Here is a 72,089-nt window from a genome sequence, read left to right as displayed (position 1 = left end):
CGAGAGTGGAGGGCCCTCCAGTCATGCAAAATGCAAAAGAAATATGACTTTATTACAGCTCCCTAATGGTGACATAACAATCTGTTCAGCCACTTCCCTCTAAATCTCCGAGCATTTGGGGAGAGTGCTTCAGTCTACTGCAGGATGGGGATGGGTCGGTAAATCTCTCAGTGTGAGTGATTTTAAACACAACTGAGTTTGAAATACGGCTTCGACCGGCTCGTTGTGACAGCTATCATTTATTTATTCTTTGCTTGTTCTTCATGTCGGAGCAGTAAACGTCCTGACAAACCTAAACAATCCACAACAGGAGGCGACTACGTTTAAAGCGACAGTTCGCCATATTGGGAAATGCGTCTGCATGACCTATTCATAATTTACCTTCAACTTCAAAATCAAAAACTGTGTAAAAGCGGGATAGTTTTATAATCTCCACCATCTTTTCCATTTGCACCTTTACAAATAACTGAAGTAAGCATCAGCTTCCTGAAAAACATTTCCGGAGCGAAGTGTTAAACATTCCTCAAATGGCTTCTCTCATAGATCTCCATGTTAAAATGTCCAAGTTCAGAGCTGAAGTAAACATGTTTACAGCCTGGTACAAAACCACTTCTGCGCTCTATTACTAATTTCTCTTTGATTTTTGTATTTGTGGCATTTGAGTCACAGGTTGTTAGTCTCCCTAGGCGACGCCCATCTGCCTCGGCTCCACCGATGCATCAGCTCTTTGACTGTTTTTGAATTTTTTATATTTTCGAAGATGGTCGGGTCCACCACACGGCACTTATAAGCTGCTCTTCAGGAAACGTAAGGGAGGGTTTGCTCTCCTTCATATGAAGCCAATAACGGCAAATGTCCTGGGTACACTGTCCCAACAAAAATACAGAAGCTGCCAACCAGTGGCCACACAACACATGACAAAATCCTTCAAATCCTACATTTAAAATATAAACCATCTTGTAGACCTGCAGTCACTGAAGGGTCCAAAGTTTGCAAATGAAACAAAATTGGCAAAGAATAAACTCTGTTTAACACATAATGGGTGAGCACAGAAATATTCCCTTGTTTCCAGTCCTTATGCTAAGCTAAGCTAAGCTAAGCTATTGGCCGAATGAACACACATTGTCTTGACGACGTTTTTTTTTTTTAAATTCTCCTAAAAGAAAAGTAAATCATTCCCAAAGTTTATGAACTGCTTCCTCCAGATATTAGTAGGAAAAGAGCCTCTTAAATTTATTTTTGGGAAACCGTATTATGATCAGATTCATTAATCGATACAATAATCAAATAAAAAATATTGAAATGATAATTATGATCTTTCAGTGACGAAATACGCCGTTCAATAGTCCATAAAACCCTATGTTATAATTTGTTTTTGTTTGTTTGTTAAAATTTTGTTTAATTTCATGTAGAAGATGTAAAAAAAAAATGTAAAAGGTGTTCCCGTTTTTCCATTTTCCCTCCGTTCAACCTGTCCAACCGAGGGTTTTCCTTCAGCTGCTGGTCATAACCCTTTCAGGGCAACGGTGAACCCACGATTTCATGCCCACGATACATTTTTAACCAGGAACATTTTGCAGCTCTCTATTTCTGGGTGTAAGCGATAAATAAAATAAATAACAAAGTTTCTGTTTTCTCTTTTGTACGGCCGTGGAATTAAAGTGGTGAATAATGCATGGCTGAAAGCATCCGTCTCTCTGAGCGGCATCGTCTCGTGGACACCAGGGGACTCAAAGCCAAGTAAGCCCAGATATTTATGAAGTGTTGTTTGATTTCAGAAACAAACACAGGCAGCCAGTTCACCTCGCACACTCACCTGTTCTTAAAAGCACTTTGGACTGCGGAAGGAAATCACCTTTTACCTCTCGTAGAGACTCACTGATGTTGACAATACAAAGAAAACTGTCAAAGCCTAAGTCAAAGTCTAAGTCTGAGGCTGCGGAAATACTGCTGAGAATAGTTGTTTCTGTGTGTGTGTATTAGGGCACCATATTGTAAAGTGTGCACACACATACAACTGATTTGATGAATCCCAGAACAGACAGAAGTGCTAATAAAAAGTATATTACTCCAGCTTTCACTACTGTTGATGCGTGGACCTGCCATCTTGGATTTTGAGGTTGGGTTTGGTTCAGACCTTCCAACCGTCCCAGTTGAAAAATCCAAGTTTCCTAGTAGGAACTCCAATATGAGTACTTCCCGGTTCACATTAACCCAGTGTGCTGATGGTTTGGTACATCTTGACATTATAGATAGGCCCCTTTCAAGCAAATATCTGGCACTTTTGTGTGAACCACCGGTTTACAAGGAGAAAGCTAGCAAGCTAGCAATATACTATGTTTCTATATAGTATTGCATATTTATTTTTGTGTCAGTGTGTATATTTTTGTACACAGGTGTGACTGCTGTTAGGGACCTGAAACACACCCAAACCTACCACTGGTTCTTTAGTCCGAACCCCTTTGGAGCAGCCGTACAAATGTACACTGATCAGCCACAACTTTATGATGACCTTCCTCATATTGTGTAGATCTCAGAAACAGTTGTGACTCATCAGAGAGTGGACGGGGGCCTTCTGAGGGTGTCCTGTGGTATTTGGCGACAGGATGTTGTTAGTGGGGGGCCTTCGGGTCCTGTGGGTTGAGGGGAGGGGCCTCAGTGGATCATCCCACAGATACTTGATCAGTTTGGGATCTAGTGAATTTGGAGGCCAGGTCAACACCTTGTGCTGTTTTTCATGTTTTTAGTTCCTAAACTAATTTTATGCGTGTGTCTGTGTCAGGCTGCATCCTGCTGGGGATGACTGCTGCCATCAAGGAGTGTCATTGCTCTGGGGTGGGGGCATCTGGTCTGGTCTAGATGGGTGGTACATGTCTAAGTAACATCCACATGAATGCCAGATCCAAACATCTCCGAGAAGACATTAAGTTAGCATAAGATGGTCGATGTTGTTCACTTCTCCTGTCAGTGGTTTTAATGTTGTAACAAGAATGATTTGAGAGCATTTCTCCACTTGGAAAACTGTACTGACATTTCAACCAGCTGTGTTGTCAAGATTTTGTAGAGACCGAATGTCTGGCAACGAAGATGGACAAGTGGAAGGATGATATATTTTATAGACTGTACGTGAAATGTTGTTTTTTCTTTTTTTGACAGCTGACAGCTGAACTGACGTAGATATTTGTTGACAGTCTGAAGTGGCTGTGAACTGTGCCTTCTGCAAGGCATCATTCATGTCGGCCGATGAGTAATGTCGACAGCCGTGTTAGCGGTGCTTTGGGTAGCAGATGACAGGCTGTATGAGAATCTTTAGAGCATCTGATCGTGATGTTGATGAGAGTTCAACCTCGGGCTGCTGTCAGCGTGGATCCACTTATCGGGCTGAAATGTACCGCAAACAAGCTTCTTCAAGCCACTTCTATCACTGTTTTGAGCCGATAAATTCACGATTATCTTTGGAAATAAGGGAGGGCATCACGATTTCTCAACATTTCTATATTTCAAATTCTCTGTATTGTGTAGTCCAGTGATATCCAGACAGCTAAACGCTCGTCATGCAGTCATTAACTTTACACTTTGCTGCACCATCTGTATCTGCGTATCACTGAGTCACTGGATTTGTTTCAGATGAGTGGCCCGGACAAAAATCTCTGGACTGTTACAAATCGTCTTTCACTTAGGACTCCATTGAGGGCCAAAGAGCTGGTGAACGGGTCAGAGCTCTGGCACTGAGGCAGTATCGCTGTTTAGCTCTGATGTTGCCAGAAACCCCGTCTTTGAGGGCAAGTGGAGCGAAACCCTTTATTACTAATCACACATTCAAAGAGACGCGGCCTATGAAAAACTCTGAATTATAAATTGCTTCTGGTTTTCAGCATCCGTGTTCTGCACTAAATCAAAACCTGCAAGTCTGAACATTACACCCAATTCTAAACCACTCATAACATGCTCTCACTCTAGGCACAACAACAACACACCTTAAATTAAGGCGTGAACTAAAAACAGAACTAACAACAGCCCTAACCCTAACCCTCTATTTGTGGAATCCAGTGGGTTTTAAAATTTAAAAATGTTGCAGCTTTACAGCTGTGACGCTCTTCATAAGAAATGTTTTCGTGCTGTTACTATAAAACATCATCACCAGTTAAAGTTTTCATGTTTTATCTTGGCTCACGTAGTTAGAAAGAACTCGTGTGCGCTGGCAGTGTAAGGGGAAATAATCACTCAAATGAGTAGTTTGTATGAACCACATTTTAACCCACTATAGCACCCCTACTGCTTCAGCTTCACATTAAATCAGCATCTATCTGGCAACACATGCGCTGACGTCTATTACAAATAGGGCTGCAAAATTCCGTGAATTTTCAAAGTTGGAACTTTCCATGCGAATTAACAGGAATTTGTGGGAATTAACAGAAATAAAGTGTGAATTGTCAAAGTTGAAGGTTAGGTATAGTTGGTAGAAACACATACTGGAGCATAATCTTGGCTAAAACACTCGTGTCTGATTTGAGTACAATTGAGTTTAATATGTTATTCCTCCTCCATGGCAGCAGGGACATATCACACTACTTCCTGCAGAGCTATTGAGGCCACGCCCCCTACATGCATTGTGCATTCCTCCATCACATGCACAATGATTTCTAGAAACTACTTAAACAACGTTTCTGAGCCAAAGGACTGCATACAGTCAAGTGGGTTTCAATAATGATATGAGGGAGATGATATTTGATCTATGGTGTTAAAGTTGAATCTATTGCTAGCTTACTGGTGAACCAGATATGCTAAATGTAAGCTAGCACCATTTCATTAAAGAGGTTAGCTTATCATGGTGCTAGCTACCGCAAAAGGTGATGCTGTTTCTTCTGCGAGATGGTTTTCTGTAACCACACAAGATTTCATACATCAGTTTTAAATGTTTTGACTTTTCTATATTAGTTCAGCTTACTATCTACATATTTGCTTATTTTTGTCACCTTATTTAACTGAAAAATGCCACGTGCACCATCCAGCGCGTGAAGGCATTTCACACCAGCTAAAGTTTATGGAAAGTCTTTGTTTATGTGCAAATATTGCACAAAGAAATGCATGAAGAATGCCACAAAAAATTCCCCCAGAGCTCAACAAATGCAGCAGACAAGAGTTCCATTCCCAGCAAACATGAATCTGTTGTATGGCAAAATAAAATGTTTATATTTATGTTGGTATATGACTCATATATGTTTCTTTAAATTATCTTGAATTTCCAGTTAATTTACATTAATGTCAATGAATTCCATTTGGCCTTAAATTCACACAGATTACCCTCACTAAAGTTTCCATGGAAAGTTTCCAGAAAATTACCAGAAATTTAGTGGAAATTTTCCACCCTTTTGCAAACCTAATTACGAAACTGTTACAGTGCATGGAATCATATCACTAACTTGTCAAACAAATGCTTCTACCAAACTAGAAACTCATGTTAGCACCTTTTGAGACTCAGTTTGAAATAATGCAGGGAGTCATGGAATCCAGAACGACAGTAAAGACCACACTGATCTGTTAGATGAGGAGCTGTAGGTGAAAAGCCTCTAGCTAAGGTAAACTGAGAGCTGAAAGGTAGGAGAGTAATGTAGATGTCGGTAAATATCTAAATAAATACTAACGAAACTCTCTGAATAATGAGATTGTTTAGTTTGTAGTATGTCATTGCTGTGGTTTCAGATTCTTCCATCATTAGCAAAAACATCAATCCAGGTTTAAATGGTAGAAATGTTGATGGGGATTAGCTTTGTCCTTTATTTTAATAAGGAATGTAAGACTTTAAAAATGTGTGTTTTGTGTGTTCGGAGGTGAGATTCTCATGTGTGATTGTCACACTTTTTTTTTTTTTTGGCTTATGTAAAACTAAAATTCAGATCCACCTCGCTGAACAGCTCTACGAATTTCTCAACATCACAGTTGGAGTTCCTCTACTGTCCGCGCATAAAAAGATGGTGTAACGAGAACAGTCTGCTGTTTGTTTCTTGAGTAAAAGGCTGTATTTGAGCTTTTGACTGGAGCCATTGTTTCTCAGCAGCTGTGAGTTAATGGGACTCTTGGTACTCTGAAGCTGCGTGTAATGGTTTAACTGTAGTGATGACACAGGCTGTTTAAGGGCCTCAGGTGCATCTACCTGGCAGCCCGCCACTCATGCTATTAGCCCACAATCCAGTGATCTCTGTTTGGGGAGTAGTTGTCCTTTTCACTGCATCAACCGCGGCTCGACTTGTGTTCCACTCAGCCGCTGATTGCTCAGTGATATGTGTGTTCACAGATGATAAATTCTCATGACTGGGCTGTTGCGCTTGTGATTTCAGGCTGTCACACTGGATGAGCTGAGCGATGCGCAGCTGCTCGGCCCCGCGGGGAGAGCCGAGGAGCTGGGAGCACATGCCGCCAATTCAGAAGGAGGCAAAGCGGTCGCGACGCAGATTATTACGTTATTTTCTGAGAGGGATGTGGGTCAGGTTATCGTCCTATTGCCTGGAGGAGTGCTTGCAAATCAACAGGAAATACACCAGCTGTCAGTTAACTGTCACTTTGACACCACCCTCTCATACTGAATCAACACTTTGTATACATGCACGGGCATTTCCCATTTTGATCAAATATCTGGCAATTAGGGCAGTGTCTGTGGTTCCCAACCTGACGACGGCTAAGAGGCTGTGAGATGATTGATGAGTCAGGAGAGAAAAGTAAACACGGGTGGTGATCGGGCAACCGGCCAGAAGAGAATTCACATATTCAACCACAGTGTTTGGCTATGTGTTCCTCTGAATATAGTCAATCAGTGTCGAGCCACGTTCCAGGAAGTGCTGCTGGTCTGCTATTTCAGAAAATTGCCCAGATCGCTAGGATTTTTTTGATGTTTTTTACTTGTAGATGCTGAATTTCAATCTAAATGACTCATGGGAGGGCTCATCTGTGTGTGTGTTTGGGTGTTTCCTGGGTATTTTTTTAAATTGCGTTATGGGAAATGAAGGATCTAGGGTTTTATGGGTTAGGGTTAGGGTCCATAGCAGGAAGTAATGCTGCATCTGGTCTGGGAAGTAAACGGTGCCACAAATCAGAAAGCTGATTTGTTCAACCATTACTAACAGCTGATAACAACGAAGTCACACACAGATACTTATAACAACATATCCAGTGAAGCTGGATGTCGTGTGTACAACTAATTAGCAAGAAGTGCTAGTAATTATTATGTTACTACACACTACAACTTCCATGTAATGGGAACTAATCCCGAGAGGGGGAGTTGAGTTTTACTGTGCTTAAAGAGAGACGACCAAAATGACTTCATGATATTTCTTGTATAACAATAATATAATAAGTGAATTGGTTGAATTGTAAATGTTTTATATTCATCGCACATCGTCGACAAAAGTTCCACTGCTCTTTGTTCTGGATTTGTTGCACCTGAAATGAATTGTACATGGTTATGACAAGTCATTTTTTTTATTCGTTATTTTCGCTAAGTAGCTGCCTTCACGCCCAGCAGTGCATCTAGTGGTTACTTGTGGTATTGCTAGCTGTTTTTGTGTTATAGTAGATATTTAGTAAACTAAATACCTTTAACTTGGAAAAGTTGTCAGGGTCAAGTGAAAACTATTTATTTTCAGGAAGTTCTCTTCATCTTGGGGTACAGTAACTCATTCATGTAACCGTCTTGTGCTTTAATTCTGACTGAAGTCCAAGTCTCAGGGCTACAGCTGTGACATGCTGAAACAATCAAGAGAAGGTCACCCTGAAAACATAACAATTAAAGCAGTCGTTGTTGTGCAAATCATGCTTATAATTATATATATATATATATATATATATGTATATATATATATATATATATATGTATATATATATATATATGTATATATATATATATATATATATATATATATATATATATATATATATATATGTATATATATATATATATATATATATATATATATATATATGTATATATATATATCACACTGTGTTTTTTTGGTGCAGGTTTTATTCAATACTGGTCGACAAACAAATACTATGATCTTAATTTCCTATTCCCCCATATATGCCAACTTTAGTAGGAAAAGGCATCATTAAGCCCCTAATAACCGCTTATTGATTAGACCAAGAATCCCTCAGGACTGCTAAGAAACTGATATGTCTACATTCACATAAAAGATGCACATGTACAAGCACCTATTTATTCCAGTGGAAGCATCCACAGACTCCGAGCCTCCCTCAGTCGTGTTAGTCACTGCAGCTTCTTCCCAATTCAGTCGATAGGCTTCCATTAAGATGGGGTAGGCTGTCAAAGCAACCTGTGACCTCCTCTCACCCCCCCTGGAGCCCACTGGCCTGTGATGTCCGTATCAATATGAATTTCATCCCTTTTGCAGCCATCAGCCGCAATTCCCAGTGTCCATTAGTCTCAAGTATCTGTTTCCTCCAACTTGTACTATTGATTTCGTCTTTTGCCCAGAGCATGTACACAGATCTTAAAGGCGGCTTCATGCGCGGGTGGATTCTGTCTCCGCCGCCCCTCCGCATTCTGCCTTTTAAATGATTTTTATAACCTCCCTCTCTGAATGACACTTTCCCTCTCGCGGTTTCCTCGCGGCGGAGATCTGATCCTGGATCGGGTATCAGGACGGGCTAGACCGGTGCCCTCGGAGGTCAGGGCTTTTCATCTCGGAGGCCGCGATGACATGACCTGTTGTTGTCACACACAGATGAATATCGCAGTAAACGCAGGAGCGCAATATGGCCCCGCATCTCTGGAGACGACGTTTCTCAAGTTCTCACCTACATCTGTTAGCGAGAAGTGTCGCGCCGGTCGGACATTAGTCGGATCAGACTGAGAGCTAATAAGACAAGACGAGATGAAAGTAGAGGTGATTACATTGATGATTATTGGAAAATGAACGCGTAAAAGCAGAGCCATAAGGAGGCTATTCAAGATGCATTAACAAACTAAAAGGACCAAAGCTTTTGTTCAAATAGCAGAAAATAGAAAAACACACATGTCAGTGGTGTACTGTAGGACTCACTGAGCTTTTGTGACTCGTTAAGCCTCATACTAATTCTGGATTAGATGTTGGTGCGTTCAGATAGAGTTGTTTTTACCATGTTCACGACAAGAGTCCATGAAATATTTCTTGACACCAGCAGCGAGGTATTTGATATCAAGAATGTTCTGTGCACAACTTCCCATATCACATCGTAAATGAATGCATTCAAGTACACTCTACGTAGAGTTTTTAAGTACTTTGTAGTTTTATACTTGTTTTTTCTCCTACGTTTTGGAGATAAGTAGTTATTTTATCCACTACATGGGTCTGAAGCTGTGTTTACATTTCAGGTTAAGATGTAGCATTATATATATAATGTATGTAATCTAGCATGTGATGAAGACTAAATAATTTTAAAAAAGTTCCTCCAAAGAGAGGCTTCCTTAATAAACTTCTCAAATATTTTCCATTTAAATACATATCTAATACTCAAAGAGGTGTAGAAAGTTTTAATGAAAAGTCAATAAAAGTCACTTCACAATGAAAAGATCAAGAACAGCTTCTGAACCGACTTGGTGATAGATTAACAAACTGATGCATGCGTTGAGAAAGAAAACCTGAAAAAAAAAGATCTTTATGGTCGTAGGGATCTCACCCTGGTTCATTTACTCTTTAAATTTCCAAATGTCAGTCTTTAGTTACTGCAGCAAACGGCGATGTTAACACGGAGACGGTTCCCTCTACCAGCAGCGTATACCGACACTTGGCTGCCTTCCACTGCCGTGACATATTTGCCACTAGGGGGGATTTGGGCCTGAGATTAGATATTCCTCGACACAGTGGACCAGCCCCTGAGAGAGGAAGATGGATGACCTTTGGCTTTATTTATGTCGTCGCCACTCATGCAGGACCTTTTCATCAGATACGGTCATTGTAATCCCTCAGCCCCCATTCAATTTACAGAGGCACTCTGTCACTGCAAACCACTAAAGACGACGAAATTAATGGATCAATAAGCCCTCTGAAAGCCTGGCGGGAGGCTCCACATCCCCCTGGTTGCTATCAAGTTACAAGTCATAATGAATGGGGTGTTGTTTATGTTGTAAAGTGCAACGTCACAAAGTCCTTTGAACAAACCACCCTCTGAGTCAGAGCTTAGTGCACCTCTGAAGAGACGTCTCAGGGATGTGATGTGGATGCTCGTCGTGAAGGACTTTTTAATAATGCACCTTGAGCAAATGCTTTTTATTAATAGTTAACAAATCTTTGAGGGCCGGTTGTAACTTTTGTGCGGCCATTATTACCCATTTAACCACACGACACCTGCACTTTCTTTTAGCAGTTCGTGCAGTATGAGGAAATTAATAAATGTCTTATTCATAAAGGCAGCTCTTACTGAAGGAAAGAGAAACTGCAGAAACTTTAACAAAATGATCATTTGGGTCTCTTCTTTTAGGTTTACAATCAAGTCACAGTGTTAAAAATATTTGAGTTTTGTGTTCAGTGGTGGGTATTGCCCAAACACAAGGGAATCTTATGATAGCATCTTGTGACAGTCGATTGAAGAAAGGCCTGTTCTGTAAGAAATGTGGCGATATTAGGCTCTTCTTGTGGACCATTGATCAAGATGAGGAATCCGAACCACATGTCGCCGTTCCCTCTGTGTTAAGCGTGTCGTCACAGACCGAGCACTGTGGTGAGGGAGGATGGTTTGTGTCCTGAAAATCACTTGCTCAGACCCTGCTCCTGTTGAGCTGCACGAGAACTAGTTTCTTGAATTATTTTCACGTTCCAGCTGCTCTTACTTTATAATTAAGTGTTTTCATAATTCCTGTAGTTCTGCAACACGAGTGAAATAAAGTAAAAATAAAGAACAAAATGTAGAAAGGAAAGGGGTACAGTTACACAGAGACACAGTCATGTTTTGAAATGATTGCGTCACCGTTAATGTGGTGAAGCCGGCCTTCTTCTTCTTGCAGTCTAACGTTCAGACTTCTGTTTTGAAGTCTGTTTTGTTTAGTATGAAACTGGGTCACAAGCTAAGTGTAATACAAGAGCGCTCACAAGTCTTATTGTCGAAAGTAGCCAGAATTCTCTCCCGCACTTCAAGTTTTATTGTTCTTCAACTGATTGTTTACGTTTTGCTGTTCATAAATTGCTGCCATTTTTTCTGCTCAGTCATCCCTTTTCCACCTGCTGCAAACAAAAATCACAAAATACACAGACAAAAAAAACGCGACAGGACTATATATACACAAGAGGGCTGAGGGATGACAACACACAGGTGAAACTAATGAGGGCAATCACACAGGGAGAAACCAATAAGCAATCAAGGAAAACCGAGGGAGAAACACCAAACAGGAAACCAAGAAACTTAACAAAATAAAACAGGAAACTCAAAACATGATCATGAAAAAATACAAACAAAATCGTGACAGAAATGTTGCTGCCTTCAAATGGAGCTGATCATTGTGACATTTAACAAACCTTCTGAATCTGGACGAGGAGGTTGTTATTAGCACAAGAGGGCGCCATTCCTGTGGACTTTTCCTTTGTGAGCACAGTCAACGCTAGCACACTGTTAGCATGTTTATACCAAGGGGCCAATGAAACCACTAACCAATTGTCCATTAATGTACACAGTCCTAACCGAATAAATAATAAAATAACAAAATGTTAAATGCCATTTGGGTTTCAGTATGGGGCGTGTTTCAACCATCAGAGAGAAGAACATACCAATGCCATTGCGTTGCCTTATTAAGTCAGCCTCTGTCACTCTGTCCATAAAGCAGATCTTTGCCAGACCATAATCATGTCCTATTGCAGTGACTATAGAGCATAGATCTTCAATAGGGGGTCCGCAGAGGCACTGCAGGGGGGTCACAGAGTCTTTGGTTGATTAGACATTTTTCAATATACATTTTTTTAAAAATGTCTTTAAACACACATTAACACGAATCCAACGTATTTTAGTAAAGGGATAAGAGATAGCTTAATACTGAATGTGAAATGATAATAATAATAATGTATATTTATAAATGGGACTAGGCCGAGTTTAATATAGAACACATATAGTTGGTAGGGGGTCCCTACTCCATCAGTTGGGGGGTCCTTGGCCTGAAAAAGGTTGAAGACCCCTGCTCTAGACCAGTGCTCTCTCACAAACATTTTGTACAGCGGGGGAGGTCTTGGCTGGCCTCCAGGCCAATTTAACCATATTTAGAAGTAGAGGGGATTTCATCTTCTAAATCTGTCTGATTTGAGCAGCTCATAGATTCACTCTTTCAAACTTAGTAGCGTGAAATGTAGTCACTGACAAACTAATATAGATGCAATGTTACTCCTGATGTGCCTTATCAGTCTATAAGTTCTCTGTTGTGCACCCGGCAGTCTCACATTTCTTCCCGACTCTCCAGTGGTCTCAATCTGTGCCAAAATGAAACTCTGAGGGAAAAAAAAAAAAAAAAAGCAGTCGTAGCATTTTACAGCCATCAAAGCTGTCATCATTTTCACAAATTAAACTCAATCATAGCAGTTAGTGGTTTGCGTTGAGCAAGCCTATCTCCAGGCACTTTTAACAGTAATTGGTAGTCATTATGAATCTCATCAGAGAATGCACAAAGAAACCTCCGGGTAAAACAGGCCCAGTTTTAGTGTGAACACAGATTAAAGGCTTATTATCAGGGTTATTAAGCAGCTATCGGGATGTTTGGTTCTAAACAGGAACGGGGCCGGTGGAGGGCGCTTGCTGCGGAAACCTCAATCAAAGTTGTCACGCTGCGTAAAAGGGATGAAACTGGATATGACAACATGTCGGCCTCCTCCAGATGAAGACAAGCTGACGCGTCTTTAGCTCCTTAAGCTAGCGCGCGAAGGGGAAATGAATGATTTCGGTGTCCGCTTACACCTCCTGTATCGTGAATATGATTTGAAAGGACTTAACGTGGCGTTTAGCCGGGTCACATGTCCATATTTGCGTGCAAGTTGGCATGAGAGAAACTCCCACTGCAATCGTTCAGCGGGATCTCAGGATCACTTGCAATTTGGGATCAGCGATTTCAGACGACGGTGCTCGGCGTTCATACGTCTAATGGCGAATTGAAACCATGTGCCGCGAGGGTTACTGATGGTCAAACCGGAGAAACGTGCTGACAGGCCTCTATATAGCCCTGAGGTGCACATCAACGCGCAGCTCCACTACTTTGTAGAAAAACAGACTTTGTTGCCACTGTTGGCAGTTAGTCAATGGCATGTATTAAACTACCGCACGGCTCTGGCCAGTCATCGATAGCCCTAAATGAGAGCACATGGAGTCCTGGCTTCGGCCGTCTTTTTGATCAGGTTGAGATCTTAATGGATTTTTCTGCGCCTCTGACACGAAGCCGCGGGGCTTCAGGGCGGCTCGGCGCAGACTGCAGGCAGCCGGAGGGGTCATTTGAACCTTGTGGTTGCAGAGCAGAGTGCTGAGACGCAAAGAGCCAACGCTGCGTTCACAAGTGTCCGACAGCGAAAGAGTCAGGAAGTCTGGCGACTGTAAACCCCACCCGACTGCACCCCACCACCACCACCACCACTCTTCACCCCCCCACCACCACCCCACCCCATCCCGCCCACACACCCATCTCTCAGACACGCCAAGCAGGCACTCCGGCGCACATGAACCTGCCCTGCCGCACTTGCGAGGACATTTGTGCTGATTACTTTAATTCTCCGCGGGCGAATTTTAACCATATCCTCCGTATGTTAAACGCCAGCATTCACTCCGACCCTAAGCTGGTGTCACAGTTACAGCCTTTAAGACGCAATCTGTCGTCTGAGTTTAAAAAAATAACAAACCGTCACCTCGCACCAAAACACATAGAGATGGCTAAATAAGAAAATCTGAATTTTAGGTTTCATTAATTATTTGTTTAACATTTAGTAACATCCAGGAAGTAATTACTTTTGATTTATCAACCACACAAATTGATTTTCTATTACCTACATGAATAAATAGAGCTGTTAATCTTCATTAATGGTCAGTGGTTTGAGTTTGTACCTGCGCGTTATTACGTAAAAAGAAGTTTGCAAACTGTCACAGGGAGACATTTAGATTCATGCTGCAAAACTGACATAAATCCACATAAATCACAGTTTACAGGTAGATCCTTAAATGTGTTTTATTTACAAAATTCTACAAAATTTCTAGGCACAGATCTACAAGCATTCACTCATTTTTTGCAAGCACACCATAAAATGAAGATAAAGTATTCCTAAACACACACACACATGGTAATGGTTGAACAGAAATGGTCTGTAACTTTATTTCTTAATTAAATCTTATCTCACTCCGTATTTGACCAATATAACTTGTACATTGTATCCAAACAGGCCACGAAGTTTACAGGTACAAACTCAAATCTGCAAGTTTTTAAAACTAAGTTCACAGTTTGTATTTTTAAGTACAGCTTTTATAGGAAATTTTATGGAGTTTTAAAACAATTTTCATAAAGATTTCAGCTGTTGTGAGGTTTTTAAGAACCTTCTTAAAACATCCATTATATTATTGCCATCTAACACATTTTTGTTGTGACATTTAAAGTAAGGTAAGCTTATTTTCTTTATGTTATCGCCTTGGCTGCTTTAATTACACAGTGGGTACAGATTTAAATAGGATTTGTTTAAATCTTTTGGGAAGCGGAGACTTAAAAGTTGTCGCATCATGTTTAGCGCTCGGTGGATGCTAACCTTCAGTTTAAAGCTGATTCCCCTTAAATTTAAATTTAAAAAGCTCCAGTATAGAAAAGCCTTATAACTCACACATTTACTTGCAAGTAAATTCACACAACTGTGTGTCATCGGTTTAGAAATTACACTTTAGACAAAACAAGTTCAAAACATTCAGTCTTAACTTGACATTAGAGCAGCAACTGCATTTCTCAGTTCTTTGTGGGAAAAAAAAAAAAAATCAGATACAGTACAAGTGACCACGCTCGGGAAAGGTGGGCAGGAATTTAGCAGAGAAAACAGCGGATTTGCAGGCAGACTAAGTGGGTGAGTGAACAGGTTAACGGCGACGGGGTTGTGAACGGCTGTGACAGGGAGAAAGCAGCGAGAGGCTCCAGCACTGAAGGGGGAAGTGACCCGGAAACGTTGAGTAAGTGCAGCTTGCTGGGGCCTTTAGGAGAAATCTCTCCAGAAGCACTGATGCAAGTCCACCTAAATACACATTTCGCTTATTTCTTTTGCTTTCTTTTTTTTCCCCCGCAGAGGGGCTTTACTCAGCTGCACTCGTGCGCTCTGACGGCAAATAGATACAAATAGTGGAGAAGCTGTTTATCCCAAACAGGGAAAGAAAGAATGATTCAAGAGGCTTCTTTGTTGGATATATGCAACATTAATTACACACACACACACACATATATATATATCTTCATACCCTGCTAACACGTTAACCTGTGTACCATCACAGTGCCCTGACCTGATTAGCTTACCCAGGGTCAGCTAACTGATTTTGTGCGTGTTCTTAGTTTTGACTCAGATTTTCTCCAATTTAGTGAAAATGCAAACCGTTGAGTGTTTCTGTTTTTCTCCTCCCAAACAAACATGTTGACATTCACTATTAAATGAGATAAACAAACTTTTATTTTTGTAATATTGCATAAAATAAACTATTCATGAAGAGGCTCAGAGTCCAGACGACCCAAAGACAGTTCTTTTTTTTTTTTTTAATTATTAAACTGACTATTGTCATCCTCATATTAATTTTAAATCACTTCACTAAACTTGTTTTATCTGTACCTTCCTTCTCCGATGAGATTTTATATTTTAAGCTAATTAACTTTGACTGTGTTTAAAGACACTCCAGGGCATGAATGTAACAGGAGCTTCATATATTACTAAAGTTTCTTTTCTTTTCTTTTGATTAACTTTAAAATAACCGTTTTGATCGTGTGTGATGTTTTCTGCATACTTTTACCTCTTTCCCAAATACAGCTGAGCAAATAATTGGCTAAATCTGAATAAATATATCAAAATAATAATAAGATCATACTTTTTTTTGTGCCTGGTTTGAATTAAATCCACCCACAAACTAATCTGCTACACAATTTTCATGATGCTTGAAAATATATTAACATATGTAATCAAATATATGCAAAAATAGCTCAGTTTGGTGCATTTAAAAAAAAAAAGTTCAACGCGGTTATTGGGTTTTTATAAAGTATCATGGCTTCATTGGAGACTGGTTATAGAGTGGATTAGGCATTTTCTCATCAAGTTAAATTCACTTAAGAGACACATTATCATATGGGCCTGATTATAATTATTATGATGTTTAATATTTTGGATGACAAATCAGTATAAACCAGTATTTTTAACTAGGATGGACATACATAAACTAACCTTTAACATAAATTCACAAAAATGTGAACTTATTATGACTCAGCTTCAATAACATGACTCCAGAAACAACCACTTGTCAGAATTAAAACTGCGAGCAATAAGAAGTGGACTTCAACACTTCATTATCTGTCCCTTGATAAGTTTCGGGCAATAGTTTTGCTGCTGTGCATATCACAACCAGCACAGTCTACTCCTTTTGGTGCTGCAATGGAAAACATTACATCTATTTATTTTAAAACTTAAAAGTAGCCTACAGGTTATTCTACTACTCTTTTTTCTTTTCTTTTTTTTCAATAAAAGAAATCTAATCTGGGAGCACCTTTTAAAAATTGGAAATATTACACTTATTATTGCAAAATTCATCATCGTCATGATACAACTGTATTCACAGTTTTAACAGTCTTCTGAGAAGGTCAGGTGAAAATGGACGAGAAAAGAAACAACAACAACAATAATAATAATAATAATAATAATAATAATAAGGCATATATAAATAAGTGTTCCTGCACAGAAAAGTATGAACACACACACACATACAGACTGAAATGATTATGATTGCAGGGTAAGAAAGCTGATGCAGCATTTTCCGTACATTCACTCAGATGACATTACTGCTCAAAGGTAAAACTGCTCAGATGATTTTCAATGCATGCACATTTTAGGACAAACTTTATATGAAAAAAATCCCAATAATAATAATAATAACAATAATAATAACATAAAACTGTAATGTAAAACTGTTTGGGGAAGGATAAAAAAGTGGCACATGCATGTCTTGGATTGTCTGTGTTGGCGTCAAAGAAGTACTTTAAATATGAGGAAAAAAATTGAAAATTAAAAAAAAAACAAAAAAAAAAAACGTCAGGCGTACAGTATAATGCCCAGATTTGGGTGACTTCTTTATGTCCCAGTGTCCACGCACCCACACACCGGACCTCATCAGTCCGCATCAAACAGGCCAAAGTATTTGCCAGTGTTGGAGAAGTAGATGTAAGGCGCAGCGTTCGCGGCAGTCGGGTAGACGACGGGGAAAGGCATTGGTAACAAACATCCGCCCAGCAGGCTGCTGTCTTTGTAAAAACTCGGTAATTGCACGTTTTTTCCCGCCTCCGAGAAGTGCTCGGTGGCCAGCGGCCCTTCCATGTCCGTGGAGAGCTGCCGCTTCAGCTTGTTGCGGCGGTTCTGAAACCAGATTTTCACCTGGGTCTCGGTGAGCTGCAGGGAGCTGGCGAGGCAGGCTCTCTCCGAGCTGCTCAGATACCGCTTCATGTCAAACGTGGCCTCCAGCTGGAATATCTGTCTCTTGGAGAAGATGGTGCGCGTTTTCTTCTTGGCCATGGCTTTGGCGTCCGCGCCGGTCGGTTGTTGTTTCTGCTCCTGCTGCTCGGACGCGTCCTCGGCGCCGTGCGCGCTCTGCGCGTCGGGACAGGAGGCAGCGGTCAGCGGCGGCGCGTTTTCCCCGAGCTCCGCACGATGAACTCTGGATTTCACTGCGAACGGAGCGACAAAATGTGCTTTGATGCAAAAGTACACAGACGAAGCTTTTTTTTTCTTTTTCTTTTTGGTGCAGCATAACGGAAAAATACAAACCCCAACCCTCACTCAGCGCTCAACCTCCAATAATTATTTCCTATTTTTAATCCATCCTTATCTTCGCGCAACATTTTTGTTTCCATCCCTAGTCCTTAAAGATACCAATCACAGTAAATCACGATATAAGTAACACTTTATGGGAGGCTGGGAGAGTTACCTATCTCCTCTGGCCCGCTGTCGTGTCTCCTTCGGACGTCCCACGCCTCCTCGTACCGCGCGTGAAAATCATTTTTACATCCACCGTCCCTCTGCTCCTTCGAACCGACAAAATCTCCGCTGCCCTGCTGCTTCAAGTTGAGGATGTTGTCAATGGTGAACGTCAAAAACGCGCTCCGACTCGGGGCATCCTCTTTGCTCATGTTCCCCGGCATGTCACTCGCTCCTCCGAGATTTCCGAAACACCGACGTCTCCGGACGCTCCGAACACCATTGCTCCTCGGCTGCGACTAGAGCGCAGAGGAGCCGGTGCGTTGTAATTCAACGACCCGGAAGACCGCGGTTTAGCAGCTTTTGATTGGTGAGGTTGTGGGGCAGATGAGGGCGGGATACAGATTTACCTCTGGCTGCCATATTGTGGCTTGAGACACTTTTTTTGACACCCGAAGTCACGCGTACTTGCTCGGGGTCATATAAAAAAAACACAATAATGACCTTTCAGAGTTCTGTTCCCTGCACTGGAGTTATAAATGATTGAGTTTATTTATATCAAACCTGGGTGATGTCCAATACTGTTGCACTGTTGCTTTTTAAAGTCACTCTCACATACCCAAGCTCGACAACTCTCTAGTTATTGGGGTCATGAGAATTATAGATGCGAAAGATGAGTTCAGGGTCCACATATGTACCAACAACATTGTTCCACCTACCTGCACAGCAAAAGTCTTTGAGCTGATGACCTCTTTTTTTATTCCCACTCAACACAAATTATCAGGAAACCAGAAATTTTGTGCATAAATTTTATTTACATGTGGACATACAAAAGTCTGTATTAAATTCCTCTTAAATAATAAAAATTGCAACAAGTATTGCTAGATATCTACCCCCTCTCACAGCTATCAAAATATGACAAACACCAGAATATATATATATGTGTGTGTGTGTGTGTGTGTACATACATATACATATATATATATATATATATATATATACACACACACATGTTGAGGTATATATAACTAGGTATATAAATGTCCTAGTTTCTACATCAACCAGATCACTCACACAATATTTTTTTTATTTTTTAAAGTTGTGTGGTTGATCTCAAATGAGGACACCAAAGACTGAGCTTGTGAAATAACCTTCAGAGTCTCTGTATAGGGGACGAAAATGCTAATGTTCACATGTGAGTCTAATATTGAAGCATAAAATGTACTGAAGTATATTTAACAAAAAAAAAAAGTAAGGGTAAATTAAAAGAAAAATCACCCTGGTTTTTGCAAATCTAAAAGTCACACTTGTTGTTGTATCCATTTTTTTTTTGTTACTTTGTTGATGCTATTACATACTTTTTTGTACTTAATGCTGTAAAAAAAAGGGGTGGGGGAGGGTTCAAAATTTCTGGACTTCACAAGCTGACAATCATATTGACCCTCTTTTCATATCATACACACCGTGCGGATCATCTTTGTGTCTTCTGTCGCCAAAATAATAATCACAAAATAGAGCTATATTTGGACACTATGTGACCGTGTGAAATGTCCTCAGTGAAGCACAGAGGACAAGGACGTGGATGCTCTAAACACTCCAGAGATTTTCATCGTCGTCACCACGTCTAGCAGTGAGTCAGGAGAATTACTAGTGCTTACAGTAAATTGGAAACTATGGGTCCTTATGATGAGAAACAAGATTTGACAGTATTTATTAGTTATTTCCAGAAGTCAACTGGAAGAAACATGGAATAAACAAGTCTCTTCCTTCACAGGATCTCAAACTGAACAGCGAAATGGACATTTTGTTGCATCTTTATGTCAGTTATTTGAGTCACAAGTGAACTGAGCCTCCTCTGCTGTTGAAGTCACACCAGCCCCGTCATCTGTGGTGTGATGAACGGCACCGGATGGCTGAAGGGCCCAGTCAGTGGATAGTTAATATTAGTGAAACCAACTACAGGTGGAGACACATGGGGCAGGCTGGTGAGCGTCACGGGCGTCGTGACGTTCTCGCGATACAGCACGGGGACTCTGACCACCCTCTGGGTGGCGTAAGGGACGGCGGCGGCGGTGGCCTCCATGTCCGCCGTGATCTGCCTCTTCCACTTGTTCCTGCGGTTCTGGAACCAGATCTTCACCTGGGTCTCGGTGAGCTGCAGCGAGGCGGCCAGCCCGGCTCGCTCCGAGCTGCTCAGGTAGCGCTTCAGGTCGAAGGTGGACTCCAGCTGGAACACTTGGCTCCTGCTGAACACGGTGCGTGTCTTCTTCTTTCGCACTGCTTTCATATCACCTGAGATCAACGAGAAGCAGATTTGTTCTCTTTAGTAAATGCAACTCAATTCTAACAGCTTTGACACAGCTTAATTCTAAAAGCTTTGTGTGAGTGTGTGTGGTCCTGCCCTCCTATCAAAGGAAACAACAACAACAAAAAACACCAACCCAGGTAGTTCTTTAAAACAGTCCCTTTTTGAAAAGGGAAAAACAGTTCAGCTTTAGGCAGACGTTCACCAGTATGACGCATGCGTAGTAACGAATCCCTGCTCTTAAAGCAGAGCACACAAGGTGGTCTACATATATATATATATATTTGAAGTACGTAAGCCTGACCTGTGTTACAGCTATCCTCTCGGGAAGTGAAGGAGGACGACGCATCTTCCTCTTCCCTGTCATCCGTGAAACTGTCGTCCCCCTTTTCCTCAGCTTCATCGTCCTCCACCGCCTGCCCCGTCGAAGTTGGGGAGTCCCGCTCGCTGGTTGGCACCGGGTCCGTGTGCTCATCCGAGTATTTGGCCTTGTATAGCGGAGCTATGAGGGATAACGTGGAAAATGAAACAACAATCCATTCTAGTCACCCTCTCGAGCCGTTCGCACCGCCGAGGATGGTCCCGTCAGTGTTTTGTGCACAATTACGCGCATGCATGCTCCCTGCGCTTTCCACGAGTATAAAAACACCGCACCGGCTCACCGCTGTCGGTCTATCTGAAGCACGAGTGAGATTATTGTGTGGGAGCCAAGAACTGTTGGCTTCTGCAGTGCTGATAATTGGAGAGTTGGGGTGTTTTACGCATGGATGCAGAGACAGTAAAACGTGTTGCTGGCGCATGTATTTTGTCCACATGTGCCCCGAAACACCAAAGATGTTTTTGATTAAATGAGAAATGTTGAGGTGGAGTTGTGTGGTGTTTTAATTGACATTGTTAGCCAAGTGCTGGCCCAATCTACAACTAATCCTTACAGAGACGATCGAAATGTAAACTGTCACAGATGCATTTCAGACCATTTTGAAAGCAGTAACCGTCACGCGCCGGTTGGAGAAAACGTATAAAGTGAATGTGGGATGAGTACTCACTTATTGAGCTGCCGTAAACTGTGTTTGGAAACGTTCCACTCCAGTTCAGCACATCACCGTCCTTCAAACGTCTCGCTTGCAGCCCGGGACAGATCAACGGGTTGTGAACGGTGACTTTTAAGTCCGGAGTGTCCACCCGCTCCTCAGCCGAAGAACCGCTGCCCGCGGTCCCCAGCAAGTTCTCGATGAAAAAAGAGGAACCTCTCGACGGAGGACCGAATTTCGATTTCGGAGCGTCATTATCCAGCATATCTCTGTCCTTCCTCGCCCCCTTTGTTAAAAAAAATCCGCAAATGTTGTTATTGTTATCATTCCATGGAAAGCTTCGTCAGGAGTGTCTTCTGCTCCGCGTAAACCATCCCGGCGCAGCCCGCGAAACGACAGCCCGCTGCAACTGTAGGAGATCCAGAGGAGAAAATACGCCCTTGGTTTGAGCCAAGCGCAAAAGGGGATAAATTACTCCAGAGAAAAAGGCAAGAGACGGTCTTGTTCTTGTAGGCTGTGCGATAGTCTGCCTTGAGGGACCGCGGAGATGTTGAATTTAGGTCAATTAGGGAGCAAACCAAAGCAGAGATACGGTGATGTCCTCAGGGCTGGAGATGGAGAAAGATCATGAAGAATGACACAGTACCGCCTATTGGTTATATTTGTCCATGCACACTTTCTATTTCTATTTATCATGCACACTGTAGATCTGTCTTTTTCTGATTTCTTAAACTTTTTTTTTTTTTTTTTTTGCTCCATACAACCAAAGAAGAAGAAGAATTTACTTGCGTTTTTCCTCATAAATTGTATTTCTTTCCTTTGAAGTCTTTAGTCTATTGCTTATCGTTTTATTATTATTATTATTAGAATAAATCCAGGGAAACAAACACGTTAACAAAAACGTAATATGGAATTTTTTATTTTTCATTTTGTCCACAATTTCACAAGACAAGAAGAAAACAAAATGAAAAAGCCTTTAACATACTTTAACGACAAAAAAATTTGGACTAAGCGTTGTTGTGATTTTTTACCAAATTATGTTAAGAAGCTTAAACAAATCCGTAGTTTCTTATGTGTTGTCCAGATTAAAGTGTGACGGAAATAGTTTACATAAATAACCTCCGTGCCTAATGAATCGGTGAACCCGGACGTTTCCAAAAGCCGAGTGAAGTGCAACGGAGTTTATTTTATCTGCATTTTTTAGTAGTTTAAATCTGTTTCAGTCAATTAAACAATTTTTTTGTTTGTTTTTTTTAACCCATTGGTTACAGTTTTAATATTGTGTTTGACTAGATTTTTTCCACAAATAAAACTAATTTTAATTACATCTAATGGTTGTTATGAAATGTTTTTCATCCCCAAAATTTACCACAAGATCTGTTCTACAACTCTGAAAAGTCGATTCTGAATGTTTCGCATCAGTGTTAGTTGCATATCAAGTAGTTTAACAACTGTCCACGGCACAAAATTGTACTTTCGCAGAGGCGTCTTAAAATTAGTTTGAAGATGAGTGCAGAAAAGCTTTTTATCTTAAATAATTTGATGTCAAAACGGTTTTTGGTGTTACACTGTACACACTGAACATAAAACAACCATTTAAAGCAATACATTAAAAAACAAAATTTTGAGCATAGGGTCCTTTAATGTCCACCAATTTGCATCTCCTCTAACATCTATTAAATTATTATTATTTTTGTTTGTCTTTTCATGTAATCCCACATTCTTTGTAGTTGGAAACCTTTCCGTCTTCCTTGTGCGGACTAAAAGGACCAGCCTGTACACTTGGCTCAGGAGTGAGGCAGCTTCACCATAGGCCAAAAATAATTTCCCACTTTCACACCAATTGTTTGGCTGAGACCAAAGTATTTCCCCACGGTTAAAGAACTCTTTCCTAAGACCTCTAGATTATCCATGGTGAAATAATGTATCATTTATAGTGAGAACATGTGAATGCCCATAGATGGACTGACAGTGTGTTCCAGCTTAAAAATGAGTTAATTAATGCTGAAAGTGGAAAATGTTTGGTTGGCTATGAAACTGTGACCCATGGACTAAAACACCGCAGCGTTTGGAGTTTTAATAGGATTTAAACACTATGAAAATCCTACTTTCATCTGTAAGCAGCCTTGAACAAATGCTCAGAACATTCCAGGCTGCAAGTTTTCAGGCTACATGTTGAACCTCTTTTCGTCTTGAGCAGAAACCACCACACAGCACCTACACAACAGCAGCCAAAGAAAGAACCAAAGGAAGGGGGGAAAGTGAACGCCGTAGTACAATTAAACTCCCATTGGGGCGACCAGTCTTTACTGAAGAGAGGCAGAACACAACAAACTGCAGTGAAGGCGCACAATTGTTCTCTTGTGCCATTAAATTAACTTTATTAAAGCCTCTTTGCACGTATTAGTCCATCAACCTAATACTCTGGAGTCTGCTTGGAGCGGCGTAACGCCTCTGCAGACGTTTACACACGAATTCCCAAATAACATTATTAAGATGAAAACACGCAGCAGTGATTAAAGTCATTAAGCAACATGTGTGATTGACGATTGTTCGGATTTATTGCAGTCACAGCTCACTGTGGTTCCTGAGAAAGGTCACTTCAAATTATGGAAATATTAAAGGTAAAGCTGTTAATTTCATCCCGGTCTCACGAAATACATATCCAAATATTAAGAGCTTTTAAAGATTTGTTTTATTGTTCAAATGGCCTTTTACTCTCTCACTTTAAAGGCAGTTTGAGTGACTAATTAAATGAGCATTGTTTTAAATAAAAGGAGACACAGAACAACCGTATTTTGTGTTGGTGTTAGCAGTAACATCTGTCCCTTCCTTTTGTTGCTGTTTTTAATGTTTAATGTTTTAATGTTCCTTTGGAGGCAATGAAACTGATGAAATTATATGTAAAATTAAATGCGGATAATTAACTGTGACTGGCTTTTACAGTATCCAAAAAGCCACCGAGAGTCACCACATTTTCATTTGAATGTTGTGTTCAGCTGATTGGTGCACAAGAGAGTGTGGCATCATGCTTGTCCAAAGGAAGTCCTGCCCATCTCAGAATGACAACGACAAAAGCCCAGAGGAAAGAAAATAAGTCTCTCATATGTAGAATTAACCAGAACTCTTAAAAAGTAGCAGAAAATATGGAATTTATGTTCAACCCTAATATAAGTAGTTTTATTTGCTTCTATCACTCTTTTTTTTAAATTTTAATATTTTTGGGAAATTGATTCTTTTGTGCAGTCTATTATAATATTTATGGTATTTTTATAGATCTGATCTGAAAACGTATGGAGGCAAAGCACTCTCAGCCTTTATATTCCTCAGCTGATGTGTCATAAAGCACAATGTTTTTGTTTCATTCATGCCTCATAAAGTTGTGCATCCACTCATCAACTAAATGAATGTTACCTTCGTGCTGTTTCAAAACACTAACATAACACTGAAAGATGCAGAAAGTTCGGAAACGTTCGCTTAACAGAGAATCACACGTTCTTGAGTCGGTGCTGCTGTGGCGTGAGACCACTTCTAGCAGCCTTCCACCTAACTTAATGCTTCCCCCTCGTGTCTCGCCGCCTCACCGTGAAGCTCTGTGAGGGCATGTTCAACATCTCTTAATGAAGGATGGCACTGCAGCCTCACAAGGTGGAGGTGATGCCAAAAAATAAATAAATAAATACAATTTTAATTAAATTAAAAAAAAAAAAAAAATTCTGCTATGTAAAAAAGAAAACTGCTGGAGGAACTTTTTGTTCAGGATGTTAAATAGAAAAGTAAAACAAAAAAAGAATGAACAAAACTTAAATGTTATCAATAAAATAGACTAAAAGTAACAGAAATAATCATTATGCAGAATGGCATCTTTCATATAAAATAATTATGTTAATATTTCATTAACATATATGCAGCAGTGCTTTACATGCTTTTTTTACATTCATATTTGCTTTCAGTTTATTTTTCTATACATTTAAACTTTTTTACTTTCCATCTTTTCTTTGTACAGTCTTGGATCAAGGTAAAGTTCTGAATAAATAACAAAAAAAAAAAAATTAAATACATTTTTAAAATCCACATAGTCTTTAAATAAAATCTTCAGGGCACGAAATCTTGCTGATTACGTTGTTTTTCCAGAGGTCGGCTCATCCATAACTGGCCTGTCTAACCCAGACGGGGTCCTAATCCTCTATCATATCTGCTGTATGTATATTTCCACATGCAGGATGCCGATGCCTGCATTAACAGTCTGCTGGGGATCGTCCACATCATTATTTCTGGCACTATAATGGGCCACTGTGTCGATGCCAGCTGTTGAGGTCAAAGCTGTGGCCCAGAATTCAAGAGTGTGCACGAGGTCAGCGGGGTCCAGACATCTTAGGTCGGCCTAACGGGGCCGGTCGACCAGAAGGCCCTTTTATGTCACATGGAGCGTGGACTTATTGATGAATAATGTCTGCTCTTTAGGCTCTCGCTCGGTTCCCTCGTCTCCCTTATTTAAAATGGCAAAATCTCCGAGCTATCAGACGAGATTTCAAACATGCTGTTTGAGCTGATGTCAGATAGGTCAGTGTCGGGGGGGCCCCCCGCGTGAAAACAGACCTCCAGGCCCCCGCTGCCACTGTCAGAAATGCTTCTTAATCTGGGTTTTATACCTGCTCTGAAACTCCAAAAAGAACACTCCAGATTACAACCATTGAAACTGACACATACTTCTCCAGCTTAATCCCCATTAGCCCTCACCCCGCTGCACCCCCAGCCCCATTCACTGGGACAAACCAGAAGGCATTCTGGGGGCTGTTTGCTTTTGTTGCACCAGCTTCTTGCGCTCTCAAAAAAAAAATCCCGTTCACAAAAATAAGTTTGTTGTTTTGTCTTTGCCTGTTGGAATTTTATCTCAGATTCCTAAAGCACATTTAAAACTTGGCTCAGATAAACTACTGATGCCTGTTTGTTTAACCCTTGATCGGCAAATTAACCCCTGTTAGAGCCAGCTTGGCAGTTCAGCACAAAGGATCAGGACGCGTGATATTTTAAGCACATTATGGACTACTGCAGCGCATATCCAATGTGCACATTTTACAAGGGTTTGGCATAGCAGCATCTCGTTTCTTTAGTTTTATGAAAGTGCATCGCTTCTAAGGTCAGTCGCAGGTAACGCGTTTTAGCCCCTGCGGGTGTGGGTGAGAGTGAAGGAGGACTTGTGTTGGAATATAAGCAAAACACAGATCAGTGGGGGAACTCGAATCAGCTGCCACGTAACGCCACTGATGTCAGGAAATGGGGTCAAATGTTAAATAAAAATCAAAGGAAGATGTGTTGGTCATCTCTGAGGAGCTGGATCCCAAATCAAACAGCTTTTTCTCTCATAGTTTTTTCCCCAAATACTGTCCTTGAGCACACTGAACTCTGAACTCCGAGGCTCAGTCTGTTTGTCAGACTTGAACAGATCTGTTAAAGGACAAAAGAAGAAGTACACAGAGGGACATGGAGCTGAACACTCTCGAATGGAGGTATCGCGTGTGAAAGGAGCGAAGTACACTCAAGGTAGCAGCTGACTGCCGTGGAGAGTGCACTGCCCCCCGAGGTCAAAGCACTTCTGTCATATTAGCTTATACACCAAGGTCCATATTTTTCAATAAATCATGGCCCTGAAGGATTGCCGGGAGCACACGGGCTATTAAAGCTGCAGTCCACCTACTCAGCCTAATGAGGAAAGTTACTGTGAGGCCTAATTTTGGATAATATCCAGCTGAGAGGTTCAGTATGTTATTATTAATTCACTAAAACAACAACAAAAAAAAAAACACTTATTGTTTTTTGTGAATTTGAAACGTGCAAAATTTGAAAAGAGCAGTGAATATAGAAACCATTTTAGATATATAAATCAATTGTTCAATTTTAAAGTTTATGGTGTAAAGTGACTGGGAAAAAAATAATATTGTGGATGAACATAACTAGAATTCCTTAATCTGTTTTATCTAAAACGCAAATAAAAAAAACGTGCACTTCCTCCTTCAGCGTTGGTCGATGGTCCATGTCTCCGCGGAGTCTGAGGGCCCTCTGATTAAACATGAGCTACATGCGGAGGGGGCGGGTTTAAAAAAGAAAAAGAGAGGGCATAGGCATCATGAAAGATGAAAGAGTCTATAATATGAGCCTGTGGGACAGATTTCCGCAGAAAGTCCTGTTTTCCCTCCTCTTGTCACGCAAGTCCTCAGAAAGACACTCGCCTCCGCCGCCCTGGGACTCGAACCCGTAAGGTTAAGGTGACAGGGACTCATTTACTATTTATTTATTTATTGTGGATTCATCCTGATAGTCACGTGTTTACGTTTCGGTTCGTGAAAGCATCTTGACTTATTTAGCGACGCGTCGTCAGCGACGTTCAGGGCCAAACCATGTGAGCGTCGAATGGGTGAAACAAACATTAATTTATACGTCGAGTTTAACAAATAGACTCGGTATATATATATATATATTTTTTTATGTTTGCAGTGGTCATTGAGTTTGTCTGCCATACTCCATTAAGTTTATTAAATTTTTGGTGGACGGAGACTCAAACTTATCCATTTAAAGGCGAGTTGGACCCTTTAGCAGTAGCCTGGATGCTGAACATTATCTTTTCGAGAAGCTGTTCTGATGTTTGCCTTTTCATGTAAGCTGTGCTCTTTTACCACGTTTTAGTAATTAATTAACTTATTTATTGGACTAATAACTACACCAGACTGTTACAAGGTCGTAATTATTGCATGTTGCATGCGCAAGGAATCAACGAACACGTCCGCCTCATTTATGTCGGCCTACACGGAGATTTTCTTTTCTTTCATCCATTAAGCAGATAACATGTTACTTCTTATTATTAATGAAGTAGTAAAAAATATGTAGGGATTTTAAAGAAGTTAAAGAGGTCGGCCAGACTTACCCTTTGTCTCAAACTTGTGAAAGTGAAAGCTGATCAGAAGTCAGTTGAGGCCTGTAGCTATAACGTCACAATAATAAACCTTCAGTCAGTATTTTATTATTTTAGGGCAGCCTGTCAGTTATTTGGATATTTTGATCAGTGAGTAATTATGAAAATTCTTAGGCTAAAGGTGCAAAACATTTTTGAACTTTACAGAAAAAAAAAAACAAGTAGAAAATAACTAGAGGGTGCTGGAGATTTGAAAGTATATTTATTTATTTAGTTCAAATGCATAAATAAAAAGGTTATTTAGTTCACATACAGATTTCACTCAGTTTCCTTACTGCATCTATGTTTCCTACGTGTTTTATAAGGAGATTAATTCAGTTAATTTCCCTCAAACACGTGTCATTTAAGCTGCAGGAACCTTTTGCTGAAAGTGGTAACAGGAAGGATTTCTTTTTAAATTGGAACATGTTTTTCTTTTTCTTTTTTTGCACTGGTCCACACTAAACAAGTCTAACACGATGTAATATTCCCATATCAAATACTTAATCGATTAGGTGTATGTTACAAATAAAATGATGAAACTCTTATTAAAAAAAAAGAAGAGGAAAGAAAGAAAAAATATTTCTACTCTCCTGCTTCATTTGCGTTGTTTTGGGAGTCATTTAAAGCTACAGTGCTGCTCTCTAACACTTGGCACCGATGTTGTGTGACTGTCAACGTCCGGGTCTGGTTTCTGTATCAGTGCTGGCTCATTTTGACGGGCGGGACAATTATTTCACATTGAAGAAGCCAAATATCTTTAAACTGATTTTATTAGCGGAGAGACGCTTATCCCTTGTGCTGTACATTAAACAGACGGAGCTGTTGCTGAACAATGCTCATGTGTTCCTAGTTAACAAACAGAATCAAGAAAAAGGTGAAGCCAGCTCACACCGTTACTTAATGTGTGCTAATCATTCAGATTCTGTGTCGTGAAAGAAGCTCATTTGAAGCCGTTTCAGGGGGAGGCAGCGAGGGAGGGAGGTGGCTTTAATGCCTCGAGCTGTTCTCAGGGGCTACGAGGCCTAAAACTCCACTTATCGTAATCTCCTGTTGGAGTTCAGTTCCGTGGAAACCCGCAAACGGAAAGCCTTCCTCCCTCTGGCTGCTCATGACAAATGTTATTCTGGTTTGTGTCACTGGGTGTGATGAAGAGAAACAGAAATTTGTGGCTGAGAGCGTGATGCACGCAGCTTCAGCTTTGACTGGTTTAAAGGGTTCACGTCGATTAGCTTCTTCTGTGCCTGGACAACGAATGTGATTATATAAAAAAAAAAATAAGAATGTGAGTCAGAAAAACAGCTGAAAATTATTAAAGCAGAGAGCAAGTATGTGTTCAAAGTAGTTTTTTTTATTATTTATTTTCTTTTAAATCCATAATTGTATTATCACCGTCAGCCAGCTGAGAGCAGCAAAGGACAAATTCAACCTTGAACTAAAAGAGAAAAGCATAAAGCAGGCATATCTGGAGATTATAAACTCAACTCTCTAAAATTATGATAAAGAATATAAGAAAATACACCAGGGTTAGTTGTTCGTGCATCTTTATGTTTTTCTGAAGCCAAATAAAAAACAAAACTTGTGCCTGCTCCCCCAAAAATGACAGAACGAGCAAACTGATCTGCGATCGAGTTAGCTAATTTAGCTCATATCGAAACATTTCTTTTAAAAGGCACAAATGCTGCTGGTGGTGCACGGTGCAGTGTGTGCTTTTCTTTCCTTCTTTCTTTTCTGCTGCTGCATGACGCTGAAACCTGATTCTCAGCTGCAACAGCGGCTTCCTGCCGCTAGATGGCACTGGTGTCACACCTTCTCCTCTGGGCCGCTGCTGCTTCTGAATTATTCAGTCCAACCCTCGTGCAGAAAATGAGTAGAAAATTGTCAGTCTGAAATGAAGCTGGCGCTGATTCCGACGACAGATGCAGAAGAAAACGTGTATTATTGTCATGCTGCAATAGTAAAATACTTACAGAAGGCTGCCAAGGCTGTTAATAATCATCCGACAACCCTATCATTTTTATTACATTGTGTCCTCTTTTCATTAGTCTGTGGGAGTCACTTTGCCAGTACAGATGAGTTCCTAACAATATTTTATTAAAACAAATGGATGTGCACATTTGAAGGCTACAACTTATGGGACATGCATATACATGAATATGTATCTCCAATAGCCAGCTACATATATATACATGCATATACATGACATGCAAATCATTGTTTGGGCTTTTGCAGAGCTTGTAGGCATATAGTCAAACTCGTGGATTACTCATTCTGCGCAGCGCGTGTACTGCAAATTTGCAAACGTGGAAGGGTTGCATTCAAAGTCTACTTTCAAGTACAAACTCCCGAGATGTCCCTTTTCAAATGAGCGCACAAGTGAAAGAATCGTTTACTCTTTCTCACTTTAAAGTCTGCATTCATCACTCTGTATTCCCCGGCGTCCCCTGGGACGCATTTGCATCCGCGTTGGTGTTTATTTCTCTCCCCCTTTAAAGCTTCAGTGCTGTCCAAAAAAAAAAAAAAAAAACAATCAATGGAAATCTCATTAATGGATCATTTGCTTGAAACGCGCGGGAAAGGCTCATCTATCACAAACATTGCGTGAGCCGCTGCAGGACGAAATTACATTTTCATCCGTTACCTGAGATTATTTTGTCAGCGGCAAATGTTATGATGTCCCCGCTGAACCGGAGTGCTGCTGCGGAAGAAGCGCGTCTTTAAGGTGTGGACTTCTCTTATGATGACTCCAGGTGAATATGTCGTTGCTCTGTGTTGGATTTGTTCATTGGGGGTGTTCACTGCTATTTTGCCACATTTCGTCAGCTTGATCTATTGGTTTTGCTTTATGCTGCAAAGTGAAACCAATCTGCAAACCGATGGTGTTTTGACTTAGGTTAAGATTGTTGCCTTGAATATGCCAGAGAGGGTTTCATTTTGCGTGTTCCAAATGTTTAAATCAATATGCCGGAGGACACTTTGACTTAAATTTGAACATTTTAGAGACTTTTCATTGCTCTCTCTGAATAATGCATCACTTGAGGTCGGTGTTGGCCGTGAACCTGCCGGGGAGTCAGCTCGCCGGGAGAAGACGGACAGGCCGGTCTGCTTAGAGAGCGGACCTTCAGCTTTCTCTGAGGAATTATCGAGTGCTTTGGTTGGGAAATGAAGACGAGCATAAGTCCGTGCCAATTATGCACGGCCGGCTGGAGACACGGAGAGTGCGCGTCTGAGGCTAAGGCTGTCTCGGCCCCCTGTGCCTGATGCACAGCTTAATTCATTTCAGAGAGGACGGAGGTCTCCTTCACATGCATGCCGCACGCCTGCCCTCTCCACAGACTATCAAATCAAATTAGTCCCTCCGAGGAGCTTAGATGGGGAATATCACCTGTCACAAGGTTCTTGTCTCAAACGGGAAAGACGCACGTGGCCATCTCTTGGAAGGGGAGAAACCCTTCCATCATAATGCAAATTAGTGCCACTGCTTTCACATCTCCACGATTATAAGAATCAGCGTGCGGGCTGCACGGGCTCTGCTGACGCGCACTTCTGCCGAGTCCATCTAGATTTGGTCATTTGCGTCGCCTCAAGCTGTCCTCCTCCTCCTCCTCCTCCTCCTCCTCCAGCAGCCCGAGCAGCGGCGCGCTTTAGAGAATCACTTGATTCTCCGACGCAAAACATCTTATTTAATAACAAGACAGAGAGGCATTAAAGCTGAGAGCGGCGCAGAGCCAGCTCTGAAGATGTATCGACCTTGATACGGGAGCAGTGGCTGCTACTTTTCTACCACTCCACTAAGTTTGTTGATCAGAAAATGATGAATTTGGTGGAATTTAATTGAATTTCTTTCTTTCTTTCTTTCTTTTTTACATATTCATTCTCTCTCCTTTAGTGAAATACATTCTTGAGAACATGAGACAATACAGTGCAAAGTACTAGAACTTCAAAATGTCATGATGAACAACCCGGCTTCATTTTATTTATTTATTTATTTTGAACAGCTTCACTTTGACACGTGCTCAGGCTGTTTCCCTGCCTCGAACAAGACATGAAAGAAGATGTTGAATTACCTGCATAAAACGCACAGTTATCATTTGACTCACACCGATCTGGCACAACATTATGACCACCTTCTTAATATCGCGCAGGTCTCCCTCGTGCCTCCAAAACAGTTGTGGCTCATCAGAGAATGGACGTGGGTCTTCTGAGGGTGTCCTGTGGTGTCTGGCCACAGGATGATGTTAAAAGGGGGTTGAAGGGACGGGCCTCTGTGGATCACCCCACTAGTGATGTTCCACCACCATCTGATAATGAGTAAAATTCAGGCCGATATCGGCGATACCGTTGTGATACTTTGTGCAAATACACCTGATGTGTCTGGTGAATCTAAAAACAATGTAGTGTATTTCAAATACAAGACACAAGAGTAATTTATTCAGTTATTTTGAACTCGGAAGTATATTGAGGCCTCATTTACTATATAGCTGAGCAGAACAACAGAAAAAGCAAACAGAGGACACAGTCAAACAAAATATGTGGATATGTGGTGTTTTAAATGATGAGAATAAGTAAAATAATGAGACTTTTAAAATAAATTATTGTTAACTTATGAACAACTACTGTAAAAATGAAAACTTGCATCTTATTTCTGACTCTGTTCTCTCCTCTTCTGTCCTCCTCATCATAAATGCCTCGTGTTCTGTGTTGTGATTCAACCTGAGGGGTTTCACAAGGTTTGTTGTGTTGCCACTACTCAGTAGTTTAATTTCCACTGTGTCCATGTTAATGATATACATTACCTCAAATGGCTGAAGTATCAGTAAATAAATATCGATATTTTCATTTGAGAATCAATTTTGGAGCATAAATACCTATTGATACCTCCGATATATAATTTTTTATATTTTATCGATCCGCATATCACTATAGCCATCCTGCTGGGGATGTCTGCTGCCATCAAGGAGTGTCATATTTATGAGGTGAGGGTGTCTGCTTTGGTCTAGGTGGGTCTACCTGTCTAAGTAACATCCACGCAAATCACCGACCATTATCACAGCACGGTCATGGTATTTAATCCTCCCCTCGTAGTCATAATGTTGCGGCTGACTGGTGTTCTAGCTCACGCAGTCGTCACTTTTTATCCCGTCCTCTGCACACCTCTCTGCACAGCCCGCCTTTCGTCATAACCCATTACTCCCTCCACGTGTGTTATTCGCGTCCCGTGCAGCCAAACTGGAGCCTTGTCACTGAGCATCACAGCCGCTTCACTTCCCTACTCTCCTCGATCTTCGAGTGGCACAGTGCCACCAAGGTTTTCGCCGCCTTATCAGCTTCCCAGATGGCGCTGCGATACGCAGGCTGCTCCTTCTTCTGGCTTTCCCCTGCTTATGGTGGAGCGTTGCTCTGCTGGCCGCAGATGTGCGTCCCCTCTCCAACATCCTCACCTCTTACGGCTAGCTGCGACAGAGCAGTGAGGCCACAGGTGGCTGACGTACCTGTCACAGACCTAAAACTTAATCACGCGCCCTCACTGAGCTCGCAGACGTCCCCTGTCTCCCCTCTGCTCACAACACCTGTGACCGCAGCGTGTGTGTTGGTATGTTGGACAACGTAATATACCAGACAAGCCTATAAAAACTGCTCCCTGGGTACTGCGCACAGCTGCCCACTTCTCAGAGTGGGCTCACCACTCTTTGTGTCCATGAATCGATGGGTGCAGAGAACACATTTTTCAGGTTCTTTTTCGCTGAGTCACATCTTTAATAGAAGTTTTTCCCCACTAGAACACTTGAGAACTCTTTCTCCTAACAGTCTCCACCTAAAGTGTCTAGTCACTGTTAGTTTAACACGACTTAGGGACTGTTGAGTATAATCTGACGGACTAACGCTAAAAAGGTTTCAGAGTGAATCTTCTGCGTGGCTCTCATTCCACTTGTAATCATTTTCCCCAACCCACATTTGCAATTTAAATCCACACCGAGCCTTTATGTTGATGCTCTAGTCCATTCTCACCAAGACCTTGACTTGCTCTTATCCACGGTGCTAAATTATTTATCCTGCCCTGCTACCCTGACACTGACTGTGCGAGTGGGCATTAGATTATGCATGAGGTAAAGAAATACACAAGGAGAAAGGATGACAGTGTGGATAAAAACCTGCGCAGGAATCAGGTTCTCCGGATCACAAAGCATCAAAAAAAAGATAATGTAGGTGTCGAAATCTAAGGCGAAGATATTGTCATTTCCCATCTCTACACTCCAACAGCCGTCTTCCATTTATGTGAAACTAACTCCCTGTTTAACTGGATGGAGGAATCGCAGAGATAACAGCCACAGCTGAGCCAGGTGCAGAAATAGCAGTTGTTCTCCAGGGGATCCGTGTAATATGAAATCCCTGACAATGACCAGCAGCAAAAGCTCTTAAACAGCGGTGTGCTTTCCCTCACGACTGAGAAAACTTTCGATTTAAAGGCTGCGCGCTACAGCAGAACACTACGAAAGGCTTGCCACTGACTGACAAGTCTGTTCCCTCAATTAATCATCCGGAGCAGCCGCAGCTAAGGCCTCTTAACGTCAGAAACTGTAGGTAATCAGCAGCGACACTCGCCTCCTGTTTTAATGCTGTCCTCGGGCTAATCAGCTCGTAGCCGCGTAGAAATGACATTCACTTTATTGACTCGCGAACGGCACAATCAACAGATGTGTGATCCGCGATAATGGCAGCGTTGTCCCACCACCGACAGCTGCATCGATCAGCCCAGTGAATTCATTCATTCCAGGTGAGATAAGGAGGAAGCGAGAGCAACAAACCTCCCAAGTTTTTTTCCCCTAATAAATTCTCTGAGGAGTGAAATAAAAGTGGTGGCCCTGTTTGTGTGATATCGTCAGTAACACATCAAAGCTGCCCGAACAACAGGATGGTTTTGATTGTTCAACACTTCAGTGGGCAACTTCCATCGTGCTCTACTTTCAGCGTGTGACACAATAGCCGGCGTTTCCACCTCTGTTTACGGCTCTTGTCATTTTTTTTATGAGGACTGTGCTGCTGTAATGGGTTACTGGAGGGTAAACTGGAGACACCATCAGGAGGGTTTCAAGGCAGGAGATGTGATTTCAGTTGGGGCAAACTGTTGCTAATTCAGGGGATGCAATGGTTGTTCATTTGTTGACTCCGTCAGTGCCTCAGCCTGGACTCTCCGAGGTTTCCTTTAGGATAGAGATTTATTTATAAGGGCGGCACAGTGGTGAGGCGCTGATGCCTCACAACACGAAGGTTCTGGGTTTGTTTTTCTGTGTGGAGTTTGCATGTTCTCCCTGTGTCTGTGTGGATTGTGTTACAGTCCAAATTGTCAATTCTCACTTGAAAAGTCTTTTAAGTCTTTTAAAGTAGTTAAACTGTTTGATGCAAATGCATTTCTCAAAATAATATCTCCAAGGTTTTATATCTATAATATCTATTTCCTCTAGTGATGATTTTTTTAAAAAAAAAATTTTTAGCATTTGTGTTTCCATAACTCTACACTGAGAAGAAATGTATGACTCTGTGGATTATCCAAGACACAGCAACGTTATGATAGAGATGAATTCCTCTCAGATCCGTTGGTTTTGAAAGACAATTATTGTGATGATTGACGATTATTGTGTAATTTTTCACGTTACCTTGTGTGGTATTTGGCCAGAATCTCTTCAGACTTAAAGGGAAAATGAAAACTACACGTGTTGGTGCTTGTACTGCGAATTATATCCGAAATACGACCTTTGCTAAAGTCAAATATTAAAAAGTTGCTGAAATCAAAGATTTAAGAAGTTTATTTTTTGTCATTTCCACCTCGCCTGCTAGCGAGTCGCCACTTTGAAGTGATGCAATCGAATATCTCACAGGGCAGATTGGATCCCCCCTGAGCACTGTTGGAAATGGAAAGAGATCTTTCTCAAGCTCTCTCTTTTTTCTTTCTCTGTCTGTTGCTATCGGAATCGCCAAGCCAACCAACCCCATGGCAAGATGGCGTCACCAATCCTAAAAAACGTATAACGGTCGCCGTGTGTTACATATTATCGATAAGAGTGGAACTCCGTCTATAAAATGTGGTTTACTTGGTTGAGTGCTTCGCTTCCTCTTTAAGATTGTGTTTTTCAGTAGTGTCTCAGCCTGCTGTGTTCAGAAAAGTGTTTTCCATGTTTCCATAGATGGCTTCCTTTGCTCAAACCATCTGTCTCCTCCATCTAAAATATGCATGTGTTGTCGAGAGAACGTCCCTTCAGGTTTAGGTGGACCTTTGAGTACTGACCTGACAAGTTGGCTCTCCTGAGTTGAGTCGTGCTCTTGTGAAGTTGCCACTTTATTTCTAGAGCTCTGAACATTCCTCTCTGCACTATAACTGTTCTTAAGGTACATTGTTTTGCTTTTGCCGAGGTGTTTTATCCTTAGGGTGAACAAGTTTCTGTCTCAGTGTGTTGCCAGGCTTCAAATGCACAGGGACGCGACGTTCTTTGAAAATACTCTTTATCGCGGTTATTTGAGTCTTTTTCCATTCATCTGTGTAAAAACACCAGGTTGACACTATCAGAAATTTCCATCACTATCTCCACATCTATTTCCACAGTCTGAAGCTTGACTGGAGCTCCTTTAATGATGCCACTGATAACCCCCCTCCTGCTGCTGTGATTAAACATCACCCGAGGGCAGAGATAGTGCCATCAACTGTTCATCCAAATTCATTTAACTTCTTATATGGTGAGAGTACCGTATATAGGCAAATAACTGCAGAAAATAATGAACCTACCTGTCTCCAGGAAGCATTTTCAGGTACTGGGATCTTTTGTTAATGAAGTAGCACCATCCTCCATTCTTCAATTTTTGCAAATATTCCTTAACCTAAATCTAGTACGTGAGATTTTTTGGTCATATTTCTCAGTGAATCCCTGGGGGTGCCTCAGGGATCAGTACTGGGACCACTCTTATTTATTTCTGAAGAACAAAGACAACTGTTTGATCAGAGATGCTTATTAACCCCAGAACTTCCTGGTTGATAGAGACATAAGCACTCTTTCTCTCCGGGAAAGGTCTTTGTGATGTGCATCTGCTGGAGGAGAACTTTAACCAAGCTGCTCAAGCTGTGGGAGGTCGACAGAGAAAGGAAGATAATTTGAAAAAACATTAACCCCTGTGCAAATCAATCAGCCTACATTTTAAAATCAATAGACCCAGCCTCCGCAGTAATCGAGCAAACCATTTCTTCACTTCCACACGTGTTGTCGCTGGAATGAAATGTGACCGTTATCAGATATTCTGGGTCATTTTTAACGGCTCTGCTTCCAACGTCACATCACGCGTCTACAAGGATCTCTTTTTGATCAACCGAGCTTTGTGGCGCATAATTGAGGGATTCATTTGTCTCGGCTAGTCCGTCTGCTAAGTTTCAGCCTTCCAAGTAATTAAGGAGCTGTGGAACACCGAACACTGGATGGCCTCAGGGGGTTTAACTCTTTACTTTCATGCATCCATTAATGCACACAGCCAGAGCCTTCCATATGTACACTCATGCTTGGGGATTTGCCGCTTTCCTTCATGGGAGTTCTCATGTAAATTGAGACGGATGTTGTAATTATTCTTTGTTACTTGAAAGAAGACATTAATTATTACCTTCTATAGTTTATGTCCTTGTTTATTATCATAATTGACTGTGCGAAGGTCTCGTCTTCTAGTCACACACACAAATGTGAGGTAGATAGGGGCTTTACAGAACACAGAGGGTATTATTCAGACACGTGTCAGATCTTGCAACACATTTATCACAAGAATATTAATCTTTTCAGCCCTAATCCCATTACGATCACCTTGGCTTGGGCTGAGTGTGTATAAAAAATTCAGGCACGGAAAGCTGCCGGCCATAAACACAGATGTCACAAATCAGTCTGTGATTCATCGCAGTGTGCAGGTGTGTCCCACAGACTGAGCACACAGGAACTCACAAGGTTGTCAGATGTGCTTAAAACTGGGACAACAAATGCTCAAGAGCTGAGGGATGAAAGTGAAGCGTCGCTAACTGGTAGCTAATCAGTAGGCCCCAAACGGCTACAGTCAGAAGACAGAAAATGATATTATGAAATTCAAAAAGTACAATTATTGCCTTTGCTGCCCCCTGCTGTAGCGTGGGTGAAATGAGGAAGTGCTGCGAATAGAATTGCAACAGATCCCGGGTCTTTGGGAGAAGGGTCTGGATTACTTTTTGAATTATGCAATTGTAAAATCACCTCCATGAACAGAAGCCAGTATCCAGTCCAGGGTAAAAGAGATTTGACTTAACTCATCCCTGGGCACCATTCGAATTTAACGAGCAAGATTATGATATGATGATAAGCATTATTAATTATTATTAATGTCATTACTATAACACAGATTCCAGTAAGAGCTGTGCATAATGGGCTTCTTCATCTTTATCTGCACTACACCGTCAGGGGGTCCGCCACCGCCGAGCTAGCCGCCTCCATGAGCTTATGTGGCTTTTGTTAGCTCCCCAAGAAACGGCAGCTTGAAGCGCTGAAGACTGGCACCGATGCTGCAGCGAAACGTTGGCAGAGCTCCATTAAAAACAGGAAAACGTGCGAGCGAGACAACCTCACACCTTCATGACACTCCCAAAGCTTTAGGGAAACGTGTTGTTTTTCTGCAGGTTCGAGGCTCTTCACAGGCTGAGGGTATTAATAGGTCCCATTCTTATTTTGTGGCCTCATTACTCTTCAGTTTGGTGGCCCTGTTCTGTTTGTATGTTTTGTTAAAACACACACACAGCGCTGCTCTATGGAGACCTTGAGGATGGAAGGGAAAGTTTAGCCCACAGAAGAGACTCTATTACTGTAATATCACTTGTTTCACATAGTTAAGGTAAAAAAAACTTGCAGTTAAAAATAATATAGAATTACTGGCTTGCGGTTTTATGCCTTTGTTAACCAGGGAGGTTGCAGTATACACCGATCAGACGCAACATTATGACCACCTTCCTAATATTGTGTAGATCTTCCTTGTGTCTAAATAGCATCCACACAAATGCCCAATAAAGTTCCAAAAGTTTCCCAGCATAAGAGAGTATTGTCACAAGACGGTCAATCGCATCTTTAAGCATCACAGCTTGTGTTTTTTTTATGGTATTAAGTATTTTCTGAATGAACACAAAACATTTTAAGTCAGTTATTTTCAGCTCAGCTGATTTTACTTTTTGCCAGGCCTCTAATCCACAGCCAGATATTTAATTTGGGGTGCAGCAGTTGTTTCAGTAGCAATAACTCATGATGGAAGATGAACACTCAGAGACCTTTGAGGTGCTGGATGAAGCATGAGTCACTCCATTAACTTAAAACCCCAGAGCAGCCCCGAGCCGAGTCCCTATTTATGCAGAGAGCGGTGAATTGGCAAAACCTCAACATCAATAATTCGTCTGTACTCCCATCTGATCTCCTCCTCCCTGCTTCCAAACTCATTTACAGTTTGTTTGGATGAGAAGATGAAAAGTGTAGGCTTGAATCGACAGGGTTTTTTTTTTTTCCCCGACGCATGGTGGAAATTGTCTCGCGCACAAAAGCCAACAGCTGAAAGGGAGCTAATAGGATGAAATAATTGGGTGCTTAAACATTTGTTAAGTTTCAGAGTGATTTCGTTTGGCTGACATATGAGCCAATTTGTGGTGCTTTGTGTTACACTCCACAAAGAACCCTTTTCATACTTCCTTGGAATTGTTGTCCTCCTGCTGGCACACCGTGGGACACCGCAGCCAAACCGGTTGGCCTCCAGGTGCTGAGACAAATCCAGTAATCAAACGGCAAACACTGTGCCAGATACAGTTAACCTAACAGCTAAATCAGCCGGGGCGGGCTAAGATGGAGAGAAAGGAGCAGCACTGAGCAACGTTTAAACACTCTCCTGCAAAGATGCCGCTGATGGAGGCCACCACGGCTCATCTCGCAAAGATTTTATTCAAGAAAAAGAAGTCATATTGCAACCTTGTAATGTGCTTATAGTGCTAATAGAGAAAAAACATCGTTAGTGTCCTCGGCACTGAACGTGACGAACATTAGGAACATTCTTCTCATCTGCTAAGTGTAGGTGTAGTATAAAAGCTGGTAAAATGCATCGGAGACGGGTTAAGGAGTGTACGCCAAAGATTTTTGTCGTATGGTTCATTGGTGCATTGCTCGATAAGCTTCTGCAGTGTCATAAGATTATTATTATTTCCATCCAGTAATTTTTCACCAAGATCTTGTATTGGTGATGGGAGAGTCTGACCTAAGCCTTCTCAAGCACATCCCAAAGATTCCCAGTGGGGTTCAAGTCTGGACTCTGTGGTGGCTAATCCATGTGTGAAGATAATGTTTCATGCTCCCTGAACCACTCTTTCACAAGTTGAGCCCCATGAATCCTGGTATTGTCATCTTGGAATATGCTCGTACCTCCAGGGAAGAAGAAACATCCATTGAAGGAATAACCTGGTCATTCAGTATATCCAGGTAGTCAGCTGACCTCATTCTTTGGGCATAATGTTGCTGAACCTGGACCTGAGCAACTACAGCAACCCCAGATCATAGCACTGCCCTCACAGGCTGGTACAGTAGACACTAAACATAATGGGTTCATCACTTAATCTGCCTCTCTTCTTACCCTGATGCCCCATCACTCTGGAACAGGGTAAATCTGGACTCATCAGACCACATGACCTTCTTCCATTGCTCCTGTTCTTTATGCTCCCTAGCAGACTGAAGCTGTTTTTCCCCCCTGGTTAGCCTCACTGATTAGTGGTTTTCTTAAGGCTACACAGCTGTTCAGTCACAATCTCTTGACTTCATTTTTGAATTGCACATGTGGAAATTCTCTTACTTTCACTGATGTTTTTCTTCGATTTGATTTCACCAAACATTTTGGGATCGCGGATCACAATCAATCAGGATGTTTTTCCGATCACATTTCTTCCTGGAAGACGATGGTTCCTCACTGTCCTTCCAGCTTTTAATAATATGTTGGACCAATCTTAAGTTAGTAGTTTCTGCTTCAGTCTTCTTCAATGATTTGACCCTTTTTAAACATCTTTTCCATGACCACGGGATGTGTCCTTCAACGTGGTTGTTTAGGAAATGAGAAGCTACTCATTGCATCAGTTGGGGTTAAATAACTTGATGCCAGCTTATAGATAATATAGATAATAATCCATGCAGTAATTATCCAATAGAATAGTTAAATCCAGGTGGCAACTCTTTTGTACAAAGGAACAATGTTTCTGCACATCCTTCTGTCACATATAAAAGATCCTATAGCGTTAATTCACATTTGACTGTTTGAATTGCCATATACACAAAAAGAATTCTATAGTGGTTGTTTGACCTTTGTGTCTTTGTATATTTCCACACTGGGCTTTGTTTAATGATAAATCACTTTACAGTGTCTTGGCTGCATCTTTTACTGGGGTTGTTATTTTAGTTTTTGTCACTGCTATTGTCATTTTCTAAAGTTCAAGTCATGTTTTTAATGAGGTTTGAGCTTATTTCTATTTTTGACGCAGCTTTAGAGTTACAGCCTTGCCGTGCGTCGTCGCTCCCGGGCTGCTGCATGTCCTCTGCAGTCACTGAGTCTTTGAGGGACTTTTTGGTCTAAGTAACAAACTGACTTGTGTCTGAGCCCCTCTGAGTCACTGGGGCTGAAATCTGAGAATTCACTTGACACAACCAGTTTTACCCCCAGTTTTAATCTCTTTAAGGGTTTAATAGTTGGCCTACACTGATCAGGCAAAACATTATGACCATCTTCCTAATATTGTGTAAGTCATGTGCCTTGTGCCTCCAAAACAGTTGTGACTCATCAGAAAATTGATTTGGGGCTTTTGAGGGTGAGTGGATCATCCCACAAATACTTGATCAGTTTGAGATCCTTTTTAAATTGCTTGTTTTTAATTTAATCGTTATTTATTGCTGTACTGAATCTGCTATTTTACATCTTTAGTATTTACCATATACATATACTACTATACATCTCGACTCTTATATGGATAATTCTGCCTTATTACCTCCGCAGCAACCACTCATACTGTTATTGGCAGCAGTCCACACAATCTGCTGCTTTTGCCCACACACCTTTGCATATTTCTTCCCTTGCTCTTATAATGTGCTGCTCTTAACCCCAGTAATTACCCCTCAGGGATAAATAAAGCTTTTTCTAATTCTGATCCCGTTTGGTCTAAGTGTGTAGTGGACGACTGCCAGGTCCAAAGGTTGTCCATTTACTTCTCATGTCAGTGGTCATAATGTTGTGGCCGATCGGTGTATGTTGGGTGGTCACTTGTAGTGATTAAGCATCTTGAAAATGATCTTACAGACAGAGTGAAGCAAATGTAACGTCCAAGTTTCAAGCTTCACTCGGTTATTTGCTGTTTTCAACCTGCTGCCATAAAGGAAGACGCCTGCAGGTGATGAAATAAATGTAGCAATCAGACACTGCAAACACCGAGCCAGCCAGAGTCAAAACATTGTAAGTGTTCTTAAGTGTTACTGTAAGATGCAGCAGGCAACGGATTTAAGTAAAACAGCACTGAAGTTTGAGCTAGCTAAACATTTGTGAGCGAAGGGATTAGTAGAGACCTCAACAAAGATCGAAGGAGAGTTGAGCACTGAGCTCAAATGGAATACACTTTTTAAGTTGGTGAGAAACACGCAAATGTTATCTCCTACTATATATTTAATATTTTGGCTGTCACCTGAGTGTCTGAGAGACGTGCGGATATACTGAATAAGAATCTGAGGAAACTATGCACGCCCTCAATGTGTCGCCTTCGCTTTATCGAAAACGTACTGAAGGACACTTGAATCAAATAACTGACGCCATAAAGTCATCAGGAAAACGCTGATAACGCTTACGAAAATGAGACAGCAGGTTAGATGTAATTAGACTCCTTCAGTCACGAGAAAGAATACAAGTTTAACACACATTGCATTGGCTTCATCTTTCTGACCTGGCGGCTACATCTACTTATATTTAAAACACTCAGCTGGCGTCATGGATCACTAATTTGCTATGTTTCCACTGCCCCCAAGTACCAAAGAAACAAATCAGATTCAGAGATAATGGCGAAAGAACCAGCAATCTCCCGCAGCTTTAACGTAATAATATCGTCTGTGTCTGCGAGCGCACACATCGGCCATGCATGTGTAACTGCTGCCTTTTTGTCTATTGATGTATTGCTGGGCTTGAGGGCGCCATATCAAACAGAACATGTATATAAATGAGATGTCTCTCACTGATGTGTGGTGAATTTGTATTGATTTGTTCTCGCTGTTGGGCTCAAGGTTCACTTAACAGTGCAAAGCACGCTACACACACATTTGTTTGCTTAATATTTCTTGTTGGACTTGGAGGATCTTCAGCTGCTCTCCTCTGGAGAGGCGCTACCTTTGGCCCACAACACAGTCTCATTATGAGATAGTAAATGACATATTGTTTCCAGTGGCCTGCCGCCCTCCATCCCCGCTCAAGTAATTATCACCAAATTCACAGCGTGCCTGGAGGTTTGAGTTCCAAGCTATAATTATAATTCTGAATTACATTTGAGTTAAAAAAAAAAAAAAAAAAAAAAAAAAAAGACACATTGTTGGGCATTGTTGCCATGGAGAAGCTACTCATAACATATGAGTGGGTTTGAACAGCTGAAACTGGTTTCGCGATAGACTTTTGCTGGAGCTGAAGAGTCTGTTTGCCTTCATCTTCTTCCCCGAGGCTGGATGAGCTCAGCAAACAAAGCAATAAGAGTGACTTCTGTTCTTCTTCGTGTGTGCAAAGCCTGATGTTCTCAGCGGATCATAAAATGCGGTCAATGTATGACAAACGATAAACATCACCGTTCCACAAATGTATGGAGCTTAACATTTTTAAATTTGAGGAAACTGCACGCTACATGCTACATTTCAGTTTTGATCTTTAGTCTAATTAGGCTAATTCGTCCATTGACCTCCTGAGACCCCGTGTCCTCATAGGGGGACATTAAGTTTCAGGTTTGTAGAAGCTTAATCTACTTTATTTGTGTAAAAACGTGGTAGTGGTTATTTGAGCAGATTCATTCTGCAGCCAATCACAGGTACAAAACCTCATCTAATTTTATGGTTGAAACTTGTTTATTTATACTAATCAACTTTTCTAGTTTAATGTAACACAGAAATTCTATCAATAGTAACGAGCTTTATCTTCACTATTTAGCAAGTACTCGATTGAGGACGTTGGGACTTCATTATTTGCAATTCTGCATTTGCACGGCAATGTTCGGACATGAGAATTAACAGTTTTATATTGTTACATACTGGTAACTTGTATTATTTTTAGTGAAATAATCTCCATGTCCACACATGAGGCCATAATTTGTTACAAAAACTTCCTGTTCAAAGACGATGCTTAGTTTTTATAGTTCGTAGGTTCTACGAATCTCAAAAAGAGATAAATGGAGAAATTAAAAACCCTTACCAAACAAAAGCTCAGGCCTCAGGAGGTTAATGGTGTCTAACGTGTTAATTGCACATCAGCAATAATCAATATTTTCTTTCACATTTTAAGTACAGGGTGACCTATAAACTGAGGCTGTAGCCCACCCGGCAGTGACGCAGAGTTGATTTCAGCCTCTGTCACTCTGCTGCATGTCATCCCCTCTCTTCCTCTCCCTCATTATGTGCCTCTCTCCACTAGCAGTTATCAAATAATAGCTTTTACAATATGAAAGTCGTCTCCACTTTGTAAATAGTTTTATTTTATTTTTTTGGAACAGGTGAAATGCAGTTATGGACTTTCTACCCCCCTACCTACTAATGTTTTCTATATTAAACTTAACCTAGTGCCATTTAGAAATCTACATTTTTATTATCATTTTGCATTTAATATTAAGATATTCAAATAACACACAGGTTCAGATATTCATATTTTTTATTTTATGTGCAACAACGAGTGGCCCTGCAATAAACCTAACCTAACCGGTATATACCACTGACAGATAAAGGAAATAATTGACAGATTTAAACTTTAATCAGAGCTAAATGTAGTAGGGATAGTAAATCACTGAGCTACCTGATGGCACACATACGCCATGTCTCCTTCAGATGTTATTATTATCTGAGCATTTTCAGGTCTTTTCTTGTTTTCGCTTACTTAGCATAAAAAAATGCTGGATTCTTGTTATTGTAGATTTACAGAAATTTGAAATTGTGGCGAAAAATTTAAATAAATATATAAAAATGTCTAATCAACCAGAGATTTGGCGACCCCCCTGCAGTACCTCTGCGGACCCCCTGTTCAAGACCTATGTCCTAAAGTGAATTTACTTTCTTGTAATTTTTCCACGTTTTATCATGTGCTACTGCAACTTCTGCATCTTTGAAACTAATTCCCTTCACATACACATAAACACATATGTAGACAATGGACTCACTAAAATCTTCATGTTGACTCTTATTTATTATTTAGAATTTTTTTAAGACGATACAGGGACACTCACGCTCTCCACACAGCAGCTGTCACTGAGTAATGTTCCCAGTGTCGCGTGTGCTGGTTAATAATTAAAGGAAAGTCCTGGCAATGTTATATTTATTTCTATGGTCAGATCTGATGACGTGACAAAATGTAAAATGCATCGACTCTGCTAATGAGACTTGGCCTCAACATCCACAGACTTTCACTGTTGTTCAGAGGTGATTTACATCATCTTGCTACTATACTATAATTATTATGTTTTGTTGAAATCAACCTAGCATATTAAGACATAACACCATTAATCAGTGACCAACTTTTATATCTTCACTGAGAACATTTGCCGCGTGGAGAATGTCTTTGGTCTATTTTATTGGAATTCTCAAGTACAAAAGAGCAGAAATATTGTTACTCTCAAATCATTTATTAATTCGCTTGCGCATCTTTGTGTTTGGTTATGAGGTCAGCTCTCTTTACTGGAGTCCAGGTCGATCAAGGACCCGGCACAATGGCTGCAGGAGCATTGAAGCATCACTCGTACAAAGAAACTGGTGCAGACAAAACGCGGCCTCGGGTTATTTAAAGTGCAACGCACTGTCAAGGTATTTCAGGCGGTTGTTTCAGCAGCTCGTCTTTTAAAAGGGGAAAATCTGAGGCGGAGAGTTAGTTCGCTCTCTTTCCAGTCGAGTCATTTATGCCTCTGGACGGGGACGGCTGGCCGGATTCCTGCCCAGGCAGCGAGTTGTGAGCTCAGCTGTGTGGGAGTTGGTGAACAGGATCTGCGGAGCTCTCCATCATTATCTATGACAGCCACGCCGTGATGTATGACTGCCCAAAGTAAGCTGGCTAATTCATCACACACTGAGGTGTAGATTTAGGGGGTTGTAATGCTGCGCCGCGTCCTATATTAATCTAACGTCAGCCGCTGTGTTATTGCCGAGTCTTACTGAGGAGTCGGTGCGATGTAAACACAATATATTTAGAATTTCTTGTTTTTCCTCAGGTGCCACTGACGGGTCCTGCAATGTATTCGTGCCTTAAGTCGGAGGTCTTCAACGTTTTTCAGGACAAGGACCCCAAACTGATGGAGAGATTAAGTAGGGACCCCACCTATTATATGTGTTATATATTAAACTAGTGCTATTTAGAAATATACATCATTATTATCACTTTGCATTCAATATTAATCTATCCCCTATCCCTTTACTTAAATATGTTGGATTCAAGTTAATGTGTATTTAAAGAAATTTAAATTTATGGGGGAAATTAAAAAAATAAATATAAAAAATGTCTAATCAACCAAAGATTTTGCGACCCATCCTGCAGCACCTCTGCAAACCCCCTGTCAAACACCCACGCCCTGATACATTCAAGTCTCAAACAGTAATAAGAAGTAGTCCAGGGAAACTTGTTCTCAAAGGTAAACACAAATTTGAATGAAACTTTTTTTTTTTTTTGAAGGGCTCAGCCACCTAATAGCTTTTTTGGGATGGTTGCACCGTTGCAATCTCATGATAGCTCGCCCATATTTCCCCCCCACTACAGGGGTCTGATGTCTGGCAGAAAATTGAAGCCAGTCAGGTGTGGCAGCTTCATATCCACAACACTCTGAGGCCTTTCATCTTTCACAAAGTTTGCCCGGCTTCAGTAATGACAATGACGAAACCTCATGTGATGTTCATTGAGGACATTTTTTTTCTTTTTTTCCCCAGAGAAGTGCATTTGAAAATCAACAGGAAAAAAACTAAACAAACAAAAAAACACTTTAAATGCTAATTATTTAATCTAGACATGGTTTATTTGCTGTACCTTCTGTGTACCTCCACATTTATGCATCTGATAATGCGTCCCTTCTATTAATGTATAAACAAACGTATGTATACATATTTATAGATGCCTGAGATAGCTCTCATAACTTCAGCTGCACTGTCTTTGTTGTTCTCTGCTTTCCAGACAAAAGCCGGATGGTGACATCTGTCTGAGCAAAGAAGTAGCACCTCAAAGCCCTCGCTCTGGAGAATCGATGTAAAATGAGACACAGACACGCACAAGCAATTTCATTTCATAAGAGGGAAGGCTTTCTTCTTGAAACTTAGACATCATTTATCTGTTGTTTGTTTTTTCTTTTAAAAAATTAGATATTTCCACCAGGTGTGACTGTCAGAAAGAAGCAGGTGGATGTACGTGGGCCTGCCTTTCCAGACATCTGCGTTTGTTTTAGACTTCTGAGATACTTCTAAAGTCTGGGGTGGTTTTTGTTTCCGTCTAATCACATCCTTCGTCTCAGAGCCATAAAATTGAAATAATCAGAGTTGAGGACCAGAACTCAGTCAACACTTGAGATGTGAGATTTTTTTTCTCCAAATAAAACATTTCTCTGATTATTAACAGATACAGTACTGGGCAAGCCTTTAAGATAGCCTTGAAAGTAAGGAATTTAAAAAAGAAAGAAAAAGAAAGAAAAGAAAGAAAGTGCATACAAAATGCAGCTAAAAAAAAAAACTAAAAACCAATCAATATTCAATAAGTGTTAAATAGTCATGTTTTTATATAACACCTTACTGAGCTCTGCCCATTTGTTCATTCATTCACCAGCTAATGCAAAATCCTTGCTCCATGTACTGAGCCACTAACTGTTAACCATCTGGTTCATGGACAACCCACCCCCCCACACAGCTAGGTATGCCCAGTTATCAAGGTACTTGGCAGGTAGGCTCTTGGAAATATCAACTATCTTGCAGAACTGGCCTCATTTGATCTACGGGCTGTCTCAGTTGCTGCTGTCCCTTCTAGTAACTTCTAGATATTTAGATCCAGGTTCTGTGCGATCAGTACCACCTGCTGGGGTCTGCACAGCTGCACAGGCCGAGGGTTGTCCAAGAACCAGAAGGTGAACAAATGGATAGCTGTGTCGTTGTGACTGAAAAAAGCTTTGAGGTCTAACAGGTAGAACGGCGCTAGATAAATTGTTTGAATGATTTGCGATCTTTTAAGAAAACCTAAAACATTTTCACATAAAGGATAGAGCCTAGTGTGTTGGCATGTCAGCATGTCCTCTTCAACAGACCCAACAGCAGAACATATTTTAGTAAAGGGATGAGGGATAGCTTAATATTAAATGCAAAATGATAATAATAGCATTAGGCTGAGTTAGTAGGTAGGGGGTCCCTACTTAATGTCTCCATCAGTTTGGGGTCTTTGGTCTGAAAAACAATAATACGTTGAAGACCCCTGGTTAATAATGAACATATTAGAACATTAGAGAGTTTGACAGTGAGGAGTTGTCACAATGGGGATGTAGTGGCTACAAATGTGTACCTTCATTTACTTATCACCCACCACTACATCTTAAAGAACATTGAAGCTGCCGCAATTAGAAAAAGCTCTGTACATTATTAGTGAATCCAGTGACTGTGCATAATGTGAAGGTTGTTGCTCTGAGTGACAAACCCACAGAAAATAATCAGAGTGTTCTGCACTTTCCCTCAGATCTATGGACCCTTTTTTGTGTCTTTTAGCTGCTTGTTTTGGTTTCAGGACCCAGGGCTGTACTGTCTGGCTCACTCTCACTATGCTCATCAGCCTCTGTTTCCAGTGGAAAAACTCCAGATAAACCCTCTTTCCAGACATATTTATTGACAAAGCGGGAACGACCCTCAGCTAAAGACCCAGATATTTCCTTCAGGAGAGAGAATATTGGGCTGGCATTCATTAGGTGGCCAGAAACAAGATTCTTGCTAATGGTCTGTGTCTGCTGGAAGTTGTTTTTGTAACAAAATGTATAACGGGGGAACAGCCATTAAGAAATGTCAGTATTGCACAAACTAATGAGTTCCTTGAGGAATCGATTGAATTACTTTATTCTGTTAATTACTTTCAGAAATGACAAAAGCCAAGAAATTCAAACACTTTCGCTCCGAGTAGATTCGCTCGGTATAAATGTTCCTCTGGCGGCCTTGATTTAAAATCTGTTCAAATTTGCCAATGCTGGTCACAAGCCGCCCCTTCGTTTGTGATTCTTGAAAACCGCAGAGGTTAATGTGCAGTCAGATACATTTTCTCCCAAGAAGACGCTGTCCTTACCAAACCCATAAATCGTGAAAAGAACGAGAGGAGAGGACAGCGCCATCAATCTGATTTATCTGATTTCTCCTTCTTTGACCTTATAAAGAAAGCATTTAAGACATTTTTACAAATATGAACATGAAGTAATAAAACCAGTGCTTGTCTGGTGCTGAGATTTAGCTGAATAGTGTCTGTGCTGCTTCAATGGTCGTATTTATGCAGGAAGGGACAACTTTCTTTATAACTTAGGAAACAACGTGTACACAGCGGTGATGGAGATAAATCTGCCTGGTGTCTTCATCAACTCCTTCAAACCTCCCTGCTAATTCTCTATATTCAAACAATAACACTTGGTCTTTTATTTATTTATTTTTTTCCCAGACATAAATCTTTGGCGTCTGCGAACAGCAGATGGGCTCATAACCCGTCACAAATGGCTTTTGGCTGCGCACAGCTCAGCCACAGCAGAAAAGTAGGAGGGAAACAAGAGTTCGGTGTGGAGAATTCAGTTTCACCTCAGTCTCGCCCACAGGGGCTTCGGGGGACATTAGATTATGACGCTGCCAGAACCAACATCAAACCTGTTGTGCCGAAAGGTCACCAGCAACCCTCAAACGATCATGGCCCCCATCCCATTAGAGGGACTGAACCATTTTAAACTCAAACTGCTGAGAGCGTCTTGTTGAGTGGATCTAAAATGTGCTGCTTTGGCGTCTGCTCTTGATTGCGCAGTTTCCCCATCGAATTAAAACACTGTTTACTATAACACGGCCGACCAAAATGTCGGATCTCGCTGCTTTGCATATTGGGGGACTTTCTCATCTCAGCTGAAAAGTAAACTGCTGAGCTGGATTAACTGAGGGGAATTTTAATTTGATGGAAACCGATACGTCCACAGACGGAGAGATGGCAGCACCGCTCCGGGTCTGTCAACATGTTTTGTTGAAAGAATGACACAGCATTTAAAATGTGCACTGAACCGCTGGGCGAGGAGGCTCATGACCGATCCTTCGGGCTCCCACGTGGCAACACCACAACACCAGGTGCTTCTTCCAGCTTTTATTTTCAAGCACAGGAGAAGATGCGTACTGCACTTCGCGAAGTACGCACCCAAAATCGGCAACAAAAAAAAAGACAGAGAGGTAGATTCTGAAAGAATAATTGCCAAAATGAAGACATTTAATCATGAATTGAATCTTGTAATCTGCAGCGTTAGTGTAACTCCGATGGGACTTGCTCTGCTTTTGGGCCGTGCCATGATGACACCCGAAGCAGAGGTGCTCAAGCATGTACAAGCCGACACGGCCAGCAGTATTACAGCAAAGCACACGGAGAAAAGATGGTTAAAAATCCAAACCGGTGGTTTCAAACACGGGGTTCGTGTCTCTCAAAGAGGTCGGGAGATAACTCTGAAGGCTCGTGGCTCACGTTTTCTTTTATTCCTGCAAACTAGTGGATATCTCGCAGCCTTCCAAACCCCAAAAATGTATTTAAACAGATGAATCTGAGAAAGTGAGTTTATTTTGTCCAAAGCACTTATGACTCATGCTCAACAGTTTAAACATGTGACAGAGCATTTCCAGGTAAACAAACCAAAAAGGTTTAGGAACATGGTCGTGTTTGCAGGATTATTAACCAAGATAACTGATTCCACAAGAGCTTCAGTCTCTCTGAATATGAACTATTTTCTGAAGATGCCAAATTAAGGCACAACACGGGCCTCAAGTCTGGTCCTTCACATACTCTTAATAACAAATACGCATAATTAAATAATCTTAATTCAGTTGTTCGAGAAATACGTTCATTTTCTTTCTTGCCAATTAAGATGAGCAGCAATACCACTTTGATGTCTGTACAGTAACTACTGTACAGTATGTAACTTGAGCCAGGAGTAGCTTAGTTTAGCTTAGCTTAGCTTAGCTTAGCATGAAAACTGGAAATTGGGAAACAACTGGTCTGACTCTAAAAATTCTGTCGTCACATTATCTACAAATTCTACCATTCAGTTTTAAAACCTGCTTTGTTTCAGTTCTGCCCGTGTTTCCCTGTAATGGATGTGTCAGACTGAATAAAATTAATAAAAAAAAAGCGAGTAGTGTCCTTGTGGGGGGGAGAAATAGACACATTGTCCAGAATGGGACCAAACTGACCTGGACATCAACTTGTGTTCTTCTCCAGTGCCCTCTGGCAGACAAATGAGCCATTTGTGTATCTTTAGTGAATTTATGGATGGATTTATCAACGATGATGGACCATTAAAGCATTACGGAACACTTCAGTAGGAGGAAACAATGGTGGGGCTCATTGATCCAACTCCCAGTAGATGGTTCAGACCTCCCACTGCCATGACTGAAATACAACAGGACAATGGGACATAAAGAGTGGCAGTAACAAACACATAAGGTCTTTTCTTTTTTTTTTAAATTCACTATGGTATTTCCTGTGAGATTGTCAGGGTGGCACAGCAGCAGCAGCAGCAGCACCTCTGCTTCGCATCTAAAAGGACTTTTTCCACGACTTGCAGAGGATCTTTTGGAAGGCGTGTCTGAAGTCCCGGTTGAAGATGGTGTAAATGGCGGGGTTGAGGGAGCTGTTACAGTAGCCAATCCAGAAGAAGAATTTGAAGAGGGGGTCGGGAATCTTACAGGAGTCCCTGCACACGCCGTACAGGCTGTAGCTGAAGAAAAAAGGGAACCAGCACACAACGAACACCCCCATGACCACAGCTAAGACGAACGTAAACCTCTTCTCCCTGGCTTGAGAGGCCTTTTTTCTGGCTAAAGAGCTCCTGCGACGTTTCCTCCTGGAGGCAAACAGGTCCATGGACTTGTTACTGACCCTGGAGATGCGAGTGGAGAGGGAGCTTTTCTTGTGGCCGGCCCTCTTGGCTCTCTGGGAGTCCTGCCGCTGGGGTCTGTGACCTTTTCCCTCTGAGGAAGAGCTCTCCTCCAGGTCGGCATCCTCAGTCTGCTGACCGATGGTGATGGTGCGTTGGCTGGGCGTGGGCGGGCACTGACAGTGACCGTTCTCTCGCTCCACGTGCAAAGGGGAGGTGGCTTTGCTCAGTCCATTTTCAGTTTGTGTAACACCATCTGGCCTGGGATTTTTTCCCGACATGCTTCTAGTTCTGGTTTTGGCCACCTGGTATATTCTGATGTACACCAGGATCATGATTAAACAGGGAGCGAAGAAGGACGCGATGCTGGAGGAGAGGATGTACCAAGTGTCATCGTTCAGCTCGCACTGAGGCTGAGAGCTGACATCGTTGCTGCTCTCGATAGATATGAGCGGGGGGGATGAGATGAACGCAGATATAAGCCACACGATCACAATGATGCACTTGACGCGTTTGGGAGTCCGCTTCAGGTTGTACTCTACAGCCTGCGTAACGGACCAGTAGCGGTCCAGGCTTATTGCGCACAGGTGCACTATAGACGAAGTACAGAACAAAACATCCAGGGCCAGATAAATACCGCACCAAACTTTTCCAAAATACCAGTAGCCCATAAGTTCGTTGGCTAGAGAAAATGGCATCACCAAAGTGGCGACCAGGATGTCCGCGGTGGCCAGAGACACCAGAAAAAGGTTTTGGGGAGCTTTCAGCGCCCTGCTCGTCAACACCGCGATAACGACTAGAATATTTCCAACAACGGTAAAAAGAATGAGAAAACTTACAAGAGCCGCAATGCCAGCGATCGCTGCTAAAGAATATCCACTGTCCAGACTCCAGGATGAATTCAAATGGACCACCGTGAACGTGTCAATTCCGCTGGCGTTGAGCGAATCCATCCCGGCTGTGCGCGCTTTTACATATGTATCCTGGACTGATTGAATGTTGGCATAAATGCGCGTTTAGCCCTCTAATGACAGGAGAAGTCCAAGGAAAAAAACGCGCATCTCCGTGGCTAATTTACAAATCTGACGACACGGATAAGCGCGCATGAAAAAGGGTTCCCACTTGATGGAGACTTGGGAGGATATTTGCAGCTTGTTGGCCAGATGCATCTCAGGATAACTTAGTTAATTTTTTTTTTAAGGAAAGAAAAAAAAAAAAAGAAAACCCCTCCGTGTATCCTGCTACAATCTCGTCACGCGTCTCCTGCTTGTCAGGAGTTGAGTGGCGTCCAGACGCAGCTCTCCCTCCTTCAGCACCGTGCGTCCTCGCTCCTAATGATGCCCCATGTGTTGTTCTCATAAAACTCACCCACTGCTGCCCCGCCCCCGGCACAGACGGCATTTTCATTTTGTGATAAAGCACAACGCTGTCTAATTATTCCAAATTCAAAATTAATACGAATTGACGTTTTTTATATATATATGTGTGTGTATTGCTCCTGGAAAAATAACGCTTAAAGGATATTACAATTTGCATAATTTATGAATCGGTGAAAAGGAGTCGTGATTATTCTTGTAAACGTTGTGTTATGAGTGTCTATTAAAAACCTTGGCAAATGTTTCTCCTCCTCAGTAAACCTCAACTCACTGGAGGTCGGTACTGGCGCACTCACAATGAATTATGTTCCTACTGCGAGCTGCTGCCCTAAAACAGCCATAAAAAGAGAGTAGTTTTGGGGGAAAATGCAGAAATGCACCCTGCACAAGACTGCACAGCAGGACTCATTTTGGAGCTCTCTGTGCGCATGTGTCAGGAGATGGCGAGATAGGAAAAGGCGTTGAGGGAGGTTGGAGATGTGGACTCTGGGAGCGGAGGCAGTTCAGACGCACCTCTGTCTGAATCAGGTGGAGGGGATGATCTGGATTTTCAACAGTCTGCTGCCGTTCGCCTCTTCTTACACACTTTCCTACGCTGCTGCTGTCGTGCACTAGAGTGGGCCGGACTCAGAACATCTGGTAGTGCAGCCGGAGGGTGTGCAGCATGTGTTTTCCAGTGTTAATAAGTTCAATAAGATGCCTGCTCACAGGATACAACAGGACATCTCTAGACATGAGCCTCCCACTATTCAGAGTGAAACATTGTTGATTTGCAGTGACCCATTTATTGCTTGGTAAACATGTTTTCCTAAAATAATAATAATAATAAATGATTAGTTTTCAGTCACAAGTGAAAAAGGGGGAGAATTTATTTCTTATATTACATGTTGTTGCCACTCACGCGTAGTTTTCATGGCAGAAATTCTTCAAATTATATGAAAACACGACTTTGAGCTGCTGTAAACAATTTAAACCAGATGATAGGGAGCTCCTCTGAGCCATCTTAACACATGGAAATAGGAAATTGGTTTGCCTGTGCAAGTTTGATAATAATGCACGCCGCGCCGCAGCATATCTTTAAAGTCACTGCAACATTTCCTGTGACTTTGGATGTGAGCAAACACACAGCTGTTCACTTACTTGCACACACATCGTTATGAGGCTGCAGTCCTCAGCTTATCAGAGATTAAAAGTCAAGAGTGTCGGCCCAGTGTGGAAGTGTTGTGTCCACTGGCCTGAAAATGTGGCTATGTTAAGACGGATATTTTTTGGTGTAGCTAAAAGATTCTGCACACGTCTATGAATAGCATTCCTGCAAAAAGTTGTATTCAAGGCTGCGCAGGGGGGACACATTGAATATTTGCACAGCCTTATGTTGTGATACAGAAACATAATGTGACAAATGACACGATAATACCGTGAGTGAAAATATGAAAACCTTTCAGAAAAAGACATGCAGAGGAATTATCTGCGTCTCTGAAAGCCTGTATAAAATTAATTAAAATAATTAGTGACAACAAATAATGACTTATGTCCACGTGCTAGTAAAGGCATCCTTCTTACACACAATGTGACTTCATATATTCATTTATTACATCATGTCATTTCACCATTTGATTCAAAATAATTAAGTCTTCAACGTTTTTCAGGCCAAGGACCCAATGAGAGATTAAGAAGGGACCCCCTACCTACTATATTTTTTCTATATTAAACTCAACTTAGTGGTATTTATAAATATGAGATATTATCATCATTTTTCATTCAGTATTAAGCTATTCAAATAATACACAGGTTCAAACAGTAGGGTGAACATACAACTTCCGTTAACATACACATACAGCGCTGTTTGCTTCTCTACTGCTAATATTGTGTCTGGTTTTCACCTGGGGACTGAACAGACTCTCGGCCAATTGTGGGAAACCTGACAGAATCAGCCCGTAATATGCAGCTGTGTGATTGGCTCAGCAGCGATAGTGCGGTGCCTGGGTACAGGAGGTTTAGATTGACAGATCCAGGCTTTAAAAAAAAAAAAAAAGTTTGAGAAAATTAAAAGATATATGAAAAATGTCTAATCAATCAACGATTTTGTGACCCCCTGCAATACCTAGGGGGTCGCGGACCCCCTGTTGAAGACCTATGATCTACACAAGAAATAATGTTAATGGATACAGTGAGTGGTTAAATAGGAATCAGTTTTAATCAGATGAACGCCTACATGTTTTTTTCTTCTGGGGTTGCCCCGTATGTCACAAAAGTGATGGAAAAACTTGAATTTGCCCTTGAGTGTTGCAAACCCACTGATTTTTATATTTCTTTTTCATGCAAAACAAGGACAAGCATGTTTTAAACATTTTCAGCAATTATACAGACTAGGGCTATAGGCCATCTATAGAGGGACACATGTATATCCACCCTCTCTGTCTGTTTTCCATTTCAAGACTTGTGTGTTGTATTTCCTTAGTATTTTCCGTTAGTTAGTATCCACATGATCCCACATCCTAACATTACGGCGTCTGCTGCAGGGGGAGGTGAGCGCATGACTCACCGTCTTATCTCATCCTGATTGCTCATCCAGGGGGTTGAACCCGTGACCTTCGAGCCACAAACCTGCTACAGTCAGCTCCCTCGCACTGCTCCCAGTGGCTTCCACTCGACGGCGGTGGCACACATGCGGGCCTGAGTTCGCTTCCCTTAAATCCAGAAAATGCCAAACGAGAGCAGAAGAGTCATAATTCATGCTCTTTACTGCAACACACACGAGGCGCCTTAAGTTCCAGTTTTGCACTTTTGTTTCTGTTGCGTTCCACTGTGGGGAGTCCGCTCATGCTGCAGTGTCTGGATGAATATTGCAGCAGCTAACCTGTGCTGTATGCCGTCAATTATTGATTGGAAGCTGCTTATCCTATAACAATTCAATTGGCTGTTATTTGGAAATGTGCTCATGGTGTGGGAGAGGAGGAGGAGGCTGATGAGATAGTAGTGGGCTGCATGGTTTACGATGTGCTGAGTGCAGAAGGAGAGATGAACTGACAGCTGTCAAAGACAATTCATGCTTCTTCTGGGCAATCAGTGATAATGGGGGATGATGTGTTGATGGTTAGTGTGCTGTTGAAGTGGATTCAATCTCAGGTTTGTTAGAATAGTAAAAAAATATCTGTTGTGCAAATTGCTACAAATGGGTACTTCAGGATAATTATGCATGTTGTTTTGCAGGGACAATAGGGGATATCAATCAAGAATCAAGCACCCGACGAGTGATGTTAAAGGCGGCGTATACATGCAGAGCATATGCAGACCCTGCTCAGCTGTGATTGGTCCGCTTGGTAGTAGCGTGTTTCCGCTTCAGTATTTCCGATTGCTTTTCCATTTCCGTGGTTTTTGATTTTTTTGAAAACATCAAGAGAAGGTTAACGGAGGACTTTCATAGATGCAAACATCTGTATGACTCGTCTTCAGAGAAATTGCTGCAAAAGTCGCCATTGTTGAAAGGGAAGCAGGAAGTAGAAACAAAAATTAACCTGACTGGCCAAAAAGACACAGCGCCGTCTACAGCCAACTACATTTTTTATAGAGTGAACCAGATAATACATGGGTTTAAATATGCATCTTTTTGTTTTTATTTCAAACATGTGCAACGTAGAACGAATGGAAACGTATTTGCAGATCTTTCTGTGTGATGACGTCACTGTTGCCCTGTAGTTCACATAGGAATACTTTCTTTTTTTTAAATGAACATGTATTAGATGGCGTTGCATTTGTTTACAGCTTTACTGTGCTCATTAGTTAAGTTTGCACACTTTTTTTTATCAAATCAGAATTGTGTTTGTGTGTTATTAATCAAATATTGCACATTTGGTAGGTTTTTCATTAGTTTGGCCTCTGGGTATGGTTTTAATGGTGCTGTTCAAAGCCTTTGTTGTCCAAATTTTATAAAAACTCATGACTACACTTGATAAAGGATGAGCAGTATGTTGTTTTCAGGAAAATAAATACACATACTCTATTGAAACTGGTCAAATTGGCCAAGTGTCATACACCATTTTATCAATTTTTCATTTAGGGAGCTCGAAAGATAATTAGTGAGGCAAAAAAAAAAAAAAAAAAAAAGTTGAAGTTTTCCAAAACGTTTCACGATCACCTGCTATTCGGGGACAATCATGAAGGTTCTCCTTAATTAGCTCCACTTTGACCTAGATGGTTTCACACTGTCTTCATTTGGAACTAAATGGCACTCAAGAGCAATCTGACAGCAGTGTTAATCAAATGTACCCTCTCAAGAATCAGAGTCAACACATAGATTTCTGGAACTGAAGTTGACAAACAAGTAAACATTCCCTTGGAAGTGACCAACTATAAAAAAAATCACACACAATGCATTTTTAATTGTACTTAGAAAAGCCCCTTTAAAATGACCCAGCAATCAACCCGGGATTTTATCTGCTCTGCTCAGCTCGGCTTCGATGTGAACAGGGATGCCGCGTCGATCCGCTAACTTACACAATGACGTTGATGTACCTGCCTGTCACATTCTGATTTTATCAGTAGACGTCCTGTCAGCCTGTGTCATCGTAGAAGCTCCAGGGCTGCGAGCATCTCAAAAACAGAGCTTACAAGTTTTGGTCTACTCCCATAAGAGACCGATGTCTCAAGGGCAGAGATTTTTGTGCATTTTCCCAATCAAACAAATCAAATGTGTTGTTACACGAAGAATTAGCCCTATATCATGTTCGGGAAATAGCACCGGGGAATGTTGATGTGAACTGCGCATGTGTTTATATACAGCTTGTACAGTGATATCCCACGCTTTTTTATCGATCATGGCAGCACACTGGCAAGACCGTGAGATCCGCAAGCTGCTCTGCATCCGTGGAGAAGAGGAGATTCGGTGCACTCAAATGTGTAATGATGACGTTGTTGATGCAATGATGTATGAGAGGGGGGGAAAAACAGGCACATAGCTCCTACAGCGGGAGGTCAGACCCGGGACTCCTGGCATTGTGAAAGCACACCAAAGACGAGTCGACCCGGGTCTGAAAATCCAGTGTCGACCCGGTATTTCCGATATGAAAGGGATAAAATTGAAGCTTGAGCCTTTGTAATTGTCCATTTTCTTGGGCCTTGGGCCATTTGGGAGCACAGACCATAGGCTCAGTGGTGGTTGTCCATCGCAATGAAACTGCTGACACCGTTGAGTAACCATGGCGATAACTACAGCCTTAATATTAAGGTTTAGCTTCAAATTCTCAGTCTCGCTTCATCAGTGGCATTTAATTCTGACGCTTACGGAACCATAGCAGATAATCAGACTTTTGTAAACATCTTGGATAAAAGATTATCGAAGATTATTATTGCACTGTTGTAGTTGAAGAGATAGTTTTTGACTCTAATAACAAGAAATAGCTCCTTGTGTGGAGAAAAACACTCGCAGTGGCTTACAGCAGTGACGGCTGGATGCTTCACAGCCAAGTAGCCCATCAAGGAGGACAGAAATGGTGTGTGTGGATCACTGCTGAGGAGCAGGCAGCGTATTGTTAAATGAGCACAAAAGGCACTCTTGAGGCCTGACAAGAAACTGAGAGATGGAGGAGCTCCGCGTGTGCAACCAACAAAAACACCCTTTTTGTTGGTTGATCAATATGGACGGCAAGCCTTACAAGCTGAATTTGAGATTTATCTTCAGGTAATAATTCAGAATTAATTATTTAATTTAAATGGTTGGTGCTGAGAAAAGATCTGAACTTGTTAATGCGTTGTCATTATCTACGCAAATGAAAAGACCACCATCGCTCTTCTGAAGCCACGATGCTTTTATCAAGTCACACCAGCCGTACATTGGTTCCTAACAGGGTAGTAGTTACTTAAATCACAGTTGTTTAAATTTAAACTCGGGCTGCTTTCCTTCAGTCACACCGTATAAATGTGACTTCTGTAGAAGTTAAAGTCTGAAGTCTTCTACAATGATGAAATCATTATTTCACGGAGGCTCTTCATACGTTTCACCTCATCGACTGACTAATCAACAGCTGCAGCTCATTTCAGAGGTAACTTACGTAACTTGTGAATGTGTTAACAGTGATTAAAATCCCCACATGTTGTCATTTGCTACCACTGATTAAAAAATGACCGCCCCTTTGATCAATTACATGAATAACCTCCTCTCTTGCGTTGTTTGGGTTTAATGACACCATTTATCAGCTGACCTGACCTGAAGGGCTGTTAACATGCTATACAATTGATAGTGCACAACTGGATGAGTGGTAATAGGAAAGAAATAGGAGTTTGGTGCGAAGGACAATAGAGGGACAGGTGTTCAGTCCATCATCCTCCAGCAGCTTAGGCCTACAGCTAACAACCTACAACTAAGGGACGGTTCTGTGTCACACAAGCCAGTCCAAACTATAAAATTCATCAGAAAGGAAAGTCTAAAGTCTGACGTATAGAGGGTGTCCGCCTCCTGAACCCAAACTGGGAGCTGGTTCCACAGGAGAGGAGCCTGATAGCTGAAGGCTCTACCTCCCATTCTACGTTTTGAAACTCTAGGAACCACGGAGAGGGATAAGTTCTCTGTGCGACATGACATGCAACTATCAGCCGCAACGTGAAAAGCATCTGCCTGATAACGATTAACTCTGAATCTTTATGCCTGAACAGATCTAACCCATCAAGGTATTGACAAGGGATCTCTGAGGGTGTCTGTGTTTGTGGAGCTTGGAGGGAGTATTAATGCCTTGGACTCTCTGTCATGTTGCATGAACTGTCCCTGAGCATTTATTTATTTATTTATTTATTTTTGCAGTGTGGCTTAGTGTCATGTCCAAAGTGACATTCACATAAATACCGGAACCCAAGGTTTACCATCAGAACATGGCATCGTAACAACACAATCGATACTTACTTGGTCTGTTAGCGTAGCTATTGCATCAACAATGTTGACTTTTGAACTCTTTGACTGGCATCGTAATCGCAAGGTTGATCTTTTTTGTAGTAGCAGTAGATAATAAAATGCGTAATTTCTCATTTTCTAACCATTGCTAGTCATTCACTTTGTAAGATACACAAATTTGCCCATGAATGAACACATTATTATACAAGTATCTAAGCTATGGCTTTTGTACTTCTTGAACTATGGTGCTTTTGAACAGATGACCATAATATACATCATACAGCTTCAGTATTTATATTGTATGAATCTGTGCAATTGTGTCAACATTTTAATAATGATATGTCAAAATAAACAGTTTGCACTGCACCGTCTTAATATAGACTAAAAATGAATGATATTTAATTGTGATTAATTGTATTTTTTAGTGTGGAAGACAAAGGGTTAAATCCCCTGTATTCCTTGCCCCCCAGGTAAAAATCATCTTACCCGAGAAATGTTACTTTACTGAAATTTACTGGTCCAAAATTACTGGACCCTCCACACATACAAATTGTAGGTGGCTCTCACTTGCTGGAGACGCATGGACACATGTCAGGGACTCTGCCTCCCTCAGATTACACGTGTTACTAACAACAGATGAAATGTGCACAAATGTGCTTGTCTAGTCAAGTTCTCGACAGTTATCAGGGGCGGCAGCTGCTGCCGTGTCTGTCAACACTTCCATATTGTGAAGGCCTGTGCAAATGGCATTTGTGTATCGTTTTAGTACAACGGCACAGGGTGTGCTACCAAATAACTAGAGGCTATAGCTGGATCAGAGAATCTGTTGTACCTGCGGGACGGGCATACTATTGTCAGCATTTATTTCCATAATAGCACATTCTCTTTAGCACGAAGGTTATTCTGGACGGCTGAAACAAAACTGATATTCTGTCAAGTCAAGTAATCAACAGTTCAAAACCTAATTTTATATTTTTCTTTTATTAAATAAATCTACAACCCATATCACACATTATCTTGTCTCTGTGCATCTGGTGATGTCTGATATATTTTAGAACCATCACAGAGAAAAAAAATAACATTTTAATGGATATTCAGTCAGCGTTGAAGGTAACTGTGGTCCATTCAAGCAGTCAGTTCTATCATACATGATAAATTGACAAAGAAAGCTGAGTTGTCCCGCTCGCATGGATGTTACTGCGCTGCCTCCATATACCAGAATGCATCATGTGCAATCAAACAGCCCTTCCCCCGGCTCTCTGCACGAAAAATAATGGCGGAAATTAACTTTACTTTTGACTACTGACACTCAAGAACTGACAAGAAAGCATGTAAATGGTGAAAAGGTTTCAAGGAAACTGTGGTCATCTGCCGTCTTGGTTCTGCTGGTCCTGATGGTTTTTTCCTGTTGGTGTCCAACACTGCTCTGGCCAAGAGAGAAGGTAAACTTTAATACATTAAATACACACGTGTGCCTCATGATGCTGACTGCTGACAATAGCATTCAGGCACTAATACTAATGTCAGCATCAGCAGTCCCACAAAAACAATCAACGCTGACATTTGGCAGCAGAAATGATTAATTTTGTGTCGGTACCTGGATCAATCCGAGGATCAATCTGTTTACTCTCAGCAGCTCAGTTGCTGTGTTTCCATTACCCCTAGAAAGCTGTAAATATCACAACAAAAAACTTGTAATGGAAATTCCTACGTTTCTAAAACACTTTTACGCTCTCATGAGGTGGTTTTTCAGATGCACTGATATAAAAGTGTATCGCAAAAGTGCAATAGAAACACCTTTTTTGCATTTCCCTGTCACTGGCGTCACCAGAGATGAAGCAGGGGGTCATGTGACCAGCTCATCTGAAGTCCATCTTCCTCAAAGTGAAGATTTAAGAGAATTGTGGGATATCGTGAGGCGAGACTTTACAAGAGTTACTGCTCATTCGCAAAACACCCTTCAATGGAAACACATACAAAGTGAAATTGTACTTTATCTAAATTTCAGAAATATCGCTTTTATTTTGCGAAAAACTGTGACAGAAACTAGGCTAGTTTCAGGTCAGTCCGGTGCAGAGCTAATGCAGCTGCAGCCTTGAGCTGTTTCTACTACATTCACAATAGTCTCTGCACGTAATACTTTCAAAAAACTGCTAAACATCTTTACAATACGCACACATAGTTTATTTCCCCTGCTCCCTCATGCGAAGGAAGAGAACACAACACCATACATTCCCTGTGGAACTTTCACTTATTTATCTCTGTTGTCCGGTATTATTCTAGTTTATACAAAAGCATCAATAATTAAGAGCTCACCGCAAGTACAGTGTTCAGTAATGAACCCAGTCATAATGATCTATGAGACGCCTGCCTAGCAGCCTATAAAACTCATAAGGAATGAGTAATTTAATGCGTTACTGGAGGGCGTTCAGCATCACTATGTACTTTGATGGGTGTTTAATGTGGCCGGTTCCTAATATGGGTTGCTGGAGCTCAGCTCCTAAATCCCGTGTCCCGGCTCGAGTTTGTTCCAAATCTCAATCTTCCTCAGTTCAGTCGTGATGCTGATCACTACACTCACGTCCTTGGATAATTGTTTTTTGGTGATTTAATTCATTTCAAACTTTTTTGCACATCAATATAAACCACACAACAACAAAAGTTGGGTTAAATTAGAATAACACAACTCTCACCACAGAAATTACCCTAATGGAAAGTTTGTTAAATTAGCATGTAGTAGAGCTGACAAGGAAGGAGACTGTGTAGTCAGTCAGTCAGAGCCAAACAGACAATGTGTGTGTCCTGCAAACATGCTATCCTGGTCAGAGTGTGTCCCCCGCAGGTATGGACACGCTGTGATCCAGTCACGTCTTGCAGGAGACAGGCTGCAGTTTTCTGGAGCCGAGGTAAGTACAGCCTCAGCAGCGGCTCAGCTTTGTCTGCCCTCCACTAGATTGGAGTTTCCAAACCCAGCAGAGAATGAGAACAGTGACATCAATTGCGGGAATTTGCCGCTGTAACGTTTCATTTCAGCCGGCTCCTTCCTTCATTACGATTGATATGATTCCTCACGTAGTGCAGCAGCCCCCGTTTTCTGCCTTTCACTTGCCTTCCTTTCTAAAATGAAGACATGAATAGCACCCATTTTTTATTTTTTTTTTCCCATCGTGTGATTCAGGCAGAGCTTCATGCCTACATAAAATGAGCAAAATCTCATTAGTAGTGCAATCGTCATGCAGTCATGTCTGTCCTTGGAAAGTGCCAGCCTATTAGTTCCCACTTAATGCGGCTTAGTCTCTCGCGCAATGCCAATCACGAAGTCTCTTAAGATTGACGACCTAGAAGGAATTCATCCATAATGCCCCTGATGCTAGACGCTGATATCTTGAATTGATTTTAATTCAAACACACAAAGCAGCCTCAGAAGTGCTTCCCCTCAGTAAACATACAACAATGTGTATGCGTATGAAGGGAGCTGGTCTAGGTTTGATTTGTTTTTCAGACCAAGGAACCCAAAAATGATGAAGAGATTAAGTAGGGACCTCCTACCTACTATATGTGTTCTATATTAAACTCGGCCTAGTGCTATTTATAAATATACATTATTATTATTATTTTGCATTCAATATTAAGTTATTCAAATGATACACAAGTTGAAATATTCATTTTCTTTTTCAACAGTAGGGTGGCCATACAACTGCCGTAAACATAGACATACTGCACTGTTTGCTTCTCTTCTGCTAATATTGTGTCTGGTTTTCGCCTGGGGTCTGAACAGGCTCTGGGCCAATTGCAGGGAAACCTGACAGAGTCAGCCCGTAACATGCAGTCTCGTGATTGGCTCAGCAGAGATAGGGGCGGGGCCTACTGGGTACAGGAAGCTTGGATTGACAGGTCTGGGCTAGTGCTGTAGAGACAGCTCCTGTATCGCTGCCTGTAGTGCTGCCCCCATTTATTTCTTTACTAAACTGTGTTGGATTCATGTTAATGTGTATTTAAAAAAAAAAGAACAAATTGTGGGTGAAAATTAAAAAATATATGAAAAATATCTTAGCAACTGCACTATCTGCCGCAGACCCCCTATGTTTTGAACTTTAAAGTGCACACAAGTGTGATTGATTTACCACTTTGTCCTTGGTCCGAAGATCATAATTTATTACTGTCTGCATTGTGTAATATTTACATGTAATGGTTACATGTGTTGTCTTGTACTGACATGCACAGCAAAGAAATGAAAGTCTGAGGCAATATATCACAGCAGAGATCAATGCTTCACGTCTCTAATGGTGATGGGCATTACTATAAACACATCACAGTCCATTAACATGTCATGGCCGACCAGGAGGAGGAAGGTGTAAATAATAGTATTGAACTGTCATTGATTCTTCGTTCTGGCTTGTTGCCGCTTCCAGACATCTTTGGTCATTGTACACATTCCTGAAGCTGTTTTTTTTTTTTTTTTTGCAGACAAATTGAACACAGTGTCAGGTAAGGTACGACAAAATTGCAGACGGTGAGAAAGAATTTGATGGAGACACTGAGCCTCGTGTAAGTCTCTGAAATTAGTTTTCTTAGCCGACGCAATTTGCACAACAGGGTCCACGAATGAATCAGTGTTTTTCCATTAACTCGGGCTAATATGTGTAAACAACGCATTTAACCAGGCACTGGACGCACACATCACACAGAATACACCCTGAACTTTGGCTGTGTGTGTGGCAGCTCTTCGGCTTTGTTATGTTAAATTGCACCATATGTGTTCAAGGCCTATGCAAATGAAATGTCATCGTCAGGTTTCTTGTTTGCATGCACATCAGCTAATAGCTGTCCCTGCTCCTGGTATCCTCCCATTGCTTTGAGATAGACCAGTACAAGCCGCTTGAATTTTGATAAATTTATTTATTTTTCTAATTCCAAATATTAAGTGATTATCTGTGTGTTATCCATGTCTTCTCTGCTTCAATCAAACTGATACAAGCCGTCCTTTTCCTCAGCGTGAGGTCGTGATGCGTGAGTAACGCAGTAAATGAAGGAGCTCCGGGGACACCTCGGGCGTCAGCGTCCAGTTGCAACTTGACACTTTCATATACCCTCTCTGGGTTTCCCCCTTAACTCGCTCTGTATCACATGTTCCTAATTAGAATTAAAACCGATCCCCGGTTGACCTTCACGTTAAGAGACGGTTGCAAATCGTTTTTACTGCAAGTAACTTCTTAAAATGTCCCTGAGCCAGACTGACCTCGCTGCAGCGTGATGCAGAAAGGAGATTTTCTCTTTTAACAGATGAACTGTGGCATTATTTTCTTTTTAGTTTGCAAATTTGTAGCGTTAGCGTTCCTTAGGAAAGGCATCTGAGGCATCTCACTGTACCCGTGTGCCACGAGGAGTGGTTTCTGATTTCCACATACGCATCTTTTATTTCATCAAATTACAGGCACAACGTGCACAGTGAATAAATGATCAAGCCCCGCTTTGCTTTTATTCATTTATTTTTTTACTATATGCCATGCCTGCTTTGTTGTCATGACCTTCTCAAGTGCTCATATCACTCACACTAAGCTGCACAGCATGGGGGCTATGGATGTGGCGTGCCCGCTGAAAAGCTGTCTTTGCCTGGCACTATGGAGAGAAGTAAAAAATAAATAAAAAATGACTTGCTCAAATCATTTCAGTGACCTCGAATCTACTATTCCACTTATGTACCAAGCTAACTGTTTTATGCATGTAGTACAGTTTCTATAAATAGCAAATGTTAACACTGCTAACTGATCAATGTATTTAATGTTATTGATGGATGAAACTACCATGTTTCATTTAACTGACTTTACTAGTCAGCCTTCCAGCTAATTAAGTTCCCACCCAGCACCAAAGAGTAAACATTTTAGCAACTAGCTAGTAAATATAGCAGGATTTAGTAGCTAAGGAGCCAGGAAAAGCAAATCAGAGCAAACTTTTTAACATTTAAACAAATGTTTCACTTAGTAATAGAAGCAACAGTGGGATGATATGCTAGCCATAAGATTAACATAGAATTTAACATTAAATATATGTCCGTCATAAATCACATCTTATTATTATGCAGTTGGACACACTAGGATTCCTCCATTTTGTCATTCAAACTCCGGCTCCATTTTTCATCAGACGCGCCATCCATTCAATTCCCTCTGTCAGACAGAAAGGTGATTAATGAGGGACGGGGTTGCGCGCGCTGTGTTCAGTATGTAAAATAGGCAGAAAGGCCAACGAGCGTGGTCACGTGCTCCTTCCGTGAGGCGTCTGTGATTGTTGCCGGGCATTTATTGTGAAGTCCAGCTACGACGCAGTGTGCCGTTAACCCTAAACCTAGACCGGGCTTTCGGACTATCGCAAGCGCCTCAGTCGTTTCGATCCGCTGGGCATGAAATGGGTTCTTGACGAAATCATAAGGCCGTAACGTCACCGCCCCATGATCTACAAGGGAAAAGTGAGGGGGAAAAATGGAGATGAAAGCGGAGTGGAGTTCAGCGTGTGGTCAGATGAGTTTCACTCGCCTCACTGGATACTATCAGTGATATGAAAAACAGCAGTGGGGGGTCTCTGTAATGATACATTTCAATAAATAAGGGTTTGAGGAATATTTATTCATGACTGAGTTTTCGACTCACGGGTTAGTTAACAGTTTTCTCATGTAGCTGTTTTGGAAATAAATAGATTGAAACTGACTATTTGACCCTTTTTTGTTTCAATCAGTCACAGCATTTAGTTTATTCTGAAACGTGTTGAAAGAGCTCTAGTTTTAGATTTTAATCGGAACCACAAGAGCAAAATCCAAAAGAATTGTTTGGTAAATGCATTTGCTTGCACTGTCATCTGGCTATTTTTTTAATATAGCTTAAAAGCCATTTCTCTTTTTATCCATTTTATACGAGTCCATTTATTAACCGTTTTTATGAGCATTTTATTATGGCAAGCACCTCATTCTCTACACTAACATTTATTGGATATATAGCTTAAAAAAACGAAGCCTCTGAAGGTATGTGTGGTATCTGGCACCGGGACAACAGCAGCAGATCCTGAACGTTCTGACGTCTTTGTCCAGCACATCAAACAGATGCTCCGCTGGACTGAGATCTGGGAGCCAGTACAACACCTTGAACGAATTAATTCATCCCTGAAGCATTTTGCCTTTGTGGACGGGTGAGTTATCAGATCCTGCTGAATGTTTGGAGCAAGTATGTCCTTACACCTTATCAGCTGTAGTAACAGTAACTAAGGGACGGGGCTGCTTGTTCTTTACTTCACCAGCTTTTTTTTTTTTTTTTTTTGTCAACACAGTTCAGTCCACAGAATAAAAGCAGCAGCGCTTCAGAGTTTTATTCCAATCATACATCCACTTGGACCTTTTAATGAACATTCTCGCATGTGATTACTCACAATCACTAATACAGTGTAATTTAAAATGATTACATCCGACAGTAGAAGCTGGTGCTGCAGATTCAGAGACAAAGAGAGAGACCCCCTACCTACTATATGTGTTCTATATTAAACTCGACCTAGTGCTATTTATAAATATACATTATTATTATCATTTTGCATTCAGTATTAAGCTATCCCTTATCTCTTTACTAAAATATTTTTGATTCATGTTAATGTCTATTTAAATTAAAGCAAATTAAAAAAAAAAAAATATATATATATAAAATGTCTAATCAACCAAAGATTTTGCATTGAAGACCTATGCACTCCCCTCTCTCTGTATTTAGCAAATACAGATTAATATTAATCCACTTGTCTATGACAACAGGGGGAACGTGCAGAGGACGAGTTATGTCAGCTGTTTAAGGACAATTTTTGAAGTTGAAGGTTCTCAATCATCCAGGTCATTTTAATGGCAGAGGCAAAAAAAAAAAAAAAAAAAAGGCAATTGGACCTGTAGAGTCCTTAAAACACTGCAGTTGCCTTTTGGAAATGGTAAAGTTTTTATTGCCTATAGAAAAAATGACTGCACAGACAAAAAAAAATAAGTTCACTTAGTAGTAAACTAACTACTCAAATCTACTGGATGTAATATTAATAAACGCAACTTTTACATTAAAATACATAGGAATTCCAATGCAAAGTGCTAAAAGGCACGAGCTATTACAGCGCAAGATACTATTCTCTTTCAAGGATTGAAAGCAACTAACTCTTCTGCCTTTTAAAGCACTTTAAAGGACTACGATTCCTGCAGAGGAAACGAGACAGCTTCCATCAAACACTGGCAGATGTGTGAAAGGGATGGCTCTATTCCCTGAACTGATTCTTTCAGGGACTCTGTCGGGAACAGAGGATAATGCAAACAAGGCTGACTGCTTTGTCGCGCCACTTACCAGTTCACTGAGCTGTGAGCGGCTCAGCCACGCCATACATCAGTGGATCTTCTGAACCATCTGTGTAAATAATGTCTGACACTGCGTGAAAATGAAATAATGAATCACAGCCATGCCTCTGATGTCTCACAACTCTATCTGCTCACGCGCAGTAAGCCGCTTGCTTGAATCTCTTCAGCTGGCGGAGGGGAGGGGGGGGGGGAAGCGCATGTGCGTGCAGACGTGATCCCCCTCAATCATAATTCCTGAAAGGCAGCAGAGTCACTCCACAAATTGAATTCCCACTTGCGACAACAGCTCACTCTAATAATAATGAAAAGCCCAGAAAGAGAAAGCTAATAGATCTTTGACTCACTCGCTTGCCGCCTGCATTAATAACTGCTCCTTTGCAGTGGGCAGAGTTAGGATTTGATTGCTGATGCATCACTGAAGGTTTGCCAGAGTGGGCCAGGTTAATCGAATCATATTTACTGGTAAGAACATCAACAACAATTAAAGGAGGAGAAATCAACACCAGCGTGGCGAGTGTAAGACAGTGGTATTTACCAGATACAGAATGAGATTATTTTTATCAGGTGAAAGCATTGCCTGTCCCCACTGGTGTTAGCAGCCATGGAGGAAAATATTTCTTGACCGGGTCAGTGTTCAGGCACATGACAGTTTTATTATGTCTTCTCACCACTGATACAAACTCACCAAACCAAGCACAGGAGAAAGTTTTAAAGTCCTACAGTGAAAAAGAACTGCAGCAAACTTGAGTTCCAGTGATTCTGTGGTTCAGTAGCTTAGAGCTAATCGCTAGCATCACCAAGCTGCAAATTATCAAACGCTAATGTGCCGTGTTTTACATCAACGTTTTTTTTTCAAGTACATCTTATTCGGGACTTTTGCTCTTTTCATCCTGTGACGCATGAGTGCCAATTAGCTGTGTAAGTCTGATAACTCACACATTGCATCAAGGATTCATCATCTGGAAACTTGCTTTTTAAGTGTTTATACAAAATTTCACAGTAATCCGCACACGCTCGTTTTAGATCGGCACAGCTAATGACGCGGCGCCTGCAGCCGTGCCTTGTTGTGGTTCTTGTGTGCGGAGGAGTTTGTAGGTGGAAGTAAAACGTCCACTAGACTTGGCCACGGGCGACACAGAGATGCACGCAGTTAAACTCATGTTGAGAGTTGAGGAGAAGAAGCCGAAAATACTTAAGTGGAAACACACTACAAACAGGCGGACCAATCACAGCTCCTGTGGTGCGCGTCGCCGCCGCGTAGTCACATTTCGTCAGAGGGGCACGTCAGCTACGTCAGCTGAGGGTCTGTGTATGCTCTGTGCTGCTGCCATAGCTATGGCGTTAACCCTCATACACGAGTTTAAAAGTGTTACATTGTTACCATTGAGTGACAAAGAGATGATGTTTTCAGGTCATGAGGATGAGTGGGTTCATAGTGATCTCTGCATTGATCTGGGTGTCTACGTGAGTGTGTGTGTGTTTGATGCATGTGAGTGTGTAATTGAGAGTTTTTCAACTATGTCTATTATCCTGCTACTTGAAAGACAGAGAGGATCAGTCTGAATGTGAAAAAAAGTGCAGCCAAAGTGCAGCCAAAGTGCAGCAGTTTCAGTGGATTTCCAAAGGGTTTTAATGGGAGTGATTTTTTGAATCGGTCACTTAAAAATAAATAAAGAAATAAATAAAAATCCATCAAAATCAATGTTACTACTGATCATTAACATGTCAAATGCCCCCTAAGAAAAATCCACTTTGCATTTAGATTATTGAAAATATTTAAATGTGTGTGTGTGTTCTTCGAAAAATGCGTGATGCCATTAAAACAAAGGCATGTAAAGGCTTAAAAGTCAGAATTAATCAAACGCTTGGTATTTGTAATTAGTACTGAAGTTGATTAAAAGATTTATGTAAAAAAAAAAAGAAGAAAAATAATATATGCCATTTTTAGGGTGGTTTTGAAGGGGGCACTTTTGTCCCTTAATAGTAACAATGTAACACGTTAGGTTACACAGTGTAAAAATGGAGCATTATGGGATCTGAGTTTGAAATATAAAAATTTGCACAAAAAAATTACATGATAGCAAAAAAGCGTAACTACCACTAAGTTATCAAAACTAAATAAAATGGAAAATTTCGTCCTTATCAGGCCATGAGGGTTAACTAAATCAAGGCAGAAGCCTGACCCACTTATTACATTTATTGAAAGTTTAGCTCAGTGTCACTGCTGCAGTTTGAAGTCAGCCCTCAGGGGGGCTCCCTGCTGGCCTGAGGCCCCATGAAGTGGTCTGCCTTGCCCGGTGACGAGCTGTGCCCCCGTCTAGTTACAGCCACATCGTGGTCATGTGTAACTAGAAAGACTGTCTTTTGTATGTATATGTCAGATCATGTCACAAAGATCTTGTTTTAGTCAATCAGTGCCTTTACAAGCACGTGAAAAAAAACGAATTATTGCCTTAATCGGACTATAACAGGAGAGTTTAAATGCATGTAAACACGTTACTGCGATTAAAATCGGAGTTATCATTATCCGATTGAGACACCGAGATAATGCGAGTGAATCGGAGTTTTCATCGGATAATGCGTGTGCGCATGCTCCACCACTGCAGCGCTGGCGTGTGACCCCGGAACAAACACGTTCAAGAAAGCCGATCATAGAAGAAGAAGAGA

At 41.3% G+C, this 72,089-nt stretch overlaps 3 protein-coding genes and 1 long non-coding RNA gene across 4 annotated transcripts; 1 reads left to right on the top strand and 3 right to left on the bottom strand.

The window, feature by feature from the left end:
• Window positions 1-16,720: 16,720 nt before the first annotated feature.
• Window positions 16,721-18,459, bottom strand: LOC125017999 (homeobox protein HMX2-like). The gene is made up of 2 exons (XM_047601599.1): window positions 18,151-18,459; window positions 16,721-17,890 (listed from the first exon to the last, which is right to left on the bottom strand). The coding sequence occupies exons 1-2, from the start codon at window positions 18,362-18,364 to the stop codon at window positions 17,340-17,342; spliced, it is 765 nt and encodes a 254-aa protein (XP_047457555.1). The 5' UTR covers window positions 18,365-18,459; the 3' UTR covers window positions 16,721-17,339.
• A 482-nt stretch (window positions 18,460-18,941) lies between these two features.
• On the bottom strand, window positions 18,942-22,770 carry LOC125018404 (homeobox protein HMX1-like). Its single transcript, XM_047602248.1, has 3 exons — window positions 21,492-22,770; window positions 20,750-20,947; window positions 18,942-20,432 (listed from the first exon to the last, which is right to left on the bottom strand). Exons 1-3 carry the CDS (start codon window positions 21,739-21,741, stop codon window positions 20,008-20,010), a joined length of 873 nt encoding a protein of 290 aa, XP_047458204.1. The 5' UTR covers window positions 21,742-22,770; the 3' UTR covers window positions 18,942-20,007.
• Window positions 20,257-21,313, top strand: LOC125018411. The gene is made up of 2 exons (XR_007113940.1): window positions 20,257-20,395; window positions 20,761-21,313. It is a non-coding gene; the product is annotated as an uncharacterized LOC125018411 (long non-coding RNA).
• A 26,977-nt stretch (window positions 22,771-49,747) lies between the features above and the next one.
• Window positions 49,748-54,123, bottom strand: LOC125003972 (alpha-2 adrenergic receptor). The gene has a single exon (XM_047578251.1). It carries the CDS (start codon window positions 53,755-53,757, stop codon window positions 52,465-52,467), a length of 1,293 nt encoding a protein of 430 aa, XP_047434207.1. The 5' UTR covers window positions 53,758-54,123; the 3' UTR covers window positions 49,748-52,464.
• Between the last annotated feature and the right edge of the window lie 17,966 nt (window positions 54,124-72,089).

The sequence above is a fragment of the Mugil cephalus genome, chromosome 1 (genome assembly GCF_022458985.1).
Source record: "Mugil cephalus isolate CIBA_MC_2020 chromosome 1, CIBA_Mcephalus_1.1, whole genome shotgun sequence".
Classification (NCBI taxonomy): Eukaryota; Metazoa; Chordata; class Actinopteri; order Mugiliformes; family Mugilidae; genus Mugil; species Mugil cephalus.
The sequence above is the reverse complement of the archived record's forward strand: the minus strand, read 5'-3'. Positions and strand labels throughout refer to the sequence as shown.

What these genes read in the sequence shown, in the direction of transcription:
- LOC125018404 (XM_047602248.1), bottom strand. Translation starts at nt 21,741, where the DNA reads ATGCTGGATAATGACGCTCCGAAATCGAAATTCGGTCCTCCGTCGAGA. An exon ending in AGTTTACGGCAGCTCAATAA is followed by an intron (nt 20,948 to 21,491) that starts GTGAGTACTCAT and finishes TATCCCTCATAG; the next exon opens with CTCCGCTATACAAGGCCAAA. An exon ending in AGAGGATAGCTGTAACACAG is followed by an intron (nt 20,433 to 20,749) that starts GTCAGGCTTACG and finishes CGTTGATCTCAG; the next exon opens with GTGATATGAAAGCAGTGCGA.
- LOC125017999 (XM_047601599.1), bottom strand. Translation starts at nt 18,364, where the DNA reads ATGCCGGGGAACATGAGCAAAGAGGATGCCCCGAGTCGGAGCGCGTTT. An exon ending in CAGCGGGCCAGAGGAGATAG is followed by an intron (nt 17,891 to 18,150) that starts GTAACTCTCCCA and finishes CTCCGTTCGCAG; the next exon opens with TGAAATCCAGAGTTCATCGT.
- LOC125003972 (XM_047578251.1), bottom strand. Translation starts at nt 53,757, where the DNA reads ATGGATTCGCTCAACGCCAGCGGAATTGACACGTTCACGGTGGTCCAT.